The 72,089-nt window shown below is 38.3% G+C and overlaps 1 protein-coding gene and 1 non-coding gene across 2 annotated transcripts; one reads left to right on the top strand and one right to left on the bottom strand.

Annotated features, from left to right (window-relative positions):
• Positions 1-27,863: 27,863 nt before the first annotated feature.
• On the bottom strand, positions 27,864-29,584 carry LOC104211850 (uncharacterized). The gene is made up of 3 exons (XM_009760983.1): positions 29,387-29,584; positions 28,841-29,312; positions 27,864-28,747 (listed from the first exon to the last, which is right to left on the bottom strand). Exons 1-3 carry the CDS (start codon positions 29,582-29,584, stop codon positions 27,864-27,866), a joined length of 1,554 nt encoding a protein of 517 aa, XP_009759285.1.
• LOC138886595 (small nucleolar RNA R71) lies at positions 29,578-29,684 on the top strand. Its single transcript, XR_011405645.1, has one exon. It is a non-coding gene; the product is annotated as a small nucleolar RNA R71 (small nucleolar RNA).
• The last annotated feature ends 42,405 nt before the right edge of the window (positions 29,685-72,089 follow it).

The raw sequence follows: 72,089 nt of genomic DNA, 5'->3' as shown, positions 1-72,089 counted from the left end.
GGCCTCTGCCTCTAGCACGGCCTCGGCCTCTGCCTCTAGCACGGCCTCGGCCTCTGCCTCTCATAGGAGCTGCCACTGGGGGCTCGGGCTACTGGTCAGCTGAGAAAGCGGTACGTCTTCTCACTATCTGCAAAAGAACAGAGTGGAAGTTCAATTAGCATTGAGAAATCAAGTCACACGACAGAAAGGAATATATGTAAAATTTTCCTAAACTCTGTAGCATCTAGGGAATAAGCACAGACGTCTCCGTACCGATCCTTCAGACTCTACCTAGCTTGTTCGTGAATTGTGAGACCTAGGCAACCTAGAGCTCTGATACCAACTTGTCACGACCCAGATTTCCCCACCTTAGGTAATTGTGATGGCGCCTACTCGTGAAAGTTAGGCAAGCCGACAATTACAGTTTTACCACCATTATTATTAATTCAAACAGGAACAAATAATAACTAAAATAAAATAATTATGAAATGCGGAAGTGATATAGCAATCCAACAATTCTAATACATAGCTACCCCAAAGATCTGGTGTTACAATCCACCAACGACTAAGATTTACTACAAATATAAGTCTGAAAGAAGTACAATTTTTCTCGAAATAGAAGAGATAGAAGAAACTAAAACGGGGAAAGGGGGACTTCAGGCTCTGCGAATGCCAGCAGATCTACCTTGGTCTCCCTGTACTGAAGGCAGCAATCACGAATCTACTCACAAGGTTCGGCACCGAGATCTGCACAAAAAGTGCAGAGTGCTGTATCAGTACAACCTACTATATGTACTGGTAAGTGTCGAGCCTAACCTCAGTGAAGTAGTGACGAGGCTTGGACACGACAACCATATAAACCTGTGCAGTTAAATCATATACAAGAAGTAGTAATAACAGAACTAAACAGATAAAGACGGGAAATGGGAACATGCTGAGGGGAATATCAAATTCTAACAATTATAAAGTAAAGAAACAATGTAAATATCAACTTTGAACCAAAAAAATGGATAACACAGTAATAAGTGCACGACATCACCCTTCGTGCTTTTACTCTCGACCTCACCATAGAAATCAACAAAAACGGCACGGCATCACCCTTCGTACTTTTACTCCCTCATAATCATGGCACGACATCACCCTTCATGCATTAACACTAACAGAAAATATAGCACGACATCACCCTTCGTGCTTTAACTAGGGGTTGTCATAAAAATTAAAAGTGAGGAAGTATTATTTTTCACCTTCTTTTTTTCTTATTAACACTAAAGATTTGTGTTGGGGTGTGGTAAGTGTCTCTTCATCCTTAATTAGGGGTGTCGAATCTAACTTTAAAAATGAATTTATCTTTGGTATGGAGTACTTTACGTTCTAAAAGTAGAATTTTTACCCGCAAATTCGGACTAGTCAGGCCTAAAGTGAGAAAAGAAATTGCTTTTCTATTCATGATGAGAAGTTTTGAAAGTATTTAATTAGGTTAATCTTATAAATAGAGAAACTCCTTGAAATTTGGAGTTGTCTTTAGAATTAAAATAATTATATCACTTAGGGAAAAAGTTAAATATCACCTAGAAAGCAAATCTGCGATCAATTATAAATTTGTAAGTGGAAATCTACATTCCAATAGAATTATACGTTCAAGCAAGTATTTGAATATTTCACATGAAGTTAAGAAGATCCACGAAATACTCTGTTCGAGATCGGAAGAACCTTGAATCAATTTGAATTGATCAAAATTAAAAAACAAATAGATCACCACGGCAAACAAATTAGATGTCAAATTAATAGTTGGAACTACTAAACTTTATTATTTGTAAATACTGAATTCGTAACTGATAAAAAAAAAGATACTGAATAATATTGATGCCGCAACATGCCCTAAAAGATACTGAATAGTATTGATGCCGAAACATGCCCTAAAACATACCCAAGTCATAGTTTTCTTACCAGCCACAGCTAATTCAGATAGAGTGAGTATTTGATTCTAATTAATTTTCGAAGCGTACTTGAAAAGTAAATTTGTGTTTTTGGATTATCTTTTTAAATTTTTTGTTATTGAATTACATCTCTCTTAAATTAAAATAGAGAAAAACGACAAGTGTAAAACCACAAATTATTGAGCTACTGCTCGAACTTTTATGTTAACACATATCATTGACCATGTAAAATTAGTATAAATCAAAGAAATATATGATTTTTTTTTTTTTGGTGAAAGGGAAATTTTATTTATAAGTTAAGTACTATTATGGGATCTGATATTCCTAGAGCACATAGTCCCTTTTGAGATCATTTCCAATAGGCTAGCTTCACAAAAATAGAACAAAAAGTCTCCATTCTTTGGCAACTTCCTTCCTCGCTTCCGTAGCTATATTGGCTTCTAATATAAATATATATTGTAACTGCAGTTCACATATCCTATTTACAAAGAAACAAATGTTATGCTATTGTTGTGAATTGTCAATTAAGTGCTAATTATAGTAAAATATTTCTAATAATCTAATCGAAGTGTGCCGGAACAACATGTCTCCTTTTGGTTCTAGTCTGGATAAGTTTCACTTTTACTCCTCTTTTTTTTTTTTTTTTTTTTTTTGTAAGTATCTTTCAAATTTTAAAGAAAATCAGACTGATAATTGTTACCTATATAAATGAAAATCAAGTTTGGGAAGCTAAACCACCAACTTTTGAAAGTAAAATCAAGTAATGATATGATTATTTTATCAGAAACTTAAAATTTCAGTCTAATCAGTTATGATATCAAGTACTGAAATGATTAAAAACATATTTATACATATAAATAATTAGTTGACCCCCGACCAACTACTTACATCACACGAAGACACCAAAAAGGACTCGAATATAATCATTTCGGTGTATTCTTTTCTTAAATTTCAAATTAGTGAAATCGAATCAAGTAAGGTGTAGCTAGGGGCACAATCTTGCAAAACTAAAGGACACATAGGTGACTCAAAGTTGAAGAGAAGAGATAGAAGTTATGAGTTGATGGCAAAAAGTGTGGCAATGATGGAAGTGATAATTGAAGTTATGAAACAAAAAGACAAGAAATGATAGAGGACATGATTTATTGAGGAAACAAGGTGGGGTGTCTGAGATGACATAGCTTTTGTATTCAGTGGAAATTCCATTTTCAGGATTATTTTCTACTTTTAAATAAGTTAATAATTGGCCTTTCAGATGTGAGTGTCATTTTATAGATTCTTATTTGGGCCCATACGCACAACGGTTACTCCTAACGGGGGAGGGGAGCTAAATTTACTATTGATAATGGAAAAATAGTTACAGTTTAAAAAATAATCAAAATTTAGCAATTTTTTAAAAATTCAGAAATATTGCAGCATAATATGCTGGAGTTTAATTTTTTTTTTATATATAGGCTTCCAACATAATATGTTGGAGTTAGGGGCGGAGCTAGAGCTTCGACATCGGGTTCAACTGAACCCAATATCTTTAGTCCAAACCATATATTTGTCTTAAAAAATTCATTGAATATGTACAATTTCTTACTTTAGAACCCAGTAACATAAAAAGGTTAAAATCCGAACCCAGTAACTTTAAATCCTAGCTCCGCCTCTGGCTGGAGTTCCAACATAATATACGAAAAGTTTATATGCAGAAGCTCCATAAATCCCGCATATTATGCTCGTACTTTCCATGTGCTGGAGTTCCAACATAATATGATGGAAGTTTATGCGCAGCAGCTCCATAATCCTGCATATTATGCTGGAAGTTTCTGTGTTTCAGCAAAACAACTGTTATTTTTCAATGACTTTGCAAATAACTGTTGCCTTTTTCATGTGAGTTATTGGTCAACTCTTATTTAGTTAGTCGACTTGTCGACCCTTCCCAGCTAGTTGACTCAAATTTACCCGTAAGTTAGTTGATCCTTTCTCCCTCTTTGACATCACTCAAAAAGAGGCTAAGCAAGTTTAACTACTAGCAGATAAGTCTAATTATAAGCAGATAATAAATGTAATTACAGTCATCCAGATAATCCAAAAACATGCAAGGATTAAAAAAAACATCTAGAACATCCAAAAAAACATTATCTTGACACAACCAACATTAATTAGCGACGTAGGTAAGGGTATTGTTGATGGCTTCCTTGAGACAATCAAAGCTTGCGTTCATTGTGACTGAGATTCCATCAAAACGATCATTAACTTCCTTGAAGGCTTTTACAACCCTCTCTGATGTTTTCTTAACCATGACTCTCAGCTTGGATACATCAGAACCTGTTTCCCTGACTACTTCATAGATACCACCAACTGAAGACTGAGTTGTCAGGAGAAGATCTTTGATGGACGTCAGCTTGTCATTGAGTGGAGCAATCTTTGCAAGCAATTCTAGATTGTTGATAACAACCTGAGAAGTATCAACTTTTACCTTGGAGCTATAGGGAATCATTTTGGCTTTAATTTCCTGCTTCTTTATCCAAGCATCATCCACAACAGCACAACCCAGGCTAACAAATGCTCTATTGTTATAACACTTGGAGATAGACACATATGGATAGTTTGAGAGAGGGCTATCGAAGGCTTCGAGGATGTGAGTGATAACCATCCCATAAGGAAGGCTCGATGGTTCTTCAGCACATTCTATCATAAAATTAATTACCCAAGAGGACTTCACTTTGTGCTTGGTGAGAAGGCAGTAGACAAAAAAGTGTCTCTTTGAGATAAAGTGGTGTAGGATCCTGTCCCGGGAAGTATGATGGTGACAACAATGTGGGCAAGAATACAAGTTTCAAAGTTAATATCACTAGGTCCTAATTGATTTGGCAAGGGATAAGATAGGGAATCAGCAAGACATTGTTTGGCTTATTCAAACGACACTTGAAAATCTTTAGGCCAGTAGTTTTTAAATAAAGTAGAGTAACCAGAACTTTTACAGTTAAACAGAGAATCAAAGGCAAAACCATCTAGAATGTTATACTGACCTAGCACGAGTGACTCAATTTTATCAGATTTGGGGGAACGATGATTTGCATAGAACATGTGAACAAGATCTTCATAGACCTTTGGAGGGGTTAGAACAAAGAAATTTTCCCATCCCTGAAAACTAAATAAATCATTTACCTTGCAATTTAGGGCATCCATCTCTTCCAGATTGATGATTCTTCCATGAGTAATAGATTTTCCTTGAAGGTCACAAACTTGTCTCTGTTGGGTGAATCCTAGTAGTTAAATTCTGACTCTAGCATACTGTCTAAGTCTATCTTCATTGTCTTTTGGGGTGTAGGCTTCAACTCCTTCTTCTGTGAGATGTTTCCCTAGGGGTTTTTCTATTCGAGCATCATCGGAGAGGTCTTCTCTACAAGATGAGAAGCCCTCAGAGTGATCAAACCCAATGGTAATTGGTTTTGATGGTTGAGAAGGGGTATTTCCTTTGGACCGGGTGCTTTTTCAAGTGGAGGCAGAAGGTTTTTTTGAAGCTTTTGCCATTTGAGAGATATGGGTGAAGATTACGAAGTGAGGGCTTCATGTAACCTGACCAGTCGTTTTGAGAATTTATCTTTGTACGATAATTTGGGGGCATGAATAACTCCGTATAATGTATTACGATTTGTGTGCAATATTTGAGTTCATTCCGAGTTGATTTGATATATTTCGGCGCGAGTTTTTAGAAGTCGAAAGTTCATTAATTTTTATTTGAGGTGCGTTTTGTCGCTTCGATATTTTTATACGTGATTTTAGGCCTCGAGTAGGTCCGTGTTATGTTATGGGACTTGTTGTCATATTCGTATGGGGTCTCGAGGGGCTCGTTTTTCTTATGTTTCGATGTTGTTTTTTCAAGCATAAATGGTACCACATTGAACAAATGAGTTCCAGTTTCTATTTTGATTGAAACATCAGATCCATATCATAATTACGGAGCCATAGCAAAAAGAATCGTCGAATTTGGACATCGTACGAGGCTTTCATGGTTATTTTACTAAGAATTAGGTTGCTAGATTTTTTTAGATTAATTACGAAATTGCCATTGACTCCGTATTTAAAAATTTACATTATTTTCAAATATTGAAACCAACATATCTACTTCATTATAAGGTCAAATGGAGTGATTCAAAAGCTTAACTTGACTGAAATTTCATAAGAAATCCATTAGAGGCATCAAAAGCAAGTTTTGGGATTATTTGGCATATTAAACATCGATTCGGAGTCGGATTTGAGTGAAACTAGTATGGTTGGACTCGTAACTGAATGAGTTATCGAATTTTATGATTTTTGTCGGGCTCCGAGGTACGGGCCGGGGTTTGACTTTTTTGTCAATTTTAGGATTTTGATTAAAGATTCGACCTTTATCGATTGGGTTTGTTTCTTTTGGAATTATTTGATATATTTGAGTTGCTTTTGACTAGTTTCGAGCCGTTCCAAGGTCGGTACGTGCGGGATGGACATTTTGGAGCATCGTTTGGCTTGCTAGATATTGGATTTGGCTTGTTCGAGGTAAGTAACACTTCTAAACTTGGTACTGAGGGTATGAAACCCCGAATTATGTGTTATGTGTTTGATGTTGAGGTGACGCACATGCTAGGTGACAGGCGTGTGGGCGTGCACTGTGTGAATCGTGACTCCGTTATTCCCGTGGTATGGTGTAGTTACCTGATCTTATCCGTAACTATAAAATCTCTACGTACTTGAGCTATTGAGCTGTGATCCATGTTAGAAATCATGTCTTGGCTACATGCTTATTCTGTTAGGACCCACTAAGGTCATAATGCTGTTGAATTATTTGTTTAAATTGCAGTTTCATACTCAGTCATTTTCATTCATTTTATATCATATCTCAATCTCGGTTGCTATTTATTGACACATCATATCATCGCTTTCGGCTAATTTCATGGCATTATGATCCCGAGAGACTGTAGAGATTGATGACTTAGTGAGGCCAAGGTCCTGAGTGTGAGTGACATTATTAGATCGGGCTGCACGTCGTAGCCTGTTTTATTGGATTATGATTGGCGCGGGCTGCACGCCGCAACATGTTTTTCTGATTTATGCCATGATTGGCTTGTTATAGCGCTTGGGCTGAAGGAGCCCTTCCGGAGTTTGTACATACCCTAGTGAGTTTATATAAATATTGATCGAGTTACACGCCACAACGGGCCTTATTGCTATATATGTATGGATTGGGTTGCACGCCACAACGGGCCTTATGACTATATATATGTGGATCGATTTGCATGCCGTAACGGGCCTTCTAGATATCTATATGTGGATCGTGTTGCATGCCACAACGGGCCTTATGGCTATATATGGATCGAGCTGCACGCCGCAGCAGGTATTATATAGTGCTGAGTGACTGGATGTGTTGAGTATTGAGCATAGTGAGTGGAAAGTGTGAGACAGTGAGATTAAGTACTCTAAGAGTGTGAGTACATGAGTTCATCTCTAAGATACATTGTATTGACATGCACACATGACATACATGCATAGAGATGCATTTTTCCTCATGTTGTATGGTATCACGTCATTCTTGACTTCTCAGACATATTGACATTTAGTCATAGAGATGTATTTTCTTTATGCCATTTGAAAATGAAACATTTACCTGTGGAAAGCTTTTTGGGAAAAATTACAGCTTCAAACTTACTCATATTTTTGGCGATTTTGGTAAAAGATTTGGATTTTTACTGATATACTTGAAATGCGGATCTATTTTCTGGAACCGTGAAAGAGCTAAGCATTTTATCTCTGAGTTACTTCTTTCATTACTTTCATTATGTTATTATGAACTGTTGTTGGCTATTGTTATTAGACTCTGACCCTTGTCCCAGCTCGTCACTACTTTCAACCTAAGGTTAGGTTTGTTACTTATTGAGTACATGGAGTCAGTTGTACTCATACTACACTTCTGCATCATGCATGCAAATGTTGGATGTTGATGTTGTTGTGTTCGATGTGAGTTGGATTTGAAGATGTATCTGCGTTCCGGTAATAGCTACCTCTTATTTATGGTAGCTCTAGACTTATGAAAGATTTGTTCATGTATATTTTAAATAGATGATATACTTTATTTCATATCATTTTTGTAAATTCTAAATCTTAGACGCCCATGATTTGTACTACCAATTCTTGGGGAATGCATAAGATTCAGACATTTTCTTTTAATTAATTATCTTATTAAATTTCATTGGAATTGGATAGTTATTAATTGGCTTACCTAGCGAGTTGGGTTAGGTACCATCACGACTAGTTGGATTTTGGTCGTGACACTTAAGGAGGAGGAAATCTTATAGAGAGAAAGAGAAACGTGAAATGGCGGGGTTGAAGTGGCGTGACTGATGAGTGCAGAGAAAGGGAATATGCATGATTAATTGATTTAGTTTCCATCTTGTTTACTAAAAAGGTGGAAAGAAAGACTAAAATCGGAGGCACCTTATTAATGCTACTAGCAGTAATGATGAGATACAACAGTACAAAAAGATTTTCTACCAAAATCAGTAAAACATACAATGTTTGAAAAGTATAGAAATTTCAAATGCCAAATTAGAGAAAGAATTAATGCCAAGTAGGTCCCTAAGGTTTTGAAATCTATCTTCTAAAAGAGGCTTAGTGAAAATATCTGCTAACTGATTTTCAGTACCGATAAAAGATAATTCAATGTCACCCTTAAGAACATGATCTCTAATAAAATGATGTTTGATATCTATATGGTTTTTCCTAGAATGATACATTGGATTTTTTGATAAACAAATAGCACTAGAACTGGGATAGAAAATTTTAACATGCTTAAAGGAAAGATCACAGTCACTTAGTTGGTGTGTCATCTAGAGTAGTTGAGCACAACATTGTTTGATAGAAATATATTCAGTCTCAGTTGTAGCTAGTGCAACTGATCCCTATTTCTTATTGTTCCAGGAGATGAGTGATTTTCAAAGTAATTGACATATTCCACTTGTGCTTTTCCTATCATCTTTATCTCCTACAAGATCTACAACTAAAAAACCTTCAAGCTTAAAATTATTAAGATGTGGATACCATAAACTATGTGATATAGTCCCAATGAGATATCTAATAATTCATGTTACTGTAGTTAAGTGAGACTCCTTGAGAGCTGATTGGAACCTGGCACATCTGCACACACTAAACATTATCTCAGGTCGGCTGGCAGCTAAGTAAAGTAGAGATCCAATCATTCCATGATATTTTAATTCATCCACCGGTTTTCCTTCCTGATCTTTGTCAAGTGATATGAATGGACTCATGGGAGTTCCAAGCGCCTTTGCATTGCTCATCCAAAATTTGTATTAGTTCCTTCGTATGCTTCGTCTGACATAGGAAGATACCTTCATTTGATTGATAAATTTGAAGGCCAAGAAAAAAAGTCAGTTCTTCTATCATGCTCATTTCGAACTCTCTTTACATGATATTTGAGAATTCCTTACATATGACATGGTTAACACTTTCAAATATAATGTCATCAACATAGATTTGAATAATGAGATTATCTGATGATGACCTTTTGATATAGAGAGTAGTGTTGATCTACCTCTTGAAAAGCCATGACTAACCAAAAATGTACTTAGTCTTTCATACCAGGCTCTAGGTGCTTGTTTTAACTCATAAAGAGCCTTAGTCAACTTAAACACATGGTAAGAAAATTGTGAGTATTTAGACCTCCTCATCAATAGAACCATTTAAAAATAAACTTTTAACATCTATTTGAGTTTAAAACCTTTAAAAGAAGTATATGCAAGTAAAATACGAATTGATTCTAACCGATCCACCAGAGCAAAAGTTTCGTCATTGTCACAACCCGGATTTCCCACCCCCGGGAGTCGTGATGGCACCTACTGATATGAGCTAGGCAAGCCAATCCTTTAAACTAATTACTTTATTATCCATTTATTACCTTTTTACAATTGTAAAACAACAACGTGTAAACAACGAAAATTTAGAATGAGCGGAAAAAAATAATAAAATATCTAAACATGTAACTATTACAACAGTTTAAGCCATAATCACCCAGAACTGGTGTCACAGTACCACAGATGATCTAAGAGTGCTAAATACAATGTTTGAAAATAAAAGACACATTGTTTCTGAAGCAAAGAGATGAAACAGGAAATAAAGGATAGAGGAGACGCCAAGGCCTGTGGACGCCTGCAGGTCTACCTTGGATTTCCGTGTGGACTGAAGGTAGCCTCCAAACTACGGTCCAAAAGCTTCTCCGGGATCTGCACATAGTGCAGAGTGTAGTATCAGCACAATCGACCCCATGTGCTGGTAAGTGTCTAGCCTAACCTCGGCGAAGTAGTGACGAGGCTAGGACTAGACTACCAAATAAACCTGTGCAATTCGAATACATACAACGGAAAATAAATACAGAAATAACCAGTCAAATATGGGAGGGGTAGCATGCTGTGGGGGAGATATCAATTCCAAGTAGAAAGACAACAAGTAAATGAAAGAAACAACATATCTCGGATATCAACAAAGAACCAGAAACCAATAAATGCACAGCATCACCCTTCGTGTTTTTACTCGCGTCCTCACCAAAGCAATCACGTAATAGAAATGTGCACGACATCACCCTTCGTTCTTTTACTCTCTTTCCTCACCATATAATCAATATAATCGGCATGGAATGGTACATCGTGTGGCACGGCATCACCCTTCATTCTTTACACTCTTTCCTCACAAATCATACACGGCATCACCCTTCGTACTTTACACTCTTTCCTCACAAAAACAATACACGGTATTACCCTTCGTGCTTTACACTCTTTCCTCACCCAAACAACAAGAACAAACAATAGGGCAAGGAAATAGATGAAATTACAACAAGAATCCCGGTAAGGGAACAATAATTCAACAATAAGTCCCGGCAAGGGACAACTTTAAAACAACCACAATCTCCCGGCAAGGGAGTCAATATGGTGATTCTTTTCTCTTTTCACTTTTATTCACAACTTACTTTGAAACTTGAGCCCATGCTCCGAAGGTTCAATTACCACATATACTTTCACAATTCATTATACAACTTGAGCCAATGCTCCTCAATGTTCATAGGTCACAATTCCTTCCAGAAACTTTGCACAACAAGTAGAAATCTTCACCAAGGCATGAATAATACAACGAAGTCATGAAAATCACAAAATAAGACTCATGGGCATGCTAGACACCAACGTATAAATACTCATCACCATGCCTATACGTCGTACTCCACAATTACCACATAACAAATAGGACTCGACTCCTAATCCCTCAAGCTAAGGTTAGACCAAACACTTACCTCGATGCCATGAACACAATTCACGTTTCAATTACAGCTTTACCCCTTGATTCTACCACCAATTCGCTCGTATCTAGTCACAAGTTACTTAATTACATCAATAAACGCTAAATGAATCAATTCTAATGCATGAAAATGAGTTTTCCAAAGTTTTGCCCAAAAGTCAAAAATCGCCGCCGGGCCCACATGGTTAAAATACGAGGTTCGAACCAAAACCCGATTACCCATTCCCCCACAAACCCAAATATATAATTTATTTTGAAATCAGACCTCAAATCGAGGTCCAAATCCCCAATTTTTGAAAACCCTAGGTTCTACCAAAAACACCCAATTTCCCCCATGAAAATCATTGATTTTGAGTTGAAATCATGTTAAAAGATGTTAATGATTGAAGGAAATGAGTTAAAATCAACTTAACAATCGAGTTGGAAGAAGAGTTGTTCTTGAAAAATCGCCCTAGGGAGTTTCTGTTTTTAAAAGATGTGAAAATGGGTTAAAAATTCGTCTAAGTATAAAAGTTGCAGGTTGCAGATGTGGGAAATGCGAACAGGGGTTCGTAATTGCGAACCCCGACCTCTGATAAGTTGGGAATTGAGAAAAGACTCTCGCATTTGCGAGTTGGAAATTGCGAGAGGGGCGTCGCATTTGCGACTACAGGTTGGGAGAAGGGGCATCGCATTTGCGATGGATTTCCTCGGATTTGCGAGATGGAGCTGGCCTGGGCTTCCTTCAAAATTGCGGCAAGCCACTCGCATTTGCAATATTGCATTTGCGAGCCAGGCTTCGCAAATGCGAATCCTACAGACCTGCTATGCCCAACTGAAAATCTGCAATTTATCTAAGTCCAAAATACACCCCGTGGCTATCAAAAACTCATCCGAGCCCTCGGGGCTCCAAACCAAACATATACACAACATCCTACGGACTTATTCGTGTAATTAAATCACCAAAATAACATCATGAATATCAAATTAAACCTCAAAATCAATGAAATTTCTCAAAATTTCTTTAAACATCAAATTTTGCATTTAAGGTCCGAATCACGTCAAATGGACTCCGTCTCTTACCAAACTTTACCGACAACATATATAAGTCATATTGAACCTGTATCGAGTGCTGAAACCAAAATACGAGCCCGATACTATCAAGTTTTAATCAAAATTCACTTCCAAACCTCATAAATAACTTCAGAAAACAATTTTCTTTAAAAATTTATTTCTCGGGCTTGGGGCCTCGGAATTCGATTCCGGGCATACGCTCAAGTCCCATATTTTCCTACGGACCCTCCGGGACCGTCAAATTATGAGTCCGGATTCGTTTACCAAAAATGTTGACCGAAGTCAATTTAATTCATTTTATAGCCAAAATTTATCATTTTTCATAGATATTCATATTTAGGCTTTTTGGCTATGCGCCCGGACTGCGCATACAAATCGAGGTGAGACAGAAAGAGGTTTTTAAGGCCTCGGAATGTAGAATTCATTTTAAAAATAAGTGATGACCCTTTGGGTCATCACAGTCATAGTCGACTCCTTCTTATTGAGAGTAGATTTGTGCGACTAGCCTTGCTTTTTTTTTTTGGATGACTTTTCCTTCTTCATTCAGATTGCTTTTGAATACCCGTTTGGTTCCTAAAATTGATGTGTTTGCTGGCTTAGGTACCAATGTCCAAACTTGATTTTTATCAAACTGATCAGGTTCTTCTTGCATAGCTTGTACCCAACTTGAATCTTTCAAAGCTTCGTTGACTTTCTTTGGATCTATTTGAGATATGAGTGCAATGTTAGACTTTTTCTCTATAGATCCTTTGATTTTTATTCCGTCGTTTGCATTTCTTATGATAAACTTCTATGGATATTCAGGTTTGCTTCTCCATTTGTTTGGTACTGCTTCAGTGTGTTGAGTAGTCGATCAGTTTGAGATTTAACATACTCATCAGTAGCTTTGTTAGTCGACTTTGAGATTTCTTTTCCATTGTCAACTGATTCTTTTGGATTTATCTGTTAACTGATCTTGGGTTGATTCTGGATGATATCTTCATCACTTGCAAAGATTCCTTTCTCGACCATAGAGTTATTATCATAAAAAATAACATGAACTGATTCCTCTACACATAGAGTATACTTGTTATAAACTCTAAAGGATCTACTATTATTAGAGTAACCGAGAAATATACCTTCATCACTTCTTGGATCAAACTTACCGAGGTTATTCTTCCCATTATTGTGGATAAAATATTTGCTTCCAACGAGATGAAAGTATCCATTGTTAGGTATCTTTCCTTTCCATAGTTCATATGGAGTTTTCTTTAGAATGTGTCAAATCAAATACCTATTTAGTATATGACATGCTGTGCTGACTGCTTCTGTGCAAAAGTACTTTGGTAGAGAATGCTCCAGTATCATTGTTCTAGCCATGTCTTGCAGAGTTCTATTTTTACATTCAACTACTTCATTTTGCTGTGGTAACTTTGGTGCTTAGAAATTATAAGTGTATCCTTGGTCATTTCAGAATTCGTCAAATGATCTACTTTCAATTTCTCCTCCATGATTACTCTCAATAGTTGAGATAATGTACCCTTTTCTCTTTCTATCTTTTTGCAGAAGATCTCAAGTTCCTTAGATCTTCATCTTTATGAACCACAAATATTACCTATGTAAAATATGAGTAGTCAACAAAAATAACAAAAGCATACATTTTTTCTCCTATACTAGCAGTTCTAGTAGGTCCAAATAAATCCATATGCAAGAGCTAAAGAGGCTTGATTGTGGATATAATATCTTTGGGTTTGAAAGAAGTTCTAGTTTTCTTACCAAGTTGACATGCATCACATACATGATTTCTACAAAAGTTGAGCTTAGGAAGGCCAATAACTAATTCATTCTTGGATATATTTTTAGTCAAATGCATTCTGGCATGACCAAGCTTTTTATGCCAAAGCCAAGGATCATCAGTGATGGATGCTAGATTAGATATAAATTTCAGTAATATCATTGTTATTGTTAAATAAAACTGTTCCAGTACTGACAATTTTGCCCTTTGAGTCATCACCAAACTTGACATTTCCTCCATTGATTTTGGTGACTTCTTTGAAAAGATTTTGTTGGAACATGCACTGTCAAGATACTATTTTTCCTTTCGACTTTTCTTGTGGTGTTCCTGCAAAGAAAGATTATTACCTTACCCAAACTTGCTTGGTTCCTTTTTAGTTAGTTCTATAAATATCAGGGCCAATTTTAGGCCTCCAGATCTATCCGACAACATTTGATTTACAAAATCTATAAAAGTAGTACTTATGACCAGTTATATTGCAATAATGACAAACAGTAGTGGATTTTTCACTTGATCTACTAGTGGAGTCTTTACTTGTAGTCTTATTTCTAACAGGTTGTTTACCAGTTGACTTACTAGTCGCCTAGTTGTACCTGATAGAACTGTAACTGGTGGATTTTCGCATACCATTTAGTTGCAATTGCAATTCCTGAACTTGTTCTTGAAGAACATCTCTTTCGATTTCACACACTAGGACCTTTTTTTCTAAATCAAAATCATAAACTATATTTTTTCACACAAAAATCACAGTGACCGAAAAACACAACTTTCTGATAGCATTTTCTTATTTTTTTTATTTTCTATTTTTTGTCTAATAAATAACAAATCCATTTAAAATAGGAGAACTATATATTATTAGGCGCTCCCAAAAATAATTACTGATAATACACACACACACATATTCCCTCCTTCCCCCTCCCCCAAAAAAATTTAGTTTAGAATACATGAGATTATGATAAAAAAGAAATAGGGATAATTATAAAGGTCTTGAAATAATGATGCTGTTAATTTGAATGAAAACCTTGAAAAGAAAAATAAAATATTTGGAGGATTCGCTTTTAATATTATTTTAATTTATATATTGGGTATTGGATCGGATCGGGTGGGTTCGGGTTAGTCATTCCTATTTTAACTAGATTATTATTTATCAGATAGAAAATAAAAAATAAAAAATAAAAAAGAAAATACTATCGGAAGTTGTTTTTCGGTTACTGAGATTTTATGTGAGTTAGTAAATATTTTATGATTTATGTGAAAAAATAAAGTTATATGATTTTAGTGAAAAAAAAGTCATAATTATATAACTATTTGTGAAATTAACTCTATTGATGTGATGGTGTGCTTAGTGCCTACACACCTTTAATATCATGATAAAATAAATAATTACATTATCTAAATACTTAAGTTTTTAAAAGAGGAAACACTTTTATTTATCTCTTTATTTCAAATCTAGAATATCTAAGAGTTTTCCGAGGATTGGTAATGATCATCTTAGGCTAATCCGTTTACTGCTTTAATGGTTTGGTTGGAGGCTCATAAGCTTTTCACAAGATAGAGGCTCCCAAGGTTGTTAAGTTTTTTATTTCTATTTGTTTTATAGAAATATATGTTTACTCTAAAATTCGAGTAACAATTAAACTTATATTGTGGTTTTAAGGATATGTGATTCAATCCAATACCAATTGATAAATAAGGAATTAAATAGAAAAATTGGAGAATAAAATAAATCAAACATGTATGCAAGCCAAATCTCGACATCGACCTATGGTAGTCTCGAGGTGTGATAATAAGAATAGCAAATAATAAAGCAACTTTGATGAACAGTAAGCGAAATAGCAAGAAAGTTATGAGTGTATATATTCTTATCAGCGAATGATAATAATTACAAATGAACAGGATCTCTTTTTATATAGAAGGGGAGCCTTAAATAAGGTACACTTCTAATTATAGTAGGAAATCATATTTGACAACTGATTAACTGCCGAAGATCAATTAGTTCTGAGATTCACGCTACGATTCTTGATCAACTCCGGATATCTCATTTTTTCCGTTATCGAGCTACGCTGATGTCACTCAAAGTCTGGAACGGAATCGAGGTCGACCTCAGCATTGTAGCTCTTCGACGTGACCTTCCTATCTTGACCAAAGGATAAAATCGGGTAGCCCCGATTTCCGCCGTATATAGATAGTCCCCTCATTTCTTAGAGTAAAACGTTAAGAAATGACTTGAGCTTCAATTTTTTGGAGACCCTGATAATGATGTCATCTCCGTGACGTAAGTGATAGAAATGACTGAATCGTCCCGTCAGTACAGTTCCCCAAACCATTAATGCTTGCCAGTGACAGTCGGCCACTAGCACCACCGAGCCGTCGCTGTGAGCCTATAAATTCAGGCTCTTCGGTTGAAATCGAATTTACTTTTGCCTCCACCAAATTTTCTATGTTCCTTACTCTCTATTTCTTCTCTTTTACCACCCATTGGATCAACTTAATTAGCACTAAATTACCAATTTTCATCTCTTTCTGCTCCCCTTTACCTGAAACAATGGTGAAAACTTCCAAGATCGTCCCGCAAAATGAGAAAGCTTCTTCCTCTTCTTCCCGACGGGCCGGTGACAAAATGCCGGTGGAACCGCTCCCTCACGAGTACGTTCTCGGCCTATCTTAAAAACCGACTTCAAAGTCGAGAACCCTCCATCGATCCTTGGCCGATGTGAACACGTATCGAGATATATTTGTTCGATAACGCCGAAACATCTCAAGGCCATGAAGAAAGACTGCAACTGGGTGGCCGAGGTCATGGTACAAATCCCTGCTCCTAAAAAGAGTATCACCACTCACGTGGAAGGGTTTCTAAGTTTCTACACTTGCCCCTTCACATTGGGTCCTCTTGACCCAGTTATCATTGATTTTTGCAAGACGTATCAGGTTACCCTTGGCCAAGTTCATCCCTCGTTCTGGCGTATAATGATCATGCTCCGCTTCTTCTCCAGCTAGGCCAAAGGGATGGAATTCACTCTCAGCCATCTCATACGTTTGTATCCACCTCGACTTTTTCGAGGATTAATCAAGCCAACGCCAATCAACGAAGTCCTTTTTTGTGGGCATCGATAAGGATAAGGACCCGAGTTGGATGAGTCGGTTCGTGCGAGTAAGGACTTGCAACCTTATCCCAGAGGAGAAGTTGTCGTTCCCTGAGAAGTGGAACCCCGATCATAAGTAATGAATTACCCATTAGTCTTCGAACTTCGTTTTTTTGCTTTATGTAATGCTTTCATCTGTTATGTAGTGGTTTCTTCGATGCCTCATGCGGTCCCCTACCTCAAAGATTAGGGGCATAATGGAGGCCAAGAATCATAGTAAGCTTATCCTACACGCTTTCAATGCCCCTTTCTGAAACATTTCTTTTTACTTACACTTGACTCCTTTTTATGCAGGTCTCGGGGATGTTTCTGAAATGAGGTTGGCCCTGCCTGGGGAAGAGCTGGCTCCCAAACTGGCTAAGGACAAGAAAAAGAGAAGGGCCTCGCCTTCTGATACCCCGAAGCCCATGAAGAGTAAGGCTCGTAAGTCGAAAGATGACTCTGCCGCTTTATCTGCCGACGTAGCCCAAAAGCTACGAGATGAAAAAGAGGAGGGGAAAGATGCTGGTTGTGAGCTAGTGCCTCGAAAGAGGGGGAGCGTCGATGCTTCAAAAATAGCTAGGTCGATGATGGTCGAGGAGACTCACCCTCGAACCAAAGAGATCTCGGAAGGTGCTCCGAGCAAAGTCCCTGAGCCATCTAGGGTCGAGGATATTCCCTATCATGATGAACAACCGGTGAGTGTTCCCGAAGGGTCTAGTAGTAGGGCTCTTCAAAAGGGGGAGAGTTCCCCAAGTGACTTTCTTAGGGCAATCAATATTGATGATTCGCTGCCCGTCCCCGAATTTTCTGAAGGGCAATTTTTGAAGGCTCGATGTATGGAGACCCCCGATGTGGTCACAGCCTACAATGGGGAAGACATATTTCGTGGCTACCTTATGAGAGTCGATGACGTTTTCGACCTAGATGCGTCGATCATTTTTGATGAGTCCCATTGTCTCCTAAACCAGGTAAAATTTATCTCCCATTATTATGTTTGCTTTTATTTCCTTCTGTATGATTTCTTTCCTTTCTCCATTGGATGTGATGTTTCATCGGGAAGCATTCACCAAATCCCAAGCCGAGTTGAACTGGTGTGAGACCGATCTCAAAAGGCTTACTAAGGAGAGAGACACCCTCAAAAGCCTCTATGTGCAGAAAGAAGAGGAGCTCAGGGACCTCCGAGATGAATTGGCCCAGGCTCATGAGGAAGAGGCCGAGCTAGACAAGTAGGTAACTATCCTTTTGAAAGAGTACGGTCTCGACCCAACTATGAAGGCTAATACTTCAATATCTCAGTTTTAGCAAAAGTTGGAAAGGATCGAGCTGCTCCGAGGGGAAGTCAACCAAGTCAAAGCCGACTGTGATTGATGGAAGGAGAACATGGACCGCCTTGCTGCGGAGAAAGAGGCTACCTTGTCCAAACTGTCATCGACCGAGGTCCAACTTTGGAGCATTAAAGAGAAAACCTCAGCCCATGCTAAAAGGATTGAGGAGCTTGAAGCCGAGCTTGCTGAAGCCAAGGTAGAGGTCGAGAAGACGAAGATCGCAGCTGACAAGTCCATAGCCATGTACATGGCCAATGTCGAGGTTGCTCAAATACAGCTAAGGGAGGCTTCCGATCAACATCGACAGAGCAATGACTTGGCGAAGTGCCAATCCTAAAGGGAGACCCTCGAGGAAATCCACGCTCGAGGTTTTGACCTCTCCAAAGAGATAGCACAAGCTAAGGCGCTTGAAGCTGATGCCAGGTTTCTTTTCTCCTTCAATTATGACGATGATGATGAAGGCAGCCAAGGCGGGTCAGATAACGACGAGGGTCCTGAAGGAGAAGCTGCTCCCAAGGATGAAACCAGGCCCGTGCATAGTTAGGATTTTTTTGTAAGACCCCCGTTGGTCCATTGTACATATTTTTGTCTATATATATATAAAGAAAATTTTCCTTTAGAATTCCTTCTCAAATTTTATCTACAAACATGTTTTTTGCCTTGCAAAACTTTAGCACAATCTTATGCTTTGAATGGTGCATTCGAGATTTTGGTTTTGGGTGGCTTCCTCTAAGTCACCACAATTGAGTTCGAATAAGGTTCAAACCTAAAGCATGGGCCCTTTAGGGCTTGTATCGAATAATGATGAGTCCTCGAGCCATATTCAAGTCATTTTTTATTTGGGCTCGGGATAGTCGACCCCTTGGGTTCGGATGGAGTGAGAACAAGATCTCGAACTCTAAGTGTATTGGTCCTTAGGCTCTTTATATTGGGCCGATATGGCCTCTAAAAGATGGCTATTATTCCATTCTTTCGGCTTAAAATACTTAGTAAAAATTTCTTTATTCCTTAGCATATATTTTTTTACCTATTAGAATTTTTTTTAGGGTTCGATGTCGATTGAAACCTCTCTGCTTTTGTGCCTTTTCACATTTGTGTTAAGATAATTTGATACCTCGTAAGGTTTTTCGAGGGCTGATTTTATCGAAGCCCTTTTTATTATTTGCCGAGGTAGCCTTTTTTAACTGTTTTTTCAAAGAATTCGAAGGTCTATTTTGATTGCGGGATTTGGACGTTTCCGAGCCGCATTACTTTGGCCATAGCCTTCAGATATTCCTCTTGGGGTTATTCCCCAATAACACTTCGAACTTGTTCGAAGTATTAGTCCTCGAGAATGATGGTCTTGGCCTATAGATCGAGGGGTGCCTCTTTGAGGTCTTATGAATTCGAGTTTAGATAACTCGAATATGTCAATCATCGTCGACAGTCCCCAAATGTTCGAGGTATATTTGCGCTTGACCCTTAATCTATTTCTCACAAAATCATAAATATGAAGCTTATATAGTAGAAAGTTTTCTTTGAGACGCAAGATGTTTGATATAGAAATATGCTTCTTGAAATAATTTATACATGCGTAAATGTTTTGCCATCGGGGCTCAACTAATCTATATGGACATGGTTCATTCGATCGTTTGGCCCATTACAAAGTTTCCCTATCGAGACCCTTTGTCATGAAGTATTTTTCTCGAAAATATAACATCCGAGGTTGATGCCCCCAGTATTCAAGGTTGATTGCAAAGAAGCATTGGATACTGTTGAATTTTCCTCAGGTAGCACATAATTGTTGCCTCGTTAAAAACCTTGCCGGAAAACCCCATTTGGGATAAAAACTGATCTAAGGGAAAAAGAGTGCAACGCATGCTTTAAAACCTAAGGTCCTCGTATAGAAGAGTTTCTCGATGTCTTCGATCGAACACCTGCAATAAGTTAGTATCAGATACAAATGGAAAAGGGGAAAGTCATACCTTAGAAATAATACCGTTTGAGGAGTGACACATTCCAATTATTTGGCAATTGTTTGCCCTCCATTGTGCCAAGTTTGTAAGATCCTTTTTTGATGATACCGAGGACCCGATATGGTCCTTTCCAGTTTGGGCCTAGTTTCCCTTCATTTGGGTCTCGAGTATTAAAGGTAACTTTCCTCAGAACTAAGTCCCCGATTCCGAAGTGGCGAAGGTTGGATCTTCTATTATAATATCTGTCGATTCTTTGCGTAGCCATTCGAACGAGCGCATCTTCTTGTTTTTCATCCAATAGTTCGAGGCTAGTATTCATAGCCTCGTGATTTGATTCTTCCGTTGTATGTCAAAATCTAGAACTAGGTTCCTCGACTTCGACATGAATCAAGGCCATAGAGCCATATACTAAGGAGAACGGGGCTGCTCACATACTGGAGTTTGATGTTGTTCGATATGCCCAAAGGACTTCGAGTAATGTTTTTCTCCACTTCCCTTTAGCGTCATTCAACCTTTTCTTTAAGTTTTGAATGATAGTCTTGTTCATTGATTCGGCCTGTACGTTCCAACTAGGATGATACGACATTGTTAACATCTTTTTTATTTTGTGGTACTCGAGGAATTTCGTTACTTTGCTACTGATAAATTGTTTCCCATTGTCACACACTATTTCAGTTGGTATCCCAAATTGACACATGATGTGATCCCAGATGAAGTCTATAACCTCTTTCTCTTTCACTTTCTGACGCCTGTGCTTCAAACCATTTAGAAAAATAGTCAGTCATAAACAAAATGAACTTTGCTTTACCTGGGGTCGATGGCAGAGGGCCGACGATATCCATCCCCCATTTCATGAATAGCCACGGGGATAAGACTGAATGAAGTTGTTCTCGGGGATGATGGATCATCGATGCGAACCTTTGACATTTATCACATTTTTGAACAAACTCCTTGGTGTCTTTTTCCATGCTAACCCAGTAATATCCTGCTCTAACAATTTTGTGAATCAGTGATTTAACGCCGGAATGGTTCCCACAAGTGCCTTCATGGACCTCTCGTAAAACATAATCGGTGTCTCCTGGTCCTAAACATACTGCCAATGGTCCATCGACTATTCTTCTGTACAATGTTTTATCTTCATCCAATGTCAATCGAGCAACTTTGGTTCATAGGGCCCTCGACCCTTTAAGGTCCGATGGGAGCTTTCCGTTATTCAAGTATTTAATATACTTATTCCTCTAATCCAGGTTAAGCTTGTAGAGTTTATCTCGGCATGACCTTCTTCGATCACTGATCTCGAGAGTTGAACGACAGTCCCCGAGCTAATCTCATCTTCCTCGACCGATGACCCCGGATTCGTAAATGCATCGACCTTACTGTTTGGTTCTCGAGGTACATGCTGTAAGGTCTATTCCTTGAAAAGGTGCAAAGTTACCTGCAGCTTGTCCAAATACCTTTGCATCTATCCTCTCAGACTTTGAAGGTTTTGTTTACTTGGTTCATGACGAGGCCAATGTGTATAGGATTTTCCTGCTTGTGCTTTGTCAAATTCTTGTATAGTTTATGATACCGTCCCACAGAGATTAGAAAATCTATTCTACAGACTTATAATATTTTAGCTACTATTTGAGAGAATCAGATTGATAAAAAATTTGTGGAATTAAAACTTGTTAAATACTTAACAAAATTAAACAACTTTCGAAAGATTTGTAATTTAAAAAAGAGTTGGAATCCGTTGAATTCACTTAATAATATATTATAATAAAATCTCACTTTCTACATGTATTTCTCTAAAGGATAATTGCTTATTGCTAATGCAATTATATCTTATCTCACCAAGAATTAATCAACTAATAACATTCAGTGAGATTATGTAATTAATTGAGTTAAAACTGGTGACGGTTAAACCGAAATATCTTCTGGTCTGAATTATGCTAAAAGATAGTAAAAACTTCGTGAGAATATTTTTACTAAATCAATAATCTTGCGACTACAATTCCTCCGTGAGAATTAAAATTGAGTCAAGCAAGATTATTGACTTTTAATAATAGCTTACTAATAATTGCTCTCACTTTACTATTTTATTCAATAATTACTATATATTAATTTTGCTCCGTGAGAATTACAAAATTAATATGAGAGTAACTTAAAGATAAAATATATAGAAGTGATAACAATGATTAGTTAACAACTATTATTATAGCACAATATAAAATATAAATAGAAAATTTCAAACCAAGAATATATTAAAACTGAGATAGTATTATAATATATATATCAAGCTTCATTAACTATCCCAAAAAAAAGATTACTCCATTATGAAGTAAGAAAAAGGACCTAGTTTAGAAATACGAAGAATTGGTAAAAAGATATTATTTTTCACAAAAGGATAACTACTAGGACTTAGGAATATTAAAGACAAAATAGAGACCAAGAATAGTTCTTCTCTCGCCAGATAAACTTTTCACAATACATTATGAGTGTCTATTTATAGAAAATGTGTAGCAAATGTGAGATGATGTTGCAACTTTAAGTCTTGAAGTTGTGACTTCAAAAGTTGATGTTGTAACTTCATGTTGTGACTTCAAAATTTGATTCACTCTTGTTTACCACGTGCATTACTCTTTTTCCTCCTTGTTTTACTTGTAGTACTCTTTCCTCAATTCAACTTTCCTCTGCAGAACTTGTTAGAAAATATAGGAGAATCGAATATATTTATTCATGGACTATTTATAAAAATCCTTATTTATACGTATGAAAATACATGAATAATTTATATTCATCAAATTCCCCCATACTTGAACTTTTACTCGTCCTCGAGGAAAAAAATATTTTTTTAATTAATTAATTAATTTATTCGTTTTGAACAACTCTCTTCAAAAATCATTGTTTGCCTTGTGGAGAGAAAATTTATTCAAAATAAGAATTTCCTCATTTTCTAAAACTGATTAACCTTTTCAACCTCACAAAACATATACCTTTCTTATGATTCCATCTTTGTTTGGCGAGAACTTGCATTTCTTCTCCCTATGACTCTTAAGAATTGATAAATTTATGGCCACCATCAACAAGAATTGTATTTCTTTATCGATAGGCTTGCTCATTATGTAAATCACCACTAATGTAGTTTAACACTATTTTGTTGAAATCTTTTAGGGCTTTTTCGGTTTGTAATATTAGGCTTCAGGCTGGTAGGATAAAAGAAATATTTATAATGACTTTTTTATTTGTAGCTATTAAAGCTGTATATATTCTGAAATTTGAAGCAATTTCTTTTTCTTCATATATTTTTTTTAAACAATACTTTTTGTACAATAGAGTTTTCTCTATATATGAAGAATCTATATGTATGCTATTTTTTTGCCTTTTCTACCGCCAATTTGTTTTTATAAGCTCCATCTTTGAACTTTCAGCTGAAGAAAAACAATTAGGAAGAAGTAATTACATATACAAAGGTACCTATAATTTACTAGTTCAGATTGCGGTGTGACAAGAAAGAATGATTTACAAGCTTCAAAGTTGGGTACTAGGGATACATTTTTTTGTTTTGGTTGCATTTTCAGGCCAAAAAGAAGAAATCAAAGAAAGCCTAGTTCATTTTTCAGAAATTAGTGTCAACTATTATCTCACCTTGACAAATATTCTGAGCAAGTTCTAGTAAAGAATTACTGAATCTACCTGTTGATGTTCATAACTCTTCTCAATTCCAATGATTTCTTGAGTTGAAGACGCAAATCCTCGCTTTCACAAAATTGGAATAATAAACTTGGAAGTGATGTGATACAAGAAGAAAAGAGTTAATATTTAAAAAATGAAGAGATCTTATTTTGTGAATTTAATACCCACAGTAAAACAATAATCCATGAAAGAGAATTATATATACGTAGTACTTTATTTACGAAAATTAAAAACTTTTTTTTGTTTTTTTTATAAATACATAAAGTACTAAAGAACTTTTTTTAAATAAGAATCTTTTTAGCTTTCAAATTTACAGTCACAGAAGAAAGCTTGAAAGAAACTGTAACTACACATGTTCTATGTGTAATAGACCGGACTAATTTAACACCTTAACAGTCATGGGGTCCTAGTTTTGATATAAACCAGAAAATTTACCTGAGCCAATAATTATTTTACACAATCAGATGGTTAACCAACTAGTGACTTAGGCATACCGACTACCATGGAATTACTCCTGTATAGATGGCTTTGTTTTTGTAGAGGCCTTCATGGGATGTCCCGGTTGTACAATAATCTAGATATTAACCAGATCAATTGGTTAAGCATTTATTCGTATAAATTATATTGGGCTTATGAGGTTCCATTGCTTCACCCTCAATGGCTACGGGAAAAGAAATTATAGTTCTGAGTTTAATTTTGTCAGCTCGACTTATTAACAACGAAATGTTTAGGCTATCAAGGTTACCGATGGTTGTTGCTCAAAATGTCCTCCAAAATACAACTTTAACCTGTGACCATTTACCTTAAATTTGTCTCCTCTATTGATCTGTTGAATTCAATAACCCATATGGAGTAACATCTGTAACATTATAAGGACCTATCCACCTGGATTTTAATTTTCCTGGAAATAGCCTCAGTCTGCTATTGTAAAGAAGTACTTGATCTCCAATTTTGAAACTTTTTTGTCGGATTAAATTGTCATGCCATATTTTTGTTTTTTCTTTGAATATTCTGGCATTTTCATAAGTTTCCAACCTCAGTTCTTCTAATTTATTAACTTGAAAAAATCTCTTTTTACCAGCAGAGGTTAATTCAAAGTTTAATGCTTTCAGTGCCCAAAAATCTTTGTGTTCTAATTCAACTAGCAAATGGCAAGCCTTTCGAAAGACTAATTTATATGGGGATGTTCCAATTGGCATTTTGAACTCCATTCGGTATGCCTATAATGCATCATCTAATTTTAAAGACCAGTCTTTTCTTGAAATTCCAACCATTTTTTCAAGGATTCCTTTTAACTCGCGGTTAGAAACCTCAACTTGCCCCTGTGTTTGAGCATGATATGGTGTTCCAGTTTTGTGAGTCACACCATATTTTGATAGCAAAGCAGAAAATTGCCTATTCATAAAATGAGTTCCTTGATCACTAATGATACTCGAGGAGTGCCAAATCTAGTAAAAATATATTTTCTAAGAAAATTACACACTGTATGAGCATCATTCTTCCTTGTGGGGATGGATTCAACCCATCTTGATACATAATCTACAACCACAAGGATATATTCAAATGAATAAGAAGAAGGAAAAGGACCCATGAAATCTATTCCCCAAACATCAAATATTTCGCATACCTGTATTGATTGCAATGGCATCTCATATCTCTTAGTGATATTACCTGTTTTCTGACACCTGTGACATTGTGCAACATATGCTTGGGCATCTTTGAAGAGTTTTGGCCAAACAAATCCGGCCTCCAATACTTTAAATGTCGTACGGTTTGCAGCATAATGACCTCCAATTGCTCCATCATGACAATGATACAAAATTTTGGTCATCTCTTCTTCAGGTACACACTTCCTAATGATATTATCTGCACAAATTTTGAACAAGTAAGGTTCATTCCACAAATAATACTTAGCATCAGTAATAAGCTTTTTTCTCTGCTGGTAAGAGAGATCTTGGGGTGTCTTTCTTCCAACCAAGTAGTTAGCAATATCTACGAACCAAGGTGGTTGAGTCACAACAGAGTCAACAGAAAATTCTTCTTTTATCTCGCTGAACTCAAGGGGAGGGTCTTCTAGTCTAGACAAATGGTCAGCTACCTGATTCTCTGTTCCTTTTTTTTCTTTTATCGCAAGGTCAAATTCTTGCAGAAGTAAAATCCATCTTAACAATCTAGGTCGAGCATCTTTTTTGGCTAAGAGGTATTTTAAAGCTGCATGGTCAGTAAAAACAGTCACCTTTGTTCCTATAAAATAAGAACGAAATTTATCAAATGCAAATACTACTTCCAGTAACTCTTTTTCTATTGTGGCATAATTCAGTTGAGCCTCACTTAGTGTTCTATTAGCATAGAAAATATGACAAAAAATCTTATCCTTTCTTTGGCCTAAAACAGCCCCAGCTGCCATATCACCAGCATCACACATAACCTCAAAAGGTTGACTCCAATCAGGGGACACAACTACGGGGGCATTTGATAATTTCTCCTTAAGGGTGTTAAAAGCTATCATACAATCACCTGAAAAATCAAACTTAACATCTTTCATCAAGAGGTTAGTCAGATGTTTTGAAATTTTTGAAAAATCCTTTATGAACCGTCTGTAAAAACCTGCATGACCTAGAAAGTTTCTAATGCCTTTAACAGTTGTGGGAGGTAGTAATCCTGCTATAAAATTAAGTTTAGCCTTATCAACTTCTATCCCATTAGCAGTGATTTTATGTCCTAAAACAATTCCCTCTATAACTATAAAATGACATTTTCCCCAATTCAGAATCAAGTTTGTCTCTTCACATCTCTTAAGAACTAAAGTCAAGTGGTAAAGAGAATCTTCAAATGTTTTGCCAAAGAGTGAAATCATCCATAAAAATTTCAAGAAATTTTTCAGTCATGTCAGAAAAAATTGCTGACATGCAACGCTGAAATGTAGCAGGGGCGTTGCACATACCAAATGGCATTCTCCTATATGCATATGTTCTATGAGGAGATGTAAAAGTTGTTTTATCCTGATCTTCGGGTGCAATTGGTATTTGGTTATACCCTGAATAGCCATCAAGAAAACAGTAAAAACCATATCCTGCAATTCTTTCTAACATTTGATCAATAAATGGTAAAGGAAAATGATCTTTTCTGGTAGCATCATTGAGACGTCTATAATCAATACAGACTCTCCATCCTGTATCAGTCCTCGTAGGTATGAGTTCATTATTTTTATTCTTTATAACTGTCATACCTCCTTTCTTTGGTACTACCTGAACTGGATTTACCCAAGGTCTATCTGAAATTGCGTAAATAATACCTGCCGCTAGAAGCTTGACAATTTCCTTTTTCACCACTTCCTGCATTGCAGGATTCAATCTCCTTTGGGGTTGGATTATTGGCTTGTAGCTATCTTCCATGAGGATTATATGCATACAAATTGCTGGACTAATCCATTAGATATCCTCTACAGTCCACCTTAAGGCTCCTTTATGTGCTTTTAAGACTTGAATTAGTCTTTCTTCTTGTTCTGCAGTCAAAGAAGATGAAATAATTACTAGAAATAGTTCTTGCTGAAGATAAACATATTTTAAATGAGAGGGAAGAACTTTGAGTTCAATTTTTGGTTTAACTTCTTCTGATTGCATCTCCTTATCCCCCGAATCTTTTTCCAGTATTTTAGCTTCTCTCCTAATTGTGGGATCATCATCTTGTGCGGTGCCTGATTTGGTCAAACATCATTTCATTGAGTCTGAAATTAATTGATCATCTTTGAATTCATCTGCAAGATCACTAATCATGTCAATAGAAAAGCATGAAGATGATGCCTCATCTCCTGAAAATCTTAGTATCTTTTGCATATCAAAAATGACTCTTTCTTCATCAACTCTCAAGATTAGTTGCTCTTGATGAACATCTATGATTGCTCTTCCTATAGTAAGAAATGGTCTACCCAAAATCATCGGTTCATCAGGACATTCTTTCATTTCAAGTAATATAAAATCTACAGGGAAAACAAACTTATCTACTCTTACAAGCACATTTTTAATTATTCCCTTAGGTTTCTTAGTACTTTGTTCTGGAAACTGAAGAGAAACACCTATGTCCTTCATTTCACCAAGATCCAACTTTCTAAAGATAGAAAATGGCATCAAATTTATTGAATCTCCAGAATTGCAAAGTGCTTTTTCAAAATATACACCTCCCAAAGTGTATGGAATGGTAAAACTGCCAGGATCACCAAGTTTTTGTGGTAGCTTATTTTGAAGTATAGCACTGCATTTTTCAGTAAGCATTACCACAAAAACTTCTTCCAATTTCCTTTTACTTGACAAAAATTCTTTTAAAAATTTAGCATATGAAGGCATTTGCAACAAAGCATCAGTGAAAAGAATATTAATATGAATTTGTTTCAAGATTTCCAAAAACTTTGCAAATTGACCATCAAGCTTTTCTCGTTTCATTTTTTGTGGAAAAGGAATTGTCACAGGTGGGGCAACCATTTTTTCAGAATTTTTTTCTTCCTTATTCTTTATTTCTTTCTCCTTTGATGGTTCAGATGATTTTTCAATATTCTTACCCTTGTCTACCTGTTGTTCTGCCTGATTCTTTTCTTGTCTGTCTGCATAAGGTTCATATAATTCCTTACCTGATCGTAAAGTGATGGCCTTAAGGTGCTACTTTGGATTTTTCTCTGTATTGCTTGGTAAGGGACCCTGAATCTTTTCTGATACAAGAGCTGCCAATTGGCTTAACTGAATTTCCAGATTTTTGAGGGATGAAGTTTGGCTTTCCATTTTTTCATCAGTAACCTTAATATACTTGTACAAAAGGTCATCAAGACTTGGATGAGCTTGTTGGGGCCTCTGCTGGTATGACCTTGCTTGTTGATATGGTCCTGCTTGCTGATAAGGTCTGTAACTCGGTTTCCCACAATTTTGACTCTGGTATCCCGGCGGACCTTGTACCTGTTGTTTCTGGATGCTTTGAGAGTTTTCTGCATCATTTGGGTTACTCCACTGAAATCCTGGATGCTTTTGTGCCATTGGACTCCCCAAAGGATGTGACTTGTAACCGATGACATTAACCTGTTCATCCGTTTGATTGGTTGCTTGACTTTCATGGTTCTGGTGGTTTCCTCCGCACATGTCACAAGCCTGAAAGTGGTGTGATTGTTGTGTATTCACCTGAAAAGATTCAAACTTTTATGCCAAAGAAACAATCTGCTACGTTAGTGTATTTAAAGCATCAACTGATTTACCGTAGCAGACTTTTTAATGATTACACGCTCAGATGGCCATTGGATAGCATTCTCAGAAATTTCATTCAATAGTTGCAATGCTTCCTCTGTGGTTTTGCCCATTACAGAACCTCCTGCAGCTACATCTATCACATTTCTAGCAGAGGGTTTTAGCCCGTGATAAAAAAATATACAATTACATATGTTCGGGAATGTCATGGTGTGGGCATTTTCTTAACATTGCTTTTAATATTTCCCAAGCTTGATAAACTGACTCAGTGTCACTCTGCAAGAAATTATATATGTCTTGTCTTAACTTTGTTGTTTTAGCAGGGGAAAAATATTTGTTTAAAAACTTCTGAGTCATCTGGTCCCATGTCGTAATGGACCCTTGAGGCAAACTTCGCAACCAAGTCTTGGCATCTCCTTTTAAAGAAAAAGGAAATAGCCTTAACTTGATAGCTTCAGGAGGTACTCCATTATACTTAGCAGTTTCTAGAAGTTCTAGAAAATTAATTAAATGACTATGTGAGTCTTCACTTGTATCAGCAGTGAATATACAAGATTGTTGAATTGTCTAAACCAGGCTGGTCCTGATTTCAAAGTTGTTGGCTGCCACTGGGGGCTTCCTGAAACTAGATTCATAGTTGAAGCGATCAGGTCTAGAATAATCTCTAAGGATTCTGTTTGCTGGCCTTGGCGCCACTTCATCAAATTGCTCCTTTACATGGACCGGTGGTGGGATCCCAAATGGGTTAATGTTCTCTACTTCCTGGTTTTCCATTTCTTTAGAAGATGCTCCTTGGGAAGACGATGTTTGTTCTTTCCTGCGCAATCGAATAAATCTTTCAATTTCAGGATCGTAACTGATCAAATCTTTTGTAGAAGAGCGGGTCATAAACTACTTAAAATTCTTAAGTAAAGAAAGTACAAGAAAAAAAATAAGTATATAAAAATATGAAAATGATAAAAATAGTAGGTGCTAAGCTAAAATAATTGTACGATAATTTTATTATCTATAGAGAATAATAATATTATACTCATACTTATAATGAAATAGACATAAAGTAAAACAAAATGACGCAACAGTGAACTACAACAAGAAACAATACTATAATACTATTATATATGGACAAAAGTAGTTAGTGATAATACATATAGTTGGAATGGTCATATGAATATTTTTCAGTAGTAAAAAAAAAACTTCAATGTGAAAGAACTAACAATAGTATAACAGTTATAAATATACATGTTATAAAAATAGTAAATAGTAGTAATAACACTATTATTATGATAAAGGAGAGATTACTAATAGCAGTATGTATAATTTGCTAAAAAACAGTTAATGATGGAACTAGTAGGAAGAAATAATACAAAAAAGAAAACAAACATTTACAATACCATTATGAACATAAACATTACATTAGGATTAATATCACAGTAGTAGTTATAGCACTTGATTAGTGAAAATATTAACTGAAACAAAAATAACAGTAATAAATTCTCAAATTAGTAAAAAAATATTTAATCTGAAATATCTGTATGCCAATCCCCGGAAACGGCGCCAAAAATTTGACGAGGCCAATGTGTATTGGATTTTCCTGCTCGTGCTTTGTCAAGTTCTAGTATAGTTTATGATATCGTCCCCACAGAGATTGAAAAATCTATTCTACAAACTTATAATATTTTAGCTACTATTTGAGAGAATCATATTAATGGAAAGTTTGTGGAATTAAAACTTGTTAAATACTTAACAAAATTAAACAACTTTTGAAAGATTTGTAATTTAAAAAAGAGTTGGGATTCGTTGAATTCACTTAATAATATATTATAATAAAATCTCACTTTCTACATATATTTCTCTAAAGGATAATTGCTTATTGCTAATACAATTATATCTTATCTCACCAGGAATTAATCAACTAATAACACTCCGTGAGGTTATGTAATTAATTGAGTTAAAACTGGTGACGGTTAAAATGAAATATCTTCTGGTCTAAATTGTGCTAAAAGATAGTAAAAACTTTGTGAGAATATTTTTACTAAATCAATAATCCTGCCACTACAATTCCTCCGTGAGAATTAAAATTGAGTCAAGCAAGATTATTGACTTTTAATAATAGCTTACTAATAATTACTCTCACTTCACTAATTTATTCAATAGTTACTATATATTAATTTTGCTCCGTGTGAATTACAAAATTAATATGAGAGTAACTTAAAGATAAAATATATAGAAATAATAACAATGATTAGTTAAAACTATTATTATAGCACAATATAAAATATAAATAGAAAATTTCAAACCAAGAATATATTAAAACTGAGATAGTATTATAATATATATATATCAAGCTTCATCAACTATCCCAACAAAAAAGATTACTCCATTATGAAGTAAGAAAAAAACCTAGTTTAGAAATACGAAGAATTGGTACAAAGAGATATTATATTTCACAAAAGGATAACTACTAGGACTTAGGAATATTAAAGACAAAATAGAGACCAAGAATAGTTTTTCTCTCGTCAGATACACTTTTCACAATACATTATGAGTGTCTATTTATAGAAAATGTGTAGCAAATGTGAGATGATGTTGCAACTTTAAGTCTTGAAGTTGTGACTTCAAAGGTTGATGTTGTAACTTCAAGACTTCATGTTGTGACTTCAAAATTTGATTCACTCTTGTTTACCACGTGCATTGCTCTTTTTCCTCCTTGTAGTACTCTTTCCTCAATTCAACTTTCCTCTGCAAAACTTGTTAGAAAATATAGGAGAATCGAATATATTTATTCATGGTTTATTTAAAAATTCTTATTTATACGTATGAAAATACATGAATAATTTATATTCATCAGTTCACCACCAGTAAAGAGTCATACTTGGCTTTAATGACTTCTGCTCCCAAGCTTTTAGCTAGCTCGAGACCTTGCTCTTCTCGAACTAGTACACCACTTACCGCGATTTCTGATACTACCAAGTACAAGTAAAATTTTTCATTTGCCTTTGGATTGTGAAGTAGTGGTGGGCTTGATAGGTATTGCTTTTATTCCTCTAGTTCCTGTTGGAATTTCGGGGTCCAGGTGAAATCGTTCTTCTTTTTGAGTAGAGAAAAAATTTGTGGCTTCGATCCGATGACCTTGAGATGAATCGACCTAAAGCAGCTATCCGTCTAGTCAGCCTCTGCACGACTTTTACAGTGTCCACGACGGTGATGTCTTTGATGACCTTGATTTTATCGAGGTTGATTTCGATCCCTCGATTTGACACTATGAAGCCCAGAAATTTGCCAGAACCGACCCCGAAAGCACATTTCATGGGGTTGAGCTTCATGTTATATTTTTCCAAAAGCTCAAACGTTTCCTGCAAATGAGCCAAATGGTCCTCTGCGCGCAAGGACTTAACTAACATGTCATCCATATAAAGTTCCATTGACTTACCTAGTTGTTCTTCAAACATTTTATTTACTAGGTGTTGGTAAGTAGTTCCAGCATTTTTTAGCCCGAAGAGCATTACATCATAACAATATGTTCCATACTTGGTGATAAATAAAGTCTTTTCCTGGTCTTCCGGGTTCATTTGAATTTGATTATACCCGGAATAGGCATCGAGAAAGGTAAGGATCTCGTAGTTAGCTGTGGCGTCGATCATGCGATCGATGTTAGGCAGTGGAAAAGAATTTTTAGGGCATGCCTCGGTTAAATCATTATAATCTACACACATTCTAAGTTTGTTCCCTTTTTTAGGGACCACGACTATATTGGCTAACCATTCGGGATATTTCACCTCCCGAATGGACCCTATTTTGAGAAGTTTAGTTACCTCGTCCTTTATGAATGCGTGCTTTACCTCGAACTGGGTCTTCTCTTTTTCTTTACCGGTTTGAACCTAGGGTCTAGGCTTAGCCGATGCGTCGTTATTTTCGATAGGATCTCTGTCATGTCTAAATGGGATCAAACAAAACAATCTATATTATCAATAAGAAATTGAAAAAGCTTTTTCCTGAGTTCGGGAATTAATCCCGTTCCCAGGTATACCTTTCGTTCGGGCAGGTACTCGATCAATATAAACTGTTCCAGCTCTTCGACCGTTGATTTAGTGACGTCGGAATCTTCGGGAATAGTAAAGGTTCGAGGGGTTAGAAAATCCTTCTCTTCTTCTTCTGTCTCCTACTTCCTCAATTCGGTCAAGGCTGGTGGCTGTGATTGCTATCTGGCTTCCTGTTTACCTTTGATGCTCGACTTTTTCGAGGTTGATAACGTCGATATCGACATTATCTCATTAATCGGAAACATTGCCTTTTCAGCATGCTGCTCCCCGTATACTATTTTTACACCGTCCGTCGTTGGGAATTTCATCATTTGGTGGAGAGTCGAGGGGACTACCCTCATGTTGTGGATCCAAGGTCTTCCGAGTAGGGCATTGCACCTCATGTCGCCCTCGATCACATGGAACTTGGTATCTTGAATGGTTCCAACCACGTTCACCAGTAGAATAATCTCCTCTTTAGTTGTTTCACTGGCTATATTAAAGCCGTTTAAGACCCGAACTGCGGGCACAATTGATCTTGTAAGCAGAGCTGCTCCGCGACCCCCGATCAGATGATATTCGCCGAGCTACCTGGATCCACTAAAACACCTTAACTTGAACTTTATTTAATAAGATAGAAATTACTAGAGCATCATTGTAGGGCTGAGAAATGCCCTATGCTTCTTCATCGTTGAATGATAAGGAGCCTTCGGGCACATAATCTCGGGTTTGTTTTTACCTAGTGATTGATACCTTAGTGCATTTGAATATGGGTCCCTATGGAATATCCATTCCACCGATGATCCTATGAATGACATATTGGGGTTCCTCTTGTTCATTTTTCCTGTTGGCATCCCTTTCTCTGAAATGATTCTTGGCTCGATTGCTAAGGAACTCTCGAAGGTGGCCCTCATTGAACATATGGGCAACCTCCTCCCTCAATTGCCTACAATCTTCGGTCTTGTGACCATGCGTGCTATGATACTTGCACATCAAATTTGGGTTTTTTTGGGAAGGATCGGTCTGTATGTGTCTGGGCCACCTAGTATCATTGATCCTTCCGATTGCCGATACAATGCTGACGCGTCAATGCTAAAGTTATATTCCGATAACTGAGGTGCCTCTGTGGGATTAGCATGCTTATCAAAACCACTTTTGCTCATAAGTCCTCGAGAATTCTTTCCTCGATCACTTCTCCGATCATTCTGGGTGGAATTGCATCCTGAACCATTGTTTCTTCGACCTGCGTTATATGGTTGATATCGTTCTCTATTCGACCTTGGCTCCCTGTCGACGTCCCTCGGGGTTTTAACTGCAGACCTATTTTGGATGTACTGAACCGAAAGGGGATCCTAATTAGTCGTCCTCGACCCTGATCTTCGATTGATATCGATTGTGCACATCTGCCCAAGTCACAGCTGGATACTCGATCAAATTTTGCTTCAACTGAAATGATGCTATCGAACTCCATTCGTTCAACCCTTGAGTGAAAGCTTGAACAACCGAATTATCTGTGACCGGTGGCAACTCTATGCGTTCCATTTGAAATCGGGATACAAACTACTTCAGCATTTCGTTATCCCTTTGACTTATCTTGAACAGGTCCGATTTTCTTGTTGTGACCTTTATGGCCCCGGCGTGTTCCTTTACCAAAGAATCTACTAACATGGCAAATGAGTCGATGGAATTTGGTTGCAGGTTGTGATACCAAATCATTGCTCCCTTCAAAAGGGTTTCTCCGAACTTTTTCAACAACACATATTTGATTTCATCATCTTCTAAGTCATTTCCCTTTATTTCGCACGTGTACTAAGTGATGTGTTCATTTGGATCGGTGGTCCCGTTATACTTAGGTATGTCCGGCATACAGAACTTCTTAGGAATGGGCTTCAGAGCCGCACTTTGAGGAAACGGCTTCTGCACGAACTTTTTCGAATCCAAACCCTTTAGGATTGCGAGTAATTTCTGGCTCGACCCTACTTGGAGTCCTATGTTGATTTTGCAACTGAGCAATAGCGGCCGGTTGAGCCTGTAACATCTCGAATATCACCTGGAGACTACTCCTCCGTCTCCGCCCTGTGTACCTTGACCATCAAATCGGCCTTCCCTGCGTACACTCTCTTCGGGGTCTGCGCTTAGGTCTGCATTTAGAGCAGCATGTGAACTGATATCAACTGGATCGACAATCGGTGCTCCACCGAGATTAGTCGGTAGCACTTCGGCTCCTAGAGCAATTACATTGTCGTTTTCCCCGTGAAATCCAAGACCATCATCACCATGTACATGTGCGTTTTGTGAGTTTGACATGTTTTAACCTGAGAGTAAAAATACTTGACAAGAACAAGTGTGAAATAACGTGTATTATCAGGATCGACAATGAAACAATCACTATTATCCTTAGCCCCACGGTGGGTGACAATCTGTTTACCCTAAAATTTGAGTAACACTTAAGGATATGTGATTCAATCCAATACCAATTGACAAACAAGAAATTAAATAGATAAATTGAAGAATAAAATAAATCAAACCAATATGCAAGCCAAATCTCGACCTCGACCTATGGTAGTCTCGAGTTGTGATAATGAGAATAGCAAATAATAAAGCAACACTGATGAACAGTAAGCGAAATAGCAAGAAAGTAATGAGTGTATATATTCTTAGCAGTGAACAATAATGATTAAAAATGAATGTGATCCCTCTTTATATAATAGGGGAGTCCTATATAAGGTACACTTCTAATTATAGTACAAAATCATATTTGACAACTAATTAACCGCCAAAGATCAATCCTTTCCGAGATTCACGCCACGATTCTCGATCAACTACGGATATCTCGCCTTTTCCGTTATCGGGCTACGTCGATGTCACTCAAAGTCTGGCCCGCAATCGAGGTCGACCTCAGCATCGTAGCTCTTCGACGTGACCTTCCTATCTTGACCAAAGGATGAAATCGGGTAGTCCCGATTTTCACCGTATACAATATAATATAATAATTAAGGTAAATAACATAAATCAAATCGACTTCAAATTTATATTAACCTTTTATAAGGTTAAGTGTTATTCGTTTCCACTTACATTAACAATGAAGACAAAGAAAAGTCCAGCTCGGTTATATTCTATTAATCAATCTTAGGACTAATTGTACGAGAAAAAATATAAAAGTATTGTTGATTACCATCATTACATGGGATTGGGAAGCTTAACGTATTTGTTCTACCATACTCACATCTTTTTTTAATTTTTGGAGCTTTTAAATGGTCACAGCTAACATGACCCTTTATGTATGATTTGACCTTGCCTTTTATTGTTACAAAGCACACGTTTCTCACCAAATTCTTGTCTGAACCTAAAAAGATAAATTTTTGAGGTTGTTGAGTCAACTCTGTTCTTGAATTTGTTGGCAAAACCCAAAAAAGTTGTCTCAATCATGTCATATTGCGTTTAATGGCCGCTTGTTTGTGAAAACTTTGTTGAAAGTTCTGATAAAGTTTTTCAAAGTTGCGTCCTTATGTTTTGAAAAGTTATTAAAAGTTTTTTTTTTTGAAATACTGAAAGCTGCCAAAAACTGCTTATTTTGAAAAGTATTTTTTTTTGAAGTGTTTTATCCAAAAGTACTTTTGAAAAATAACAATATGTGTTTGTCCAATTTATTTAAGTACTTTTTGCAATATTTGGTAAACAAATTGTGTTTGGTCGATTTTTCTAAAAAGTACCTATAAATGTCAAATTACCAAAAAGGATAGTACCAAGGTCTAATAATTATTTCAAAGAGAAAAATGAACTTAAATATTTGTCGTAAGAAACTTTTTATTATTTTTTATTTTATTTAATTAAAATATAAAACATAAAGTAAACATACATATTAAAGATTTAAATCAATATAACATATATAGTTATATCAAAACATATAATATTATCTAGTATAATTACTTATTGTTTATATAATGATTTAAATAATAAAAATACATCATTCAGTATGAATTAGAAGTTTATTCCACCAATTACTATATGTTGATAATCCGCCATGAAATAATAAGCAAAATCACTCATACATGATAATATTTCTCAATAATTTCATCTTACACAACGCCTTCATATTAGTAGAAGACTTTCCTTGCATTTTTAAAGAAATACCAGAAGACCCATCTCCTCCTTCAATCTCTGCAGTAATAACTTCATTAACATATTAGTTGAATTTCTTATCGGTAGAAAAATATCGTCGGATGGAATTTTATATAGCTATGGTAGCTGTAACAAGATGATTATGAGTGTCAAACTTGAAAGATAGCATTGAGCATAAAATAGAAATAATTTAAATATATAAAAATTATTGTTTTCATAAAAAAAAAGTTAACTATGTTTAAATTTAAATTCAAAAAGAGTAACTAATTATTAACAACACCTAATGCATGATTTAATTTTTTTAAAATTTAAATTAAAAAAAACTAATTATTACCTAACCTAACTAACTTTGTCCTAAATTGCCAAGTAGCCTATTGTGAGACTGGTACTTGGCTTAATGTGGAGGCTTTTTGTAACGACTCGACTAGTTGTTTTGAGTGTTTTAGCCCCGATTCCCTATTTATTGCCTCCTCTATGTTATATTATGGTTACGTGACTTGCCGGGGTATTTGGGTTTGGTTCCGGATGAGTTTCGGAGTGAAATGAGACACATAGTCCCTAAGTTTCTGGTTTAAGTTGAAAGATTGACTGTAGTTTGACTTTTGTATAGACAACCCTGGAATAGAGTTTTGATGGTCCCAATAGCTCCGTATGTTGATTATAGACTTAGGAGCGTGTCCGGATGTTAATTTGGAGGTCTGTAGGTCATTTCAACGTAAATTGGCGAAAGCTGGAAAGTTGAAGGTTTGGAATATTTGAAAAGTTTGATCGGGAGTTGACTTTATTGGTATCGGGGTCGGATTCTAATTTTGGAAGTTTGAATAGGTCTGTAATATCATTTATGACTTGTGTGCAAACTTTGAGGTCAATCAGAGTTGTTTAGTATGAGTCGACATTAGCTTTGGAATTCGTAAGTTCTTAAGTTCTTTTGGCTTGAATCAATGTGCAATTCGTCTACTATTGTTTGATGTGATTTGACACTTTGAGAGTGTTCGTATGATATTTTAGGACTTGTTGGTATATTTGATTGAGGTCCCGAGGACCTCGGGTGTAATTCGGATAATGTGCGGCGCATTTCGGAACCTTAAAGGTTGTTGAATCTGATGCTTCTGGTTTCCTTATATTCAATTGTGAATGGATTAATGCGACTACGAAAAGTAGTTTGGCACTAGGGAAATTTGCTCTATGTGATCGTGAGAGGATGTCTGTGATCGTGGAAGGTTGGCTTTCAGTGAATCACGAACGCGTGTAGGAGGTAGCGTTCGCGTAGAGGAATGGTGAGGCTGGGGGCTGAGGCAGTTTGTGCTACGCAATCGCGTAGCCTAGGGTGCGGTTGCGAAGTTGAGGCAACTTGTGTATCGCGTTCGCGATTGGTTTCACGCAATCGTGAAGGGATTTCCGTGATCACGATGTGTAAATCACTGGCAGCAGACTTAAATTTCAAAATCGAGTGTGCTTCTCGTATTTTACATTTTGGACTTCGAGCTCGATTTTGGTTAAATTACTCGAATCAATTGTTGTTTTATCATGTAATTAGTAGTTTGAGTTGGAAAATTGTGAAAAACTTCTTAGGCTCAATCTGGGGTTTTGAAAGGTAATTTTAGGTCGTATTTGAGTAATTCTTGTATGGTTGGACTCGTTATCGAATGGGTGTTCGAATTTTGTATTTTTTGTCCGGTTCCAAGATGCGAGCCCAGATTAATTTTTTGGGTTAACTTTTTAATTCTTTGCAAAGAACGTAATTTCGTTGTTTGAATTAGCTTCTTATAGTTATATTTATAGTACGAAATTATTTTGGCTGGATTCGAGCCATTCGGAGTCGGATAATCGAGGGAAAGGCCTTCTAGTTGATTGAGTTAGTGCGATTTGAGGTAAGTGGCTTGCCTAACCTTGTGTGGGGGAATTACCCCTTAGGAATTGTGTTGGTTGTAATAATTGTGATATGTGAAAGCCGTGTAGGCAAGGTGACTAGTGTGTATATGTGCTAAATGTGAAAATTTCTGATTTTAGCTATGTAGATTTCCTTTCATGACTTAATTGAATTACCTTAACTTGTTATAGTCATTATTTCTAGTCTACTCTCATAGGCTTACTTGTCTTATCTCTTGCTTGCTAGTTGCCCTATATGTTTAGTTGAAGTTCTTTTTTCCTTTATTCCGTATTCATTATTTAAGTGTTGAGCTCTTTACTTGAAGTTGATATTCTTGGAATATCTTGTTGTTGAAATTGGTATTAAGTTATAAAGGCTGTGATTTGCATTAAGGCAAAGTGGTAAGTTGTGAAATGCTATTTTTATTGAGTTATTCACTACCGGTTATTGTTGTTGAGACTCTTGTGTACATTGTGGTTGAGCCATGGGCTCTTTGTTGTGAAAACACTATTATTATTGGTTTCTTTGACAAGTTGTGATATTGGACACTTGAGGTGCAAACTATAATTTGTTGTGAATTGATATACATGCGGTGGTATAAGGTTTGGAGATTGAAACGCATGCGGTGAGATAAGGTAGGCTTTATACGCATGGCTAGTAGGGGAATTACTAGAAGCCATGCAGTGTGATAAGATGGGCTAAAATGCGGGATGCTATTTCGGGAAGAATGATTGTCAAAACTAAATGTAAAGGCTCTCGCGGTGATATAAGGAAAGAGTGTGGATTTCTTTTGTGATTTGAGACTACGAGGCAGTACCTCAGTAGTGATTCTTGTTATTCCCCTATTTCTTTATTTGTGTTTGGTTGTTTGTTTCCTTGCCTTAACATTTCCTTGTTTTCTTGCGTGATGCATTATCTGCCTTGATTCTGTAGTTAATTTTGGAATATCTCTTACTTGTTTTATTTTCGTTATAATTATTATTGCACCATTAAATTATTTGTATAGTGTTTCTTATTTATTTCCTGTAGGGTCCTGACCTGACCTCATCACTACTCTACTGAGGTTTGGCTTGACACTTACTAGAAACGGTTGTGGTGTACTCATGCTATACTTTTGCACATCTTTTTATGCAGATTCAAGCACCTCTGATCAGTCCCGGCTCTAGCGAGCTGAATTAGCATTTGGAGACTACAAGATACACCTACCTGTGTCCACAGGCCTCGGAGTCCCCTTCTATCTATTTCTATAATTTCCTTCTTTATTAGATATAGTTGTATAGGGATCACTTTGATATTGTCATAGAGCTTGTGACTTGTATTTCGCCAGGTTTTAGGCTATTGTATATACACTGAGCCGTGTAGATTTTTCCTTATATTAGTTGTTGGGTTTTGAGATTTTGAAATTATTATTTCAGTTACTTCCGTATGTTTGTTAGGCTTCCTTAGAATAACTAGAACCCTTATCCGGTTTCTTAATGGTTTAGCAGACCTTAAGATAATGATATTTATAGATTTATAGGTACCCTAGTATACCATTAAATGTATTAGGTGGAAACTCTTCTTTTATGAACTTCAGAGAAACCACAAGTTGTATTTTATTTTGATCAGTGCAAAATAGGGTGCAATAAGAACTGACTCAATAATATGAGTATTAGTACTAACATCCCTCCCAAAGGCCAAATATGCAAACACCCTTCTCAACCATCCGTTGGGCATTCGAGTATGAAATCACTCTACTAGAAGTGTGACCAAGAGAACCTCTCCACTCCACCCTAGGAAATCCCGACATCGCCAACATTATGGTATTAGCGTGACAATCAAGAATAGAATGGTATGGAGATAGCCAATCCATACCCAAAATCACCTCAAAATCAACTATGTTTAGCAATAAAAGATCAACTCTAGTCTCATAACCTCAAATGGTAACCACATACGACCGATATATACGATCCACCATAATAGAATCACCCATCGGTGTAGAAATATGAACAGACATATCTAAAGAATTCCGAGACATATCTAAATAACGAGCAAAATATGATGAAACAAATGAATAAGTGGAACTAGGGTCAAATAAAACTGAAGCATCCCTATGAGACATGAAGACAATACCTGTGATTATGGCGTCAGAAGAAACTGCCTCTGGCCTAGTGGGAAATACATAGCAACGATCCTGTCCACCACTTGACTAACCCCAGCCTCTAGGGGACCTCATCCCGTGTGACCACCACCCCGAGCTGGCCAAGCAGGTGGTGTAGCAGCTAGTGCAGGAGTCATACTCTGGCCTCCTTGCTACTCTATACCTTTGCAAATATGGGGGCAATACCTTCTTACATGCCCCAACTCCCCACACTCGTAGCAACCTCAAACTGGAAATAACTGCGGGGCCTAAGTCGGACCTAGTGATCCAGAATAGCCACTAGAAGAGCCTGGTGCTGACGAACCCTGAACTAATGAAGAGCGATAATACCTCTGAGTTGGTAGTGCACTAAACGAAGATTGTACAGAAGCTCCCCGGCTAGGTAGTGGCAAATGATAGATTGGTATGCTAGACTGGCCCCTCACAAACTGACCTCGGCCTCCAAACGAAGCACTACTAAATCCTCCAAACTGACGAGGCCTCTTGTTAGAGGTCGTCTCCTTAACCTAATGCCTAATGCGCTCGATCTTCCCGGCGATCTCCATAACCTGAGTAAAAGAAATGTCATATTCGCTCTCTCTAGCCATCTGTATCCAGATACCATATGTAAGTCCATCTATAAACCTCCACACCCTCTCTCGCAGTAGGTATCAGGATAGCTGCATAGCATAACAAATCTACAGTTCTGATCTTATACTGAGTAACAATCATGCTACCCTGCTGAAGGCACTCAAACTGACTGCGAAAGTCCTCTCTTTGAGTGAGGGGAATAAACTTCCCTAAGAACAATTGTGAGAATTGAGCCTATGTAAAAGGAGGTGAACCTGCCGGTCGTCCCTGAACATACACCTACCAACACCTCTTGGCAGCACCACACATCTGAAATATCATAAAATTAACTCGTTAGACTCCATTATACCCATGTTGCACAATATCTTGTGGCAATGGTCTAAGAAATCCTAAGGGTCCTCTGAAGGTGTACCACTAAAGCGAGGGAGAAACAACTTAGTGAACTTATCCAACCTTTTCAGCCCTGAGCTGACATCATGGGTCTCTCTGGGCTATGTAGCAACAATTGGTTGAACTTCCCCAACTGATAGAACAACTGGGGTCTGATACCCGTGAGCCATCTTCTCTGGAGTGTAAGTAGTGGGAGTTTGGGCTCCTCCCCCGGTTTTTGAAATGACTGGTGCTGTAGGAAATATACCAGCCTAGGCCACACTCTCTATAAGACCAACAAGCGGACTAGGGCATCTTGAAGCATTGGGGTAGCGATGAGCCGCTTTTGGACCTAAGTTGATCCTGCTGGCTCGGTCAAAACAAGAACCTCCTCCTTCTGCGCTATCTGAAGCTCAACATCAGGTGCCACTGCGTGTGCTCTAGGGTGAGCTCTGCCCCTACCTCAGCCCCGGCCTCTTGTGGTCCTGAATGTTGGAACTGATGCCTGCACGCTCGATCCGGCTAAACGTGTCCTCACCATCAGTGAGAGAATAAAAGAGTAAAGTTTCAAACTCCGGAATTAATAAATTCGCACAACGAGAATTCAAAAAAGTGAAGTTTCCTAACAGTTCAGTAGCCTATCGAAGATAAGTACAGACGTCTCCGTACCGATCTGCAAGACTCTACTAAACTTGCTCATGACTGGTGAGATCTAGGCAACCTAGTGCTCTAATACCAACTTGTCACGACCCAATCTCCCACCGAAGCCGTAACGGCACTTAACACCGCTTGCTATGCAAACCAACAGTTTCACAATAACAATAAACTCAATTAATAGAACTTAATAATCTCAATAGCGAATTAATCATAAAAACTTATGAAAATAGAAAAAATAATGCAACTACAACTAACACATGATCCGATGTCAATGAATGAGCGTTATAGAGTCTCATAATACAGAGTCAAATTTTCAATACCAAACTGTCTCAAAGATAGAATAGTGATAACAGAAATAAACAAAAGAGAACTTCAAAGTCTGCGAACGACATAGCAGCTACCTCATAGTCTCCACAAGCTAGGACCAGTGCAAACTCTAGCAATCACCACGCCCAAAGATACCTTGATCTGCACATAAATTGCAAAATAAAATTTGAGTACAACTGACCACATGTACTCAATAAATAACAAAGTTAACATTGGGTTGAAAGCAAGGGCGAGCTTGAAAGAAAGTCAATCTCCAACACCAATAATAAATATCATATGATACAATGATCCAGCAAAACAAAACAACTCAAGAGATAACAAGTTCTAACTCATTCACAAATACGGAAAATTAGATATGCTTTTCAAGTATAACAATCAAAACTCTAATAATATCACCGAAATTACTAAAAATATGAGTTTATCAAGAAAACTGTGATTTCCAAACTTTAAACAATAGGTAAGACATTTTATTTACTATCTAGCATAAGAAAAGTATATTTTTATCCCTACATGTTTAAATATACATGCCAAGTCAATAATATCACAAAGAATCCACCAGGTAAACTCACACTCAGCATGCTCATGGTGTCTGTCACCGGTGATCCTTACCAGAGGTGAATTCAGGATTTGAAGGTTCCGGGTGCCACATTACTTTGAACATAATCATGTACACGGTTTAAATAGAGTAAATTGATCAATTTCGGGAATCAATGAAAGATCAAACTAACCCTACAACTTTAAAAGATTTATATACTCCACATTTATCATTTTCAAAATCTAAAACTTTTTTTAAATTTATATTTTACTATTTAAAAATATTTTATTAATATTTATGTAATTTTTTAAAACTTACATAGCTCTTATTGAGATTAGTACTTCAAGTAGAGAGAGAAAGCCAAGAATTAGTTTTTTTGGTACAAAAGATAAAATATTATTAATTAAACCGCTGCGTACAGATATGTTGGTGCTCGGGTTGCACCGTATTACACGCTAAAGCATTCAAACTAGTAGTCACCATATTACAAACTAACTTATTACTAGTAGTAGCTATATTGTTTGTAGCATTCCTAGTGGAGCTGTTAGTACAAAAGCAATTGGAATCTGTGATGACTTGTTCATGCAAGTGAGCTACTGGTAATGGTATGGAACGTGTGGCTGGCAGAAGCTATTTATCGACTACCCAAATTTGCTTAGAAAAAGGTGGTGGCTGATACAAAACATGCATATTATAGATTCCGTCCAAAAAACTTCCCGATTTTGCTAGCTGATCCGCTCTTCTATTTTGTTCTCTGTACGCATGGCTAACTATTGGATCATGGAGCATCTTCAGTAGGTACCTGCAATCAATTAATAAATTAGCGAAGTTTAAATTATCGCCGTGCAGTAATGTAATTACCTCCTTGGCAAGAATTAGTTAAACAGAAAAACAATTAACTAGGATTAATAAAGAATAGTATGTCAAAAGGAATTCCAGAAAAAAAAAATGTATTTGTACAATCCAAAAGAGCAAAATGCATGTAAAAATGTGTATTTACAGCCAGTTAAAAAGAGCAAAATACACATAAAAAATATAAAGTAAAAACGTATATTTGATTGAGACAAGTCAAAAGAGCAAACATGTATTTGCAGCAGTCAAAAAGAGCAAAAATACAGCAAAATTATACGCTGCAGGGTCCGAACTCCCATCATTTAGAAGGAAGTCTTTGCCCGTTGGCAGTGGCACCTTACGCTACTTCGTTATTCTAGGTGCCACTTTTAACATTTATAGCCAATATTATCAATATATACTTGTGTAAACACAATTTCAATCGAAGATTGTGGGTGGTGTGCCACCCCCTTCTTATAACATAAATCCGCCCCTGCTCCTTACTATCACACACAACCACATTCAATATTGTACAGGTTCAAAGCACATATATGACCCTGTGCCTGCGCTCACTATGAATACCAGACTTCGGAGGGGCGGATCCTTGCTCAAGCAATACTCATATATAAGCCAATAATCAATATAACTGTTGCAACGTGCAATTCAATCCAAATACCAATCCGTTGTGGCGTGCAACCCGATCCAAATATCAATCACAACACAGTTCTATGGCCCACATCTGTCATCAATTGCTCAAGTGTCAATTAACCATATCTCACAGTACTCGGTTCAACAGTGTTACACATATGACGCATCAACCACCTGTGAGAAATCATAGTAAGAATGCACAAAGACAGACACATCATACACGGATATAGTATCATAACTGGGAATATGTCTACAGTTAAGGCAAATAGCTCAAAACAACAAGGATAACCCTATCATGTCTCAAACAAATAAGCATATAGCCTAGACATGATTTTTAACATGAATCATAGCTCAAATAATCGTACACGCAGAGAAGACACGAATGTAACTAGGCAGGATAGGAAACAAGTCTCAGAGTAACCTAAAGTCTACCCGGATCATGAATATCTGGTGTACGCATACACGCCCGTCACCTAACACGTGTGTCACCACCAACACTTCTCCAGTATCGCAGTGCACAATGATAATTATCCTCAAATCAAGTTAAGATATGTCGTAAAACAACATCAACCCACTCAATCTTTATGTACAATAACAAAACCAAGGAAAATAACAAAAAATAACAATTGCAACAAGGCTTAACAACAAATTAACAAGCCAAGTAATCATAGAAACAACAATGAACATGAAACAATTAAAACATGAAGTAATTATATTGGAAATGGGGAAAGGATCATGTAAGCAGAAAATTTGGTGGTGCATATATACTCGTCACCTCACCTATACACCACACATATGAAATTTCACATAATAATTAAGTTGGGGATTCCTATTCCCTCAAGTCAAGGTTAAACCAAGAACTTACCTCGCTTTGCAACCAATTCAAAATTCCAACAAGCCTTTGCCTCACGAATTCGTGCCCGAAATTCTCAAATCTAGTCATAAACAATTCGATTAAGTCAATAAAAATTATAGGAATTAATTCCACATGATATTTTACATTTTCCATTTAAAATCCGAAATTACACTAAAAATTCGCCCGTGGGGCCCACGTCTCGGAACCCTACAAAAATTACAGAATATGAAACCTCATCCAACCACAAGTCCAACCATACCAATTTTACCAAAATCCGACATCAACTCAACCCCAAAATCTTCAAATTAAACTAAGAGGGTTTTCAAGATTTTCCCAGCTAAAATCACCAATTAAATGCTAAAACTAGTAATAGATTCGGGTAATCTAACCAAAATTAAGTTAAGAACACTTACCCCATTTTTTTCTCTGAAAATATCCCGAAAATCGCCTCTCTCCAAGCTCCAATTTGCTAAAAATGGAAAATGGGACGAGTCCCATTTCCAGAGCTTAAGAATCTGTCCAGAAAATGTCGTGGGCACTATTCACGCATTCGGTACTGTTCACGACTGTTCACGGGGTACTATTCGCGGTACTGTTCACGGGGTACTGTACACGGTACTGTTCACGGGGTACTGTTCCTGCAATTTTCTGCAATTTTTCCTAAGTCCGAAATCACTCCGAGACACCTCCGAAACACTCCCGAGCCCTCGGGGCTCCTAACCAAACACATACACTAACTCAACAACATCCTACGAACTTAACCGTGCGATCAAATCGCCAAAATAACGTCATATACCATGAATTAAGCTTTAAAATCCAAGAATTCTTTCAAATTTTATAAAACATAAAATTTTCCATTTTGAGTTGGAAACACGTCAAACGACATCCGTTTTCAACCAAACTTTACAGAAAGTGCTTAAACCATATATAAGATATGTATCGGGAGTCAGAACCAAAATATGGGCCCGATATCATCACTTTCTAATCAAATTTCATTTCCATTTTCCTTAAATATTTTCAGAAAATAATTTTACTCAAAAATTCATTTCTCGGGCCTGGGACCTCGGAATTCGATTCCGGGCATACGCCCAAATCCTATATTTTCCTACGGACCTTTCGGGACCATCAAATCTTGGATCCGGGTTCGTTTGCTCAAAATGTTGACCGAAGTCAACTCAGTTGAGTTTTAAAGCTCTAAATCATAATTTAATCCATTTTTCATACAAAAACCTTCCAGAAAATTATACGGACTGCGCACGCAAGTTCAGAAATTATTGATAGCTCTTTTCAAGGTCTTAAAACACTGAAATGATTATTTAATTTAAAAATAACATTTTGGGTCATCACATTCTCCACCTCTAAAACAAACGTTCGTCCTCGAACGTACTAAGAATTATTCTGAGGTTTCCAAATTGATGATTTTACTTTTACACATATACTCGCGGTTGATCCCACATTACCGCATTCGACATAAGTCCGACAATACCATTTCAATTGATATTATTTTCTTTATCCATATTTGTAAATTTTGAGACCAAATTTCTTACACTCCAATCATTTCCAGAAAGGTCCGATTTTTTTTCACGTCAACACACGATATTAGTCCCGACTGGCTATAGCAACTCGTGTCTATGCACCCATCAAATACAGGGTAGTACATTCTCCCTGACTTCGGGTCATTTGTTCTCAAATAAGAAGTAGAGTCTGTCCCCAAACACATAATGTAACTTATCTCTTTCTTTCATATCTCAATATCCCAAATTGTTTCTAACTCCCAAATTTTGCAGAAATTTCGGCAGAGTCTTCTCTGTAATTGGGCCTATCCACCTGTCAGAGTAACACCAAAACAACTCCTCACAACATGTCCACAACCCAACAAAGCACCACAAAGTATATATCAATAACACTAATCTCTGCATTACAAGCATGACATTATCACAATGATATCTTGACATAAAATGCACCATATGTATGACCATAACCACATCTCTGGTCTTAATGGTTGTTCATAATAGATTACAACATCGCCAATTAACCTCATGTTAACAAAATTTTGTTTCAAACCTCCAATTTACTAACAACAAGGCATGAAGATCTTATAATTACTTACCCGAATTAACGAGTCACAATTTAACACTTGCGCTCTCACCTAGTAGGCTAAAACTCAATAGTTACAATACAAATTTGGCAAATTATGCACAGAGATATTCATACAAGAATTTTCAAATAAGCCTAATAGGCATGACTCCCTACAAGTTCTATAGCACAAATTTTAATTTCACAATAGGAGCATTTAAACACAATTTTTTTTACCACAAGGACCTCGTCCTTATATAACATCTACCACAACTTGTTCCCCAATTTAAACATATAAAATCATACTAAAACGTGAGGATCTTATCCTCGATTTCTGAATCACCAGTAATATACACATCGTGCCAATCAAAATATCCCATTTTCTTCTTTTAAATATTTTCCATTAAACAAAAATCACAGCACATAATGATAGATGAAGCTATCTCCCAATAGGAGTTTTCACATAAGTAGATTTAAGAATTACGAAGCTCAATCATAAGTGGATCAGAATAGGAGAACTTTCCTCGATACTCAAAACCGAATCAAGTTAAGGAAATTTTAACTTTATAATAATTCGAGACTGTACTTATAATGATACTGTCTGGTGTAGCAACCTCGACCATACCATTGAAAATATATCAACGGACTGGGTCTCCACCTCTAGGAATCTGATCTCCACCTCTAACTACCTGACCCCTACCCCTAGCTGGCTGGGCAGGTGGTACTAGAGCTGGTACCAGAACCATAGCATGAGAACCCTAATGCTAAAGCCGATTACCTGTATATTTTGGACAAGTCCTCCAAATATGCCCATATTCACCACACTCAAAACATCCCCCCTGATACGTAAACTGACTCGGATGAATCGACTAATCACGATAAATGCTCTGCAGAGGAGGTGTTTTAATAGGAGCTGAAGGAGCACTGTAGACCGGCTGGGCAGAAGGAGGCAAATAAGAACCACGACCACCCGAAGCACCATGTGAAGCCTGTAGTGCTGAATGAAATGGCATGGGAGAATGGCCCCTGCTAAATGAATCTCTACCTCCAGAAGTGGTACCACTAAATCTACCTGAATGATGGGGCCTCTTGTCCGACCCATGACCACCTCCCTATGACAGAACCATCTCAACTCTGCGGGCCACATTGGCCGCCTCCTGAAAAGTGATCTCACTCCCAGTCTCCCTAGCCATCTGAAGACGAATCAGCTGAATCAGACCATCAATAAACCTCCTCACCCTCTCTCTCTCTCTCGGTAGGAAGTATGACAAGAGCATGGCGAGCTAAGTCGATGAACCTAGTCTCATACTGGGTAACAGTCATGGAACCCTGCTGGAGGCGCTCGAACTGCCTCCGATAGGCATCTCTCTGAGTAACGGGAGGAAATTTCTCCAGAAACATCTCTGAAAACTGATCCCAAGTCAAAGATGGCGAACCGGCTGGTCTGGCTAAGCAATAATCCCTCCACCAAGTCTTGGCGGATCCAGATAGGCGAAATGCAGCAAAATCGACCCCATTGGTCTCAACAACGCCCATGTTCCTGAGAACCTTGTAGTATCTATATAAGAAATCTTGGGGATCCTCAGAAGAAGCACTACTGAAAGTAGTAGTGAAGAGCTTGGTGAATCTGTCCAATCTCCACAAAGCATCGGCGGACATAGACGCGCCATCGCCGGTCTGAGCTACCACACCCGGCTGAACTGCTCCAACTGGTTGAACCGCTGGAGTCTGAATCTGGGGAGCCACCTACTCCAGAGTGCGAGTAGCAGGAGTCTGGACCCCTCTTCTAGCCTGAGAAGTGGCTGGTGCTACAGGAAGCAAACCTGCTCGAGTGACACTCTCCATGAGGCCCACCAATCGGACCAGATCGTCCTGAAGAACTGGGGTAGCAATAAACCCCTCTGGGACCTGAACTGGGCCCACCGGAACTACTGGGGCTGGAACCTCGTCATTAAAATCAACCTGAGGCTCCACCACTAGTGCTGCTGCTCGGGGCTAAGCTCTGCCCCTACCTCGGCCTCTAGCACGACCTTGGCCTCGCCCTCTGCCCCTAGTGGGAGATGCTGTTGGGGGCTCGGGATGTTGAGCGGTAGATGAGGAAGTGCGTGTTCTCGCCATCTGCGAAAGAATAGAGTAGAAAGGCAATCAGTATTGAGGAACAAAACCGCACGACAAGAAAGAGCAAATGTAAAGTTTTCCTAACTCTGTAGCCTCTGGGGGATAAATACAGACATCTTCGTACCGATCCCCCAGACTCTACAAAGCTTGTCCGTGAATTGTGAGACCTATGTAACCTAGAGCTCTGATACCAACTTGTCACGACCCGGATTTTTCACCCTCGGGAGTCGCGATGGCGCCTACTAATAAGATCTAGGCAAGCCAATCCTTAACTGCTTACATCATTATCAAATTACTTCTTTTAACATTTAACAGTGATAGCATGAAAACAACAAAATTAAATAAATAAGTGGAAGACTTAAATTAAAGAAACTGAACGTAAATGCAGAAATCAACATAAGCCTCTACCCAAGAACTGGTGTCACATTACTCACGAACTACTAAGAGTACTAAATACAACCGTTTGAATGAAGATATAAACTGTTTGTCCCGAATACATGAGATAACAGACTAAAACAAAAGATAGAGGAGACACCGGGCCTGCGGACGCCTGTAATGCTACCTTGGTGTCTCACTGGACTGAAGGTTGGCTCCTAAGCTACTGCTGCGATCCGATACCTGGATCTATGCAAAATAGCACAAAGCGTAGTATCAGTACAACCGGCCCCATGTACTGAGTAAGTGCCGAGCCTAACCTCGACGAAGTAGTGACGAGGCTAAGGCGAGGCAGTGTAACTTAACCTGCAACATTATATATAATAAAGCAATAAAACAATTCTACACCAACAAGAAAGATAAACTGTAACATTAAATAAAATAGCTCAGTTGCCTATTCCAGGCCTCAGCTGTAACCAAGATCTCACACAAATCTCCAAATTTCCAATCTTCACATTAAAATAACCATATGTGTAGTGTATAAGAAACAATAGAGTAAAACAATAATTTTTTTTTCCAAATCTTGTATTAATAATCAGTAAAACATAAATGTCTTCTCTTATCACTATCTTGTTGCGGCGTGCAACCCGATCCCATCTGTCCACCCTTATCTCTATCATTTATTTCACCTGTCCACCCTTATCGCTATCATTTATTTCACCTGTCCACCCTTGTCGCTATCATTTATTTCACCTGTTCACCCTTATCGCTATCATTTATTTCATATGTCCCCCCTTATCACTATCATTTATTTAATTTATTAAAACTTTCACAATTCAGGCCAAGCCTTTCACAACACTTTTATCTCAACAAATGTAAACAGAAAACCGTACTTCTCATAAACTCATCAATATTATCTCAAAATGAAACCAGCAGGAATATATATATATATATATATATGTCGTAAAACAACATCAACCCACTCAATCTTTATGTACAATAACAAAACCAAGGAAAATAACAAAAAAATAATAATTGCAACAAGGCTTAACAACAAATTAACAAGCCAAGTAATCATAGAAACAACAATGAACATGAAACAATTAAAACATGAAGTAATTATATTGGAAATGAGGAAAGGATCATGTAAGCAGAAAATTTGGTGGTGCATAGATACTCGTCACCTCACCTATACACCACACACATGAAATTTCACATAATAATTAAGTTGGGGATTCCTATTCCCTCAAGTCAAGGTTAAACTAAGCACTTACCTCGCTTTGCAACCAATTCAAAATTCCAATAAGCCTTTGCTACGCGAATTCGTGCCCGAAATTCTCAAATCTAGTCATAAACAATTCGATTAAGTCAATAAAAATTATAGGAATTAATTCCACATGAAATTTTACATTTTCCATTTAAAATCCGAAATTGCACTAAAAATTCGCCCGTAGGGCCCACGTCTCGGAACCCTACAAAAATTACAGAATATTAAATCTCATCCAACCGCGAGTCCAACCATACCAATTTTATCAAAATCCGATATCAACTCAACCCCCAAATCTTCAAATTAAACTAAGAGGGTTTTCAAGATTTTCCCAACTAAAATCACCAATTAAATGCTAAAACTAGTAATAGATTCGGGTAATCTAACCAAAATTAAGTTAAGAACACTTACCCCGTTCTTTTCTCTGAAAATATCCCGAGAATCGCCTCTCCCCGAGCTCCAATTTGCTAAAAATGGAAAATGGGACGAGTCCCATTTCCAGAGCTTAAGAATCTGTCCAGAAAATGTCGTGGGCACTGTTCACGTGTTCGGTACTGTTCACGACTGTTCACGGGGTACTGTACACGGTACTGTTCATGGGGTACTGTTCCTGCAATTTTCTGCAATTTTCCCTAAGTCCGAAATCACTCTGAGACACCTCCGAAACACTCCCGAGCCCTCGGGGCTCCTAACCAAACACATACACTAACTCAACAACATCCTACAAACTTAACCGTGCGATAAAATCGCCAAAATAACGTCTTATACCATAAATTAAACTTTAAAATCCAAGAATTCTTTCAAATTTTATAAAACATCAAATTTTCCATTTTGAGTCCGAAACACGTCAAACGACATCCGTTTTCAACCAAACTTTACAGAAAGTGCTTAAACCATATATAAGACATGTATCGGGCATCGGAACCAAAATACAGGCCCGATATCATCACTTTCTAATCAAATTTCATTTCCATTTTCCTTAAATATTTTCAGAAAATAATTTTACTCAAAAATTCATTTCTCGGGCCTGGGACCTCAGAATTCGATTTCGGGCATACGCCCAAGTCCTATATTTTCCTACGGACCTCCCGGGACCGTCAAATCTTGGATCCGGGTTCGTTTGCTCAAAATATTGACCGAAGTCAACTTAGTTGAGTTTTAAAGCTCTAATTCATAATTTAATCCATTTTTCATACAAAAACCTTACAGAAAATTATACAGACTGCGCACGCAAGTTGGGAAATTATTGATGGCTCTTTTCAAGGTCTTAAAACACCGAGATGATTATTTAATTTAAAGATGACATTTTGGGTCATCACAGATCAGTGCAAAATAGGGTGCAATAAGAACTGACTCAACAATATGAGTATTAGTACTAACATCTCTCCCAAAGGCCAAATACGCCAACACCCTTCTCAACCATCCATTGGGCATTCGAGTATGAAATCACTATACTAGAAGTGTGATCAAGAGAACCTCTCCATTCCACCCTAGGAAATCCCGGCATCAATAACATTATGGTATTATGGTGACAATCAAGAATAGAATGGTATGGAGATAACCAATCCATACCTAAAATCACCTCAAAATCAACTATGTTTAGCAATAAAAGATCAACTCTAGTCTCATAACCCCAAATGGTAACCACATACGACCGATATATACGATCCATCATAATAGAATCACCCACCGGTGTAGAAATATGAACAGACATATCTAAAGAATTGCGAGACATATCTAAATAACGAGCAAAATATGATGAAACAAATGAATAAGTGGAACCAGGGTCAAATAAAGCTGAAACATCCCTATGACACATGAAGACAATACCTGTGGTTATGGCGTCAGAAGAAACTGCCTCTGGCCTAGTAGGAAATGCATAGCAACGAGCCTGTCTACCACCTGACTAACCCCAGCCTCTAGGGGACCTCATCCCGTGTGACCACCACCCCGAGCTGGCTAAGAAGGTGGTGTAGCAGCTAGTGCAGAAGTCATACTCTGGCCTCCTTGCTACTCTGTACCTCTGCAAATATGGGGGCAATACCTTCTTACATGCCCCAACACCCCACACTCGTAGCAACCTCAAACTGGAAATAACTGTGGGGCCTAAGTCGGACCTAGTGATCCAGAATAGCCACTAGAAGAGCCTGGTGCTGACGAACCTTGAACTAATGAAGAGCGATAATAGCTCTGAGTTGGGAGTGCACTAAACGAAGACTGTACAGAAGCTCCCCGGCTAGGTGGTGGCAAATGATAGATTGGTATGCTATACTGGCCCCTCACAAACTGACCTCGGCCTCCAAACGAAGCACCACTAAATCCTCCAAACTGACGAGGCCTCTTATTAGAGGTCGTCTCCTTAACCTAACCCCTAATGCGCTCGATCTTCCCGGCGATCTCCGTAACCTGAGTAAAAGAAATGTCATATTCACTCTCTCTAGCCATCTGTATCCAGATACCATATGTAAGTCCATCTATAAACCTCCACACCCTCTCTCTCAGTAGGTATCAGGATAGCTGCATAGCATAACAAATCTACAGTTCTTGTCTTATACTGAGTAACGATCATGCTACCCTGCTGAAGGCACTCAAACTGACTGCGAAAGTCCTCTCTTTGAGTGAGGGGAATAAACTTCCCTAAGAACAATTGTGAGAACTGAGCCTATATAAAAAGAGGTGAACCTGCCGGTCGTCCCAGAACATACACCTACCAACACCTCTTGGCAGCACCACACATCTGAAATATCATAAAATTAACTCGTTAGACTCCATTATACCCATGTTGCGCAATATCTTGTGGCAATGGTCTAAGAAGTCCTAAGGGTCCTCTGAAGGTGTACCACTAAAGCGAGGGAGAAACAACTTAGTGAACTTATCCAACCTTTTCAGCCCTCAGCTGACATCATGGGTCTCTCTGGGCTATGTAGCAACAATATGTTGAACTTCCCCAACTGATAGAACAACTGGGGTCTGATACCCGTGAGCCATCTTCTCTGGAGTGTGAGTAGTGGGAGTTTGGGCTCCTCCCCGGATTGAGAAACGACTAGTGCTGTAGGAAATATACCAGCCTAGGCCATACTCTCTACAAGACCAACAAGCGGACTAGGGCATCTTGAAGCATTGGGGTAGCGATGAGCTGCTTTGGGACCTAAGTTGATCCTGCTGGCTCGGTCAAAACAAGAATCTCCTCCTTCTGCGCTATCTGAAGCTCAACATCAGGTGCCACTGCATGTGATCTAGGCTGAGCTCTACCCCTACCTCAGCCCCGGTCTCTTGTGGTCCTGAATGCTGGAACTGATGACTGCACGCTCGATCCGGCTAAACGTGTCCTCACCATCAGTGAGAGAATAGAAGAGTAAAGTTTCAAACTCCGGAATTAATAAATTCGCACAACGAGAATTCAAAAAAGTGAAGTTTCCTAACAGTTCAGTAGCCTATCGAAGATAAGTACAGACGTCTCCGTACCGATCTGCAAGACTCTACTAAACTTGCTCATGACTGGTGAGATCTAGGCAACCTAGTACTCTAATACCAACTTGTCACGATCCAATCTCCCACCGAAGTCGTAACGGCACCTAACATCGCTTGCTATGCAAACCAACAGTTTCACAATAACAATAAACTCAATTAATAGAACTTAATAATCTCAATAGCGAATTAATCATAAAAACTTATGAAAATAGAAACAATAATGCAACTACAACTAACACATGATCTGATGTCAATGAATGAGCATTATAGAGTCTCATAATACAGAGTCAAATTTTCAATACCAAACTGTCTCAATGATAGAATAGTGATAACAGAAATAAACAAAAGAGAACTTCAAAGTCTGCGAACGACATAGCAGCTACCTCATAGTCTCCACAAGCTATAACCAGTGCAAACTCTAGCAATCACCATGCCCAAAGATACCTTGATCTGCACATAAATTACAAAATAAAATTTGAGTACAACTGACCACATGTACTCAATAAATAACAAAGTTAACATTGGGTTGAAAGCAAGGGCGAGCTTGAAAGAAAGTCAATCTCCAACACCAATAATAACTATCATATGATACAATGATCCAGCAAAACAAAACAACTCAAGAGATAACAAGTTCAACTCATTCACAAATACGGAAAATTAGACATGCTTTTCAAGTATAACAATCAAAACTCTAATAATATCACCGAAATTACTAAAAATATGAGTTTATCAAGAAAACTATGATTTCCAAACTTTAAACAATAGGTAAGACATTTTATTTACTATCTAGCATAAGAAAAGTATATTTTTATCCATACATGTTAAAATATACATGCCAAGTCAATAATATCACAAAGAATCCACCAGGTAAACTCATACTCAGCATGCTCATGGTGTCTGTCACCGATGCTCCTTACCAGAGGTGAATTCAGGATTTGGAGGTTGCGGGTGCCACATTACTTTGAACATAGTCATGTACACGGTCTAAATAGAGAAAATTGATCAATTTCGAGAAACAATGAAAGATCAAACTAATCCTACAACTTTAAAAGATTTATATACTCCACATTTATCATTTCAAAATCTAAAACTTTTTTTAAATTTATATTTTACTATTTAAAAATATTTTAAAACTTTTTTTAAATTTATATTTTACTATTTAAAAATATTTTATTAATATTTATGTAATTTTTTAAAACTTACATAGCTCTTATTGAGACTAGTACTTCAAGTAGAGAGAGAAAGCCAAGAATTAGTTTTTTTGGTACAAAAGATAAAATATTATTAATTAAATCGATGCATACAGATATGTTGGTGCTCGGGTTGCACTGTATTACACGCTAAAGCATTCAAACTAGTAGTTACCATATTACAAACTAACATATTACTAGTAATAGCTATATTGTTTGTAGCATTCCTAGTGGAGGTGTTAGTACAAAAGCAATTGGAATCTGTGATGACTTGTTCATGCAAGTGAGCTACTGGTAATGGTATGGAACGTGTGGCTGGCAGAAGCTATTTATCATCTACCCAAATTTGCTTAGAAAAAGGTGGTGGTTGATACAAAACATGCATATTATAGATTTCGTCCAAAAAACTTCCCGATTTTGCTAGCTGATCTGCTAATCTATTTTGTTCTCTGTACGCATGGCTAACTGTTGGATCATGGAGCATCTTCAGTAGGTACCTGCAATCAATTAATAAATTAGCGAAGTTTAAATTATCGCCGTGCAGTAATATAATTACCTCCTTGGCAAGAATTAGTTAAATAGAAAAACAGTCAACTAGGATTAATAAAGAATAGCATGTCAAAAGGAATTCCAGAAAAAAAAATGTATTTGTACAATCCAAAAGAGCAAAATGCATGTAAAAATGTGTATTTACAGCAAGTTAAAAAGAGCAAAATACACATAAAAAATATAAAGTAAAAACATATATTTGATTGAGACAAGTCAAAAGAGCAAACATGTATTTGTAGCAGTCAAAAAGAGCAAAAAATACAGCAAAATTATACGCTGCAGGGTCCGAACTCCCATCATTTAGAAGGAAGTCTTTACCCGTTGCCAGTGGCACCTTACGCTACTTCGTTATTCTGGGTGCCACTTTTAACATTTATAGCCAATATTATCAATATATACTTGTGTAAACACAATTTCAATCGAAGCTTGTGGGTGGTGTGCCACCCCTTCTTATAACATAAATCCGCCCCTGCTCCTTACTATCACACACAACCACATTCAGTGTTGTACAGGTTCAAAGCACATATATGACCCTGTGCCTGTGCTCACTGTGAATACCAGACTTCGGAGGGGCGGATCCTTGCTCAAGCACTACTCATATATAAGCCAATAATCAATATAACTGTTGCAACGTGCAATTCAATCCAAATATCAATCCGTTGTGGCGTGCAACCCGATCCAAATATCAATCACAACACAGTTCTATGGCCCACATCTGTCATCAATCACTCAAGTGTCAATTAACCATATCTCACAGTACTCGGTTCAACAATGTTACACATATGAGGCATCAACCACATGTGAGAAATCATAGTAAGAATGCACAGAGACAGACACATCATACATGGATATAGCACCATAACTGGGAGTATGTCTACAGTTAAGGCAAATTGCTCAAAACAACAAGGATAACCCTACCAAGTCTCAAACAAATAAGCATATAGCCGAGACATGATTTTTAACATGAATCATAGCTCAAATAATCGTACAAGCAGAGAAGACATGAATGTAACTATGCAGGATAGGAAACAAGTCTCAGAGTAACCTAAAGTCTACCCGGATCATGAATATCTGGTGTACGCACACACGCCCGTCACCTAACACGTGTGTCACCACCAACACTTCTCAAGTATCGCAGTGCACAATGATAATTATCCTCAAATCAAGTTAAGATATGTTACTTACCTCTAAGTGCGTGAATCAATACTTCAAAAAGCCATTTCCATGCGAATTGACCTCCGAACAACTCGAATCTAGTCAAAGCAACATAATATCATCAATAAAAGTCATAGAAAATAACTCCAAACAATAAAGCTAAGATCTTATATCAAATATGCAAAGTCAACCCAAAAAGGTCAATACCAGGCCCACACCCTGGAACCCCACAAAATTGACAAATCCCGAATACCCATTCCGATACGAGTCCAAATATATATGTTTTAACCAAATCTAACCTTAAATCGATCATCAAATCATCAATTTTTACTCTCTAAAACTATAGTAAAAAATCCCTAAATTCTACCTTTAATTCATATAAACTAGGTGTAATAATCCATGGGTAATCGATATATATCAACAAACTCGAGTAAAGTTTACTTGCCCTTTCAATTGTAGTAAAAATCCCTCCAAAAATTGCCTCTAGCCGAGCACCACAACTACAAATAATGAAAAAATGACCAAATCCTTCGAACTAATATTATGTCCAGCATTTCTGTATTTGCGGAAAAACTCCCTCATCAATGGTGAAAATGCAGCATCTGTGCATTCACCTAAAAAGCCGATCGACCGCATTTGTGGTCCAACCTTCACACATGCGCGTCCGCTTCTACGGACCACCTATCGCAGAAGAGCATCCGCTTCTGCTGAAAACCTCCACATGTGCGGACTTCCCCCTGCTAGGCCCAAACTGGCATTTGCACAAACAAGGCCGCATTTGCAGCTCCGCATATACGACCATGCTAACGCAGATGCGGTAACACCAGAACTCAGAAAAACTGCAGCAATGCTAACTCAATCTGGGATCTAAAATCAATCTGAAACACACCTGAGACCCCCGCGACCCAGACCAATTATACCATATCACGACCCGAATTTCCCACTCTCGGGAGTCGTGATGGTGCCTACTAATGAGAGCTAGGCAAGCCAAACCTTAACTAATTACTACATTTTCATTTTTGCTTCCTTTTAAGCAACACAAGTCGATAATATGATAAAATCGAAATTTTAAATAAATAAGCGGAAGTCAACAATTATATATCTTAAGGCTACGTCTATTACAACTTTTAGAACCTCAAATACCCCAAAACCTGGTGTCACAGTGTCACAAGCTGTCTAAGAGTTACTACATACAAGGTCTGATGAAATACAATACACTGTTTCTGAACAAAAGGAAATAAAACAGGAAATAGAGATAGAGGGAGACTCCAGGGCCTGCGGATGCCTGCAGGTCTACCTTGGGTCTCCGGGTGGACTGAAGCAAGCACTCCAACTACTGTCCGAAAGCTACTCCTGGATATGCACACAGTGCAGAGTGTAGTATCAGCACAACTGATCCCATGTGCTGGTAAGTGTCTAGCCTAACCTCGGCGAAGTACTGACGAGGCTAGGACCAGACTACCAAATAAACCTATGCAGTTCATATATCTATATACAGTGGAAAAGAAATACAGAAATACCCAGTCAACGTGGGAGGGGGAAACATGCTGTGGGGTAGATATTAGCTTCGAATAGAAAGGCATCAGGTAAGGAAAGAAACATCATAACAAGAATATCAACGAGGAAGCAGAAATCAACAATTTTCACGGCATCACCCTTCGTGCTTTTACTCTCAACCTCACCAAAGCAGTTACAAAATAAAAATGTGCACGACATCACCCTTCGTGCTTTTACTCTTGTCCTCACTAAAACAATCATATAATCAAAATGTGCACGGCATCTCCCTTTGTGCTTTTACTCTCGTCCTCACCAAAATAATCATATAATCAAAATGTGCACGACATCACCCTTCGTGCTTTTACTCTCTTTCCTCACTATATAATCAATAGATTCGGAACGGAATGGTACGTCGTGCGGCATGACATCACCCTTCATGCTTTATACTCTTTCCTCACAATAACAAACAAGGCACGACATCACCCTTCGTGCTTTAACACTCTTCCTCACCCAAACAACAATCACAAGCAAAGGGGCAAGGGAATAAACAAAATAGTAATAAAGATCCCGGCAAGGGAACAAAAGTTAAACAATTAAATCCCGGCAAGGGAACAACAATTAAAAAATTAAATCCCGGCAAGGGAACTACAAATAAATCAACAATAGCCCGGCAAGGATGACAACATAATGATCTTATCTCTTTCTCAATTTTTACTTCACAATTCACTTCACAACTCGAGCCAATGCTCTAGAGGTTCGATTATCACTTATACTTTCACAATTCATTTCACAACTGGAGCCAATGCTCCTCAATGTTCATAGGTCACAATTCTTTCCACAAACTTTATACAACAATTAGAAATCTTCACCAAGGCATGAATAATACAACGAAATCATGAAAATCACAATATAAAACTCACGGTCATGCTTGACACCAACGTATAGATACTCGTCACCATGCCTATACATCGTACTCAACAAGAAGCAAATAGCAAATAGGACACAACTCCTAATCCCTCAAGCTAAGGTTAGACCAAACACTTACCTCGATGCCTCGAACACAACTGAAGTTTCAATTATAGCTTTACCCCTTGATTCCACCGCCAATTCACCCGTATCTAGCCACAAGTTACTTAATTACATCAATAAATGCTAAATGAATCAATTCTAATGCATGAAAATAGGTATTATAAAGATTTCCCCAAAAAGTCAAAAATCGACCTTGAGCACGCTTGGTCCAAACCTGAAATTCGGACCTAAACCCGATTATCCATTCCCCCACGAGCTCAAATATGTAATTTATTTTGAAATCGGACCCCAAATCGAGGTCCAAATCCCCATTTTTTGAAAAACCTATGTCCTACCCAAAACACCAAATTTTTCCCATGAAAATAATTGATTTGAAGTTGAAATCATGTTAAAAGATGTTAATAATTGAATAAAACTAGTTAAAATGTCTTACAATTGATTTGGAGAAGAAATGTTAATTTGAAAAATCGCCTCTTAAGTTTATGGGGTTTTGAAAAATGAAAATAACTAGAAATCCCGTCTATTTATTCCCCTCTCAGATCCTCTCCGCGGACCGCATAAAAAGGACTGCGGCCACGGAGCTCCACCGCGAACCGCAAGAAATCGAGCGCGGCCGCGGAGGCTTGGCCTTGCTCATCGCGGACCGCACAAATCCCACCGCGGTCGCGGAGTCCCCACCGCGGCCGTGAAGTTTCCACCGCGAACCGCGAGACCTGACTTCAGAGACCTGCAACCTCTCTGAATCCGCAACTTATTCCTAAGTTAAAAACTTGCCGAAACACATCCGAAACACACTCGAGCCCTCGGGGCCTCTAACCAAACACAAGTACTAACTCAACAACATCATACAAACTTATCCGTGCGATCAAATCGCCAAACTAACCTCAATAACAATGAATCAAACCTCTAAATCAAGAATTTTTTTCTCAAACTTCATCAAGTATCAAATTTAGCAATTTAGGTCCGAATCACGTCAAACGACGTCCGTTTTCAACCAAACTTTACAAAAATGACTTAAACCATATATAAGACCTGTACCGGGCGCCGGAACCAAAATACAGGCCCGATACCATCTCTTTCTAATCAAACATCATTTCAAATTTCCTTAAAAAATTTCAGAAAATAATTTCCTTTAAAATTCATTTCTCGGGCTCGGGACCTAGAAATTCAATTCCGGGCGTACGTCCAAGTCCCATATTTTCCTACGGACCCTCCGGGACCGTCAAATCACAGATTCTGGTCCGTTTACCCAAAATGTTAACCGAAGTCAAATTTATTCATTTTACAGTTAAAACTTATCATTTTTCACAAAATTTCATATTTAAGCTTTCTGGCTATGCGTGGATTGCGCACGTAAATCGAGGTGACTCTAAATGAGGATTTAAAGGCCTTAGAATGCGAAAGTTTCGTTTTAAAACAAGTGATGACCTTTTTGATCATCACATTCTCCACTTCTAAAACAACCATTCGTCCTCGAACGGATAGAAGAAGGAAGTACCTGAGTCGGGGAAAAGATGGGGATAACGGCTCCGCATATCGGAGTCAGACTCCCAGGTCGATGCCTCGGAAGGCTGGCCTCTCCACTGAACACGAACTGAAGGAAAACCTTTTGACCTCAACTGACGAACCTGCCGGTCTAGAATAGCCACCGGCTCCTCCTCATAAGACAAGTCCTTGTCCAACTGGACAGTGCTGAAATCTAACACGTGGGATAGATCGCCGTGATATTTCCGGAGCATGGACACATGAAACACTAGATACACGACTGATAAGCTCGGCGGCAATGCAAGTCTATAATCCACCTCTCCCATTCGACCAAGAATCTCAAACGGGCCAATGAACCTAGGGCTAAGTTTGCCTTTCTTCCCAAATCTCATCACGCCCTTCATAGGCGACAATCAGAGCAATACCCGCTCTCCAACCATAAAAGCCACATCTCGAACCTTGCGGTCTGCATAACTCTTTTGTATGGATTGAGCTGTACGAAGCCTATCCTGAATAATCCTGACCTTGTCCAAAGCCTCCCGAACTAGATCCATACCCAACAATCGAGCCTCTCCCGGTTCAAACCATCCAACCGGAGATCAACACCGCCTACCATGTAAAGCCTCATAAGGAGCCATCTGGAAACTCGACTGGTAACTATTGTTGTAGTCAAACTCTGCTAAAAGCAAAAACTAATCCCACGAGCCTCTAAAGTCAATGACACAAGCTCGGAGCATATCCTCCAAAATATGAATAGTCCGCTCGGACTGCCCGTCCGTTTGAGGATGAAATGTTGTACTCAACTCAACCTGGGTGCCCAACTCTCGCTGAACTGCTTTCCAGAAACGCGAGGTAACCTGCGTATCTCGGTCCGAAATGATAGATACAGGCACACCATGAAGACGAACAATCTCCCGGATATAGATCTCAGCTAGCCTCTCAGATGAATAGGAAACCACCATAGGAATGAAATGCGCTGACTTGGTCAGCCTATCAACAATGACCCATACTGCGTCGAACTTCCTCTGAGTCTGCGGGAGTTCAACAACAAAATCCATAGTGATCCGCTCCCACTTCCACTCGGGAAGCTCAATCCTCTGAAATAAACCACCAGGCCTCTGATGCTCGTACTTAACCTGCTGACAATTCAAACACCGAGCTACATATGCAACGATATCCTTCTTCATTCTCTGCCACCAATAATGTTGCCGCAAATCCTGATACATCTTTGCGGCGCCCGGATGAATAGAGTACCGGGAGCTATGGGGCTCCTCTAAAATCAACTCTCGGAGCCCATCCACATTAGGAACACAAACTCGACCCTGCAATCTTAAAACTCCATCGTCATCTAAGGTAACTTGCTTGGCACCTCCGCGCTGCACCGTGTCTCTAAGGACACACAAATGAGGACCATCATACTGCCGATCGCGGATACGCTCCAATAAGGAAGAACGAGCGACAGTGCAGGCCAATACACGAGTAGGCTCAGAAATATCCAACCTCACAAACTGATTAGCCAAAGCCTGAATGTCCAAAGCAAGCGGTCTCTCACCGACCAGAATATAAGCAAGACTTCCTATACTGGCTGACTTCCTACTAAAGGCACCGGCCACCACATTGGCCTTTCACGGGTGATATAAGATAGTGATATCATAACCCTTCAACAACTCCAACCACCTTCTCTGCCTCAAATTCATCTCCTTTTGCTTGAATAAATACTGAAGACTCTTGTGATCCGTGAACATCTTACATGACACGCCATACAGATAATGCCTCCAAATCTTCAATGCGTGAACTATGGCTGCCAACTCTAAATCATGAATTGGATAGTTCTTCTCATGAATCTAAAAACTGCCGCAAAGCATAGGCAATGACCTTACCATCCTGCATCAACACTACACCAAGCCCAATACGAGAGGCATCACAATAAATTGTAGGCCCTGAACCTATGGGCAAAACCAACGCCGGTGCCGTAGTCAGAACTGTCTTGAGCTTCTAAAAGCTCGCCTCACACTCATCTTACCATCTGAACTAGGCACCCTTCTGGGTCAACCTGGTCATCGAGGCTGCGATAGATGAGAATCCCTCTACGAACCGACGGTAGTAGCCTGCCAGTCCTAAGAAACTCCGAATCTTTGTAGCTGATGTTGTTCTAGGCCAGTTCTTGACTGCCTCAATCATCTTCGGATCAACCTGAATGCCCTCTACTGACACAATATGACCCAGGAATGCAACTGAACTCAACCATAACTCACACTTCGAGAATTTAGCATATAACTAACTATCCCTCAAGGTCTGAAGAACCACTCTAAGATGCTGCTCGTGCGCCTCCCAGCTGCAGGAATATATCAAAATATCATCAATGAAGACTATCACGAACGAGTCCAAATAAGGCCTGAACACTCGATTCATCAAATCCATAAAAGCTACTGGGGTATTGGTCAACCCAAATGATATGACTAGGAACTCATAATGCCCGTACCGAGTGCGGAAAGCTGTCTTAGGGACATCGGGTTCCCTAATCCTCAACTGATGGTAGCCAGATCTCAAATCAATCTTCGAAAACACCTTGGCACCCTGAAGCTGATCAAACAAATCATCGATCCTCGGCAATGGATACCTATTCTTGATTGTAACCTTGTTCAACTGTCGGTAATCAATACACATTCTCATCGATCCGTTCTTCTTCTTAACAAACAACACCAACGCACCCGAAAGCGAAACACTCGACCTAATGAAACCCTTCTCAAGCAAGTCTTGCAACTGCTCCTTCAACTCTTTCAATTCAGGCGGGGCCATACGATACGTAGGGATAGAAATGGGCTGAGTGCCCGGAGCCAAATCAATGCAAAAATTAATATCCCTGTCGGGTGGCACACCCGGCAAGTCTGAAGGGAATACCTCAGGAAACTCACGAACAACGGGCACAGAATCAATAGAGGGAACCTCAGCACTAGAATCACAAACATATGCCAAATAGGACAAACACCCCTTCTTGACCATACGCTGGGCCTTGACATACGAAATAACACTACAGGTAGAATGACCAAGAGTGCCTCTCCACTTTAAACGAGGCAAATCTGGTAAGGCTAAGGTCACCGTCTTGGCATGACAGTCCAAGATAGCGTGGTAAGGTGATAACCAGTCCATCCCCAATATAATATCGAAATCGACCATGTCTAGAAGCAACAAATCCACACGAGTCTCAAGACCCCCAATCACCACAATACAAGAACGATGGACTCGATCTACCACAATAGAATCACCTACCAGTGTAGACACATAAACAGGAATACTCAATGAATCACTAGGCATGACCAGATACGGTGCAAAATAAGATGACACATACGAGTTGGTAGATCCTGGATCAAATAACACTGAAGCATCTCTACCACAAACCAGAATAGTACCTATAATGACTGCATCTGAAGCCTCAGTCTCGGGGCTGTCTGGAAGGGCGTAACATCAGGGCTGGGCCCCACCACCCTGCATAACATCTCTGGTAGCCTGAGCTCCACCTCTAGTACCTCTACCTCCACCTATATCACCTCTACCCCCACCTCTAGATGGTTGGGCGAGCTGTGGAACACTTGGTGCCTGTACCATAGCACAAGAACCTTAATGTTGAGAGCTACTCGATGCTCGAGGGCAAAACCTGGCAATGTGATCCGGATCACCACACGTGTAACAAGCCCTCGGCTGCAAAGACTGCTGGCCCTGATGACCCAAATGACCACCCCGAAAACTCTGAAGCGGTGGTACACTAATAGGAGCAAGTGGTGCACTGTAGGACTGCTGATCGGAATACTGCATCTGGGGACCGCGACCACCTGAAGTACCGTGAGAAATCTAAAGTGCTGACTAAAAGGGCCTAGGAGGATGGCCTCTACCATATGAGTCTCGACCTTCGGATGAGGTACCACTAAATCGGCCTGAATGGCACGGCCTCTTGTCTGACCCATGACCGACTCCCTATGACAGAACCATCTCAACTCTACGAGCCACATTGGCCGCCTTCTGAAAAGTAATCTCACTCCCACCCTCTCTAGCCATCTGAAGACGAATCGGCTGAATAAGACCATTAATAAACCTTCTCACCCTCTCTCTCTCGGTGGGGAGTATGATGAGAGTATGTCGAGCTAAGTCGATGAACCTGGTCTCACACTGGGTAACAGTCATGGAACCCTACTAGAGGCGCTCAAACTGCCTCCGATAGGCCTCTCTCTAAGTAATGGGGAGAAACTTCTCCAGAAACAACACTGTAAACTGCTCCCAAGTCAAGGCTGGCGATCCGGCTGGTCTCGCTAAGCATTAATCCCTCCACCAAGTCTTGGCGGATCCAGACAAGCGAAATAGCAAAATAAACCCCATTGGTCTCAATAATACCCATGTTCCTGAGAACCTCGTGTCATCTATCTAGATAATCCTGGGGATCCTCAGTAGATGCACTGCTAAAAGTAGAAGTGAAGAGCTTGGTGAACCTATCCAGTCTCCACAAAGCATCAACGGACATAGCCTCTCCATCACCGGTCTAAGCTACCATACCCGGCTGTACTGCTCTAACTAGCTGAACCGCTGGAGTCTAAATCTGAGGAGCTACTGCTACAGAGTGTGAGTAGTAGGAGTCTGGGCCCCTCCTCCAGCCTGAGAGATGACTGGTGCTACAGGAAGCAAGCCTGCCCGGATGACACTCTCCATGAGGTCCACTAATCGGACCAGAGCATCCTGAAGAACTGGGGTAGCAATAAACCCCTCTAGGACCTGAGTTGGGCCCACCGGGTCTGCTGGAGCCGGAACCTCCTCATCAAAATCAACCTGAGGCTCCATCACTGGGGTTGCTGCTCAGGGCTGAGATCTGCCCCCACCTCGGCCTCGCCCTTTGCCCTCGTGGGAACTGCTGCTGGGGGCTCGGGCTGTTGAGCGGAGGATGAGGAAGCGCGTGTTCTCGCCTTCTGTGAAAGAACAGATTAGAAGTTCAATTAGCATTGAGAAACAAAACTGCATGATAGGAAAGAATGAACATGAAGTTTTTCCTAACTCTATAGCCCTTGAGGGATAAATACAGACGTCTCCGTACCGATCCCTCAAACTCTACAAAGCTTGTCTGTGAACTGTGAGACCTATGTAACCTAGAGCTCTGATACCAACTTGTCACGACCCGGATTTCCCACCCTCGGGAGTCGTGATGGTGCCTACTAATGGGATCTAGGCAAGCCAAACCTTAACTAATTACTACACTTTCATTTTTGCTTCCTTTTAACCAACACAAGTCGATAATATGATAAAAGCGAAATTTTAAATAAATAAGCGGAAGTCAACAATTATATATCTTAAGGCTACGTCTATTACAACTTTTAAAACCTCAAATACCCCAAAACCTGGTGTCACAGTGTCACAGACTGTCTAAGAGTTACTACATACAAGGTCTGAAGAAATAAAATACACTATTTCTGAACAAAAGGAAATGAAACAGGAACTAGAGATAGAGGGAGATGCCAGGGCCTACGGATGCCTGCAGGTCTACCTTGGGTCTCCAGGTGGACTAAAGGAAGCACTCCAACTACTGTCTGAAAGCTGCTCCTTGATCTTCACACAGTGCAGAGTGTAGTATCAGCACAACCGACCCCATGTACTGGTAAGTGTATAGCCTAACCTCGGCAAAGTAGTGACGAGGCTAGGACCAGACTACCAAATAAACCTGTGCAGTTCATATATCTATATACAGTGGAAAAGAAATACAAAAATAACCAGTCAACGTGGGAGTGGGAAACATGCTGTGGGGGAGATATTAGCTTCGAATAGAAAGGCATCAGGTAAGGAAAGAAACAACATAACTAGAATATCAACAAGGAAGCAGAAATCAACAATTTGCACGGCATCACCCTTCGTGCTTTTACTCTCAGCCTCACCAAAGCAGTTATATAATAAAAATGTGCACGGCATCACCTTTCGTGCTTTTACTCTCTTTTCTCACTATATAATCAATAGATTTGGCATGGAATGGTACGTCGTGCGGCACGACATCACCCTTCGTGCTTTATACTCTTCCCTTATAATAACAAACAAAGCAAGGCATCACCCTTCGTGATTTAACACTCTTCCTCACCCAAACAACAATCACAAGCAAATGGGCAAGGGAATAAACAAAATAGTAATAGAGATCCCGACAACGGAACAACAATTAAACAATTAAATCCCGGCAAGGGAACATCAATTAACAATTAAATCCCGGCAAGGGAACAACAAATAAATCAACAATAGCCCGGCAAGGATGACAACATAATGATCTCATCTCTTTCCCAGTTTTTACTTCACAATTCACTTCACAACTCGTGCCAATGCTCTAGAGGTTCGATTATCACTTATACTTTCACAATTCATTTCACAACTCGAGCCAATGCTCCTAAATGTTCATAGGTCACAATTCTTTCCACAAACTTTATACAACAATTAGAAATCTTCACCAAGGCATGAATAATACAACAAAATCATGAAAATCACAATATAAGACTCACGGTCATGCTTGACATCAACGTATAGATACTCGTCACCATACCTATATGTCGTACTAAACAAGAAGCAAATAGCAAATAGGACACAACTCCCAATCCCTCAAGCTAAGGTTAGACCAAACACTTACCTCGATGCCTCGAACACAACTCAAGTTTCAATTATAGCTTTACCCCTTCATTCCACTGCCAATTCACTCGTGTCTAGCCACAAGTTACTTAATTACATCAATAAATGCTAAATGAATGAATTCTAATGCGTGAAAATATGTTTTATAAAGATTTCTCCAAAAAGTTAAAAATCGACCCCGGACCCGCTTGGTCCCAACCCGAAATTCGGACCTAAACCTGATTACCCATTCCCCCACGAGCTCAAATATGTAATTCGTTTTGAAATCGGACCCCAAATCGAAGTCCAAATCTCCATTTTTTGAAAAACCTAGGTCCTACCCAAAACACCCAATTTCCCCCATGAAAAGAATTGATTTGAAGTTGAAATCATGTTAAAAGATGTTAATGATTGAAGAAAACTAGCTAAAAATGACTTACAATTGATTTGGAGAAGAAATGTTGTTTGAAAAATCGCCTCTTATGTTTTTGGGGTTTTGAAAAATGAAAATAACTGGAAATCCCGTCTATTTATACCCCTCTCAGACCCTCCCCGCGGATCGCATAAAAAGTACTGCGGCCGCGGAGCTCCACCGCGGACCGCAAGAAATCGAGCGCGGCCGCAGAGGCTTGGCCTTGCTCACCACGGACCGCACAAATTCCACCGCGGTCGCGGATCCCCCACCGCGGCCGTGAAGTTTCCACCGCGGACCACGAGACCTGACTTCAGAGACCTGCAACCTCTCTGAATCTGCAACTTTTTCCTAAGTTCAAAACTTGCCAAAACACATCCGAAACACACTCGAGCCCTCGGGTCCCCTAACCAAACTCACGTACTAACTCAACAACATCATACGAACTTATCTGTGCGATCAAATTGCCAAAATAACCTCAATAACAATGAATCAAACCTCAAAATCAAGAATTTTTTTCTCAAACTTCATCAAGTATCAAATTTAGCAATTTAGGTCTGAATCACGTCAAACGACGTCCGTTTTCAACCAAACTTTACAAAAATGACTTAAACCATATATAAGACATGTACCGGGCGCCGGAACTAAAATACGGGCCTGTTACCATCTCTTTCTAATCAAACTTCATTTAAAATTTCCTTAAAAATTTTCAGAAAATAATTTCCTTTAAAAATTCATCTCTCAGGTTCGGGACCTCGGAATTCGATTCCGGGCATGTGCCCAAGTCCCATAATTTCCTACGGACCCTCCGGGACCGTCAAATCACGGATCCGGATACGTTTACCCAAAATGTTGACCGAAGTCAAATTTATTCATTCTGCAGTCAAAACTTATCATTTTTCACAAAATTTTATATTTAAGCTTTCCGGCTACGCGCCCGGACTGTGCATGCAAATCGAGGTGACTCTAAATGAGGTTTTCAAGGCCTCAGAACACGGAAGTTTCGTTTTAAAACAAGTGATGACCTTTTGGGTCATCACATACCAATTCCTAAATTACAACACGAACCTATTTGAGGTATCAACTCAAATAAAACAACATCAAAACTACGAATTGCACCTTAATTCAAGCCCAATGAACTAAAAAACTTCCAACTTTCAAAACTAATGTCGAACCACATTATATCCACTCAAAATGACTTTAAATTTTGCATGCAAGTTTCGAATGACACAACAGACATATTCCAACTCCGTGAGACACAATCCGTAATCGATATCATCAAAGTTAACTCCGGATCAAACCTTTGAAATTTCTAAACCTTCAACTTTTGCCAAATAGAACCAAATCAACATACGGAAATCCAAATCCAATTCCGAACATATGCCTAGGTCCAAAATCACCATACGAGCCTATTGGGACAATCAAAACACTATTCTGGGATCACCTACACAAAAGTCAAATTTCGATTATCCCTCACAATTTAAGCCTCCAACTAAGGTACTAAGTGTCTCGTTAAATACAAAACTTTCCCAAAGCCAAATCAATCGCTCCCGCAAGTCACATAACAATAATTACACATATATAAAGCGTCAAATATGGAATACAGGGCTAAGGTTCTGAAAACGACCGGTTGGGTCGTCACATAAAAACTACTTGATTTTCATGAACCCGTATGTTGAACTCTAGATCCACTCCTGGGAATAATTATATGAAATTATTGTGGTAGTTGTTTCTTTTTCTAAATAAAATTTATGAAGTAGCATATAATTTGGTAACATACATAATATTATATGGCGGAATATTATTTTCAAGATTATAGACATAAATTAGATTTATAGTAGTACTTTAAAGTATTCTTGAGATCATGAGAATAAGTTTGGTTTGCACATAGATATTATTATTATTATTATATAAAGATTGATGAGTTTCTATGAGATGAGGTCTTCTTGTGATAAATATAAAATATTAGTATTGCTTTTATTATACTTGACAACAGAAAATTTGAATAATCCGAGTTTTGATGATTTTTCCAGATTTGAGATTATATATTAATATTCAATATTCAATATTCAATTAAGAATATTAACATTACAATGTGGGATACCTTTGTCTCCTATGTTAGTTTGTTTTATCAGTTAACATGAAGTATTTCGTTCACATTCAAAGAAGCTGAAAGTATGATAGAGTCAACTTTAAAAGTTATTTGGAACAAATTAAAATTTTATTCAGTCGTTAAGCACTTCATAAATGAGAGAAAAAATGTAACGTGTCTTGTAAGTATCTAGAGAATGGTATATACATAAAGTGTGATCACACAAGTTATGCGAACCAATCTCATGTGGGAGGTGTACACATGTTATAAAATTTTGGATTTTGATAGATCTTCTCGAAAAACTTTCATCAGGTAAAATTTGAGAAAGACAAGGAAACATGGGGCTATCACCATTAATTTTGATCAATGTCATCTTGAATGATATATGCTCTTTCATATGAATGCCTGTTATAACTTGGAATTCATATTCTAAAAG

Source organism: Nicotiana sylvestris, chromosome 2, assembly GCF_000393655.2.
Source record: "Nicotiana sylvestris chromosome 2, ASM39365v2, whole genome shotgun sequence".
Classification (NCBI taxonomy): domain Eukaryota; kingdom Viridiplantae; phylum Streptophyta; class Magnoliopsida; order Solanales; family Solanaceae; genus Nicotiana; species Nicotiana sylvestris.
This window is presented reverse-complemented; position numbering and strand designations above follow the sequence as displayed.

What these genes read in the sequence shown, in the direction of transcription:
- LOC104211850 (XM_009760983.1), bottom strand. Translation starts at nt 29,584, where the DNA reads ATGACATTCCCGAACATATGTAATTGTATATTTTTTTATCACGGGCTA. An exon ending in TCATTAAAAAGTCTGCTACG is followed by an intron (nt 29,313 to 29,386) that starts GTAAATCAGTTG and finishes GAATCTTTTCAG; the next exon opens with GTGAATACACAACAATCACA. An exon ending in TGTATCAGAAAAGATTCAGG is followed by an intron (nt 28,748 to 28,840) that starts GTCCCTTACCAA and finishes AACCTTATGCAG; the next exon opens with ACAGACAAGAAAAGAATCAG.